At 38.8% G+C, this 72,089-nt stretch overlaps 3 protein-coding genes across 6 annotated transcripts; all 3 read left to right on the top strand.

Annotated features, from left to right (window-relative positions):
• The first annotated feature begins 20,229 nt into the window (after nt 1-20,229).
• On the top strand, nt 20,230-22,197 carry LOC143863844 (glucan endo-1,3-beta-glucosidase-like). Its single transcript, XM_077374623.1, has 2 exons — nt 20,230-20,295; nt 21,067-22,197. The coding sequence occupies exons 1-2, from the start codon at nt 20,277-20,279 to the stop codon at nt 22,011-22,013; spliced, it is 966 nt and encodes a 321-aa protein (XP_077230738.1). The 5' UTR covers nt 20,230-20,276; the 3' UTR covers nt 22,014-22,197.
• A 3,934-nt stretch (nt 22,198-26,131) lies between these two features.
• On the top strand, nt 26,132-59,729 carry HYP1 (hyperosmolality-gated Ca2+ permeable channel 2.3). 4 transcript variants are annotated; one of them, XM_077367885.1, is made up of 12 exons: nt 26,133-26,295; nt 29,757-29,842; nt 29,984-30,393; nt 31,409-31,558; nt 33,458-33,521; nt 35,176-35,377; nt 39,684-39,868; nt 43,064-43,362; nt 49,863-50,130; nt 51,458-51,730; nt 57,204-57,437; nt 59,290-59,729. In XM_077367885.1, exons 3-12 carry the CDS (start codon nt 30,113-30,115, stop codon nt 59,449-59,451), a joined length of 2,118 nt encoding a protein of 705 aa, XP_077224000.1. In that variant the 5' UTR covers nt 26,133-26,295; nt 29,757-29,842; nt 29,984-30,112; the 3' UTR covers nt 59,452-59,729. The 4 variants fall into 4 exon arrangements, with proteins under 4 accessions (XP_077224006.1, XP_077224000.1, XP_077223995.1 ...); XM_077367880.1 differs by having other exon boundaries at nt 26,134-26,295; nt 35,176-35,385; nt 39,674-39,868; XM_077367883.1 differs by lacking the exon at nt 26,133-26,295 and adding an exon at nt 26,395-26,416 and having other exon boundaries at nt 35,176-35,385; nt 39,674-39,868.
• A 10,443-nt stretch (nt 59,730-70,172) lies between these two features.
• LOC143869986 (uncharacterized) lies at nt 70,173-71,450 on the top strand. Its single transcript, XM_077376518.1, has one exon. The coding sequence runs from the start codon at nt 70,173-70,175 to the stop codon at nt 71,448-71,450; it is 1,278 nt and encodes a 425-aa protein (XP_077232633.1).
• Nucleotides 71,451-72,089: the final 639 nt, after the last annotated feature.

Genomic DNA, 72,089 nt, shown 5'->3' with positions numbered 1-72,089 from the left:
GCCACTCTACCATGGCACGAATTTTCTCAGGGTCAGCTGCGACTCCTTCTCCTGAAATTATGTGGCCTAAATATTCAACACATATTTGCCCGAAGGAGCATTTTGAACGTTTAACCGCCAGCTGATGATGCCGCAACTTGTCCATAACTATTTTCACATGGCTGAGATGACCAGTCCAACACTTACTGTATATCAATATATCATCAAAGAATACAAGGACAAATTGGCGTAAGTGATCACAAAAAACCTCATTCATAAGGCTTTGAAAAGTGGACGGGGCATTAGTCAAGCCGAAGGGCATAACTAAAAATTCATAATGCCCTTCATGAGTGCGAAACTAAAACTCAATATTGTCCATCATCCATTCATCCAATTTAACATTTCAAGAGATTTTAAAAACTAAAACTACCTGCATAATAGAAAAGGCTAACAAGTAGCTTCCTATAAAATAGAAAGGTTAACAAATAAGCTTAGGAAAGTTAGGAAACATTTAAAAATAGATATCTAATATCGGTAGTTGTTCGGTTGTATCCAAACAATAAAATTCCAGAGAATGCACCTAATCCTTTCAAAACTACCTTAGGAAACAAAATAAAAATTTGTGGAAATAGTGTTTCCATATCTTTCAATTTCCAAATTTCCAATAGACATTTCAAATTTCTAATTTTTCCCATACTACTATCTTTAGGAAGTAGCTACAATTTAAAACTAGCAAAAAATCTGAAGTTGCAGCTATTGATTAATAAACTTTCTCTTGTCTGTGAAACTTTTCATAACATGCATCCTCAAAACCTTCCACCAATTTTTAGATTGCGTTAGTCACCCACTGTTGAGAAGAATTGGGCCTCGAATTCGATTCATCATCCTCCGACAAATCCCCCTCTTTTTCCTCGCTTCAATCATAAAATCTTATAGGGATTTGGATGGTTTGTGATGTCAATCTATAACTTGGCCACGACATACACTTATGAGATGTTCTCTCAATTCCCACTGTCAATAACCAATGAACAAACATTTTTGGCCACCATACATGTAGTATGGAAAATATTGCTTAGTGAGTCATCATAATTGTCTCAAGGTGAAATCATTGTCTTTTGAATGACCATGGCTTCCTCGATGTTGCCTTGTGTTCTACTACGTCATCCTCCTTATCCTCGTACTCATCATAGATAGGTTCATCTTAGTCTTCATCATCCGCATCGACAAGTAACTTGTTGTCCTCCCTGAAATTCTTTAGTCGTTGATAAAGAGACCGGAGGTAGCTAAAAGGGAGGATGGCTTCCCTCATTTTCTTCTTCATCTTCCTCTAGGTATTGATTTTGGACTTTCCTCGACAGGATCGTGTCAATTCAAGTTACATCCACCATGTTGACGATCACACCCTCAGCTTCAAAGCCACAAGTTGGACTTTCTTGTGGTTTGAAACTCCTTTGAACTCAAAAATTCTTTCCACCATGCATAATCAATCCAAGAACTCTTCTATGGAAACCCACCATGAAACTCGAGCATCTCTATTCTTGGTCTGGATTCTCAACTGCGGTTGTCTCTTTCACGCAGCTTAACTAGAGCCTTAATTCGCTCCCTGTCATGGAAAGGTTCACCTGAGTTTCATCTTCTTCCTTGGTTTCCTCCTCTTGGGTAGACATTTCCAAGTGAAGGATTTGGACCGTCAGATATTCAACTTGTCTTCAAAGCATGTTAGTTCGCCTTGTGCTTCAACCCCTGTCATTGGAATGGTGCGAGAGCCTCTCCTTTTCGGAGGCATGATTGATCCGCCTACCAACAACATGAACTATATTGCTCTGATAGAAATCTAGCGCAGCCAAGCAACAACAAACAAAGAACGGGAAGAACAAGTAAACAAAAGACGCAGGAAATCTCACGTATGTTGTGTCTAGCAAAAACGTAAAAAGGCAATTGTTATTTTCACCACCAGCAAACTCAACCGTCCATCGTACCACTTAAAAAGGCCATTTTTGAATTGCATCAATTAGCAAATTAAACCCATTTTTTTAGGGAAGTGATATATCCGCCCCTTTTGATCACTAGGAACACCCCCTGTCAGTGTTTGTGAACAATAAGGGGCATTGAATTCCCATTTTTTATTATATAAATTTATGTTTGCCCGATGACCTCAACCTTTGGTTCATGATTTTCGTGATGTCATTTTGAATCGATGCTTTTGATGGCTTAGATCCTTTGGCACTGTTAGTGACGAGTTAGTAAAACCCCTTACGAGAACAACTCAGAAGAAAGTCTGAAGACAAAGGCAAATGTTCAACTATTTGGTCCGACATATTGATATGTATATACAGTTGAAACAGTTTATCTTATAGATCGTCATGAGATGACCCACATTGTATTGTTTCCTTGCCAAATGGACATCCCATGTGCAAGATTAAGGACTACAAAAATCAACAGTTTAGCTTTTCTTGATGAAACCCTAAATGAGGATTAATATATTAAGGGTCTAAGATCATTCAATCAAAGTCGTGGTTGCCGATTGGATCAACGGATCTGATCATGCACACATGACAAAAGTGGGCCCAAAAATGTTCTTGTTAAGAAGATGTTACGAACTTGATTCGGTTCACAACGATTTTGATCTTCTTAGAGGGAAGATCAGCCTCTTGAACCCACTTCGAGGGAAGGGTCGTTCCTCCTTTCTGTCCAAAAACACAATTTTGGGATAGGTTTATTCATTTCTTCTGAAAAGGTTGCGTACATGTTGTTTATAGAAAGTCTCTAATCTAGCTAACGCTTATCAATAAGACTCTTGCTTATCCTAAACAACTAGAAAGCAAATCTTAAAATAAGATAAATCTAAACTAATTTGTTGCAGCCCAGGACCCATTTGGTCACGTAACATTCCAGCCCCCTTGGAATCAACCTTGTCCTCAAGGCTGGAGATTGTGGACCAATTGATGAAAAATCAGATCTTGCGCATTTTTCGAAATTCTTTTTCGTCTCCCTCCTTTTCCTCTTCTCTTTGTCTTGTGGTATGTCGTCATCAATGGTTGAGACAGTCCCATTTTTAAAACGATCTCATCGTGGCATTTATCAAAGCTACTTCGTTGTGTCTTTCTGGAATGATTTAGATGTTGACGAACGAATGGTCGTGGGTGGGAATCTTTTCGATGGCGGTAGACTCTTCGGCGACAAACTTTCTTTTGCGGTTTTTTTGGCCTTTACTTGTAATTGATTTTTCTCTCTCTTCTTCTCTCGTCTTTTTCTATTTTGTCGTCTCTTTTTCATCGGGCAGGGCTTCTCGATCGTCTCGCTGATTTTTTCAAGCCTTCTTCGAATCGTTGTTGTCCCTCTATCATTTTCAAAACCAGTGCTTTAATCTCCTACAGATTTTCATGTATGGATTTCCTAAACTCCAAAGACACAGCCAGGGTGCAAGATCGATGGCTCTGATACCACCTGTTACGAACCCGATTCGGTTCGCAACGGTTTTGATCTTCTTAGAGGGAAGATCAACCTCCTGAGTCCACTTCGAGGGAAGGGCCGTTCCTCCTTTATATGCAAAAAGACAATTTCGGGATAAATTATTCATTTAAAGTCTGCGTATATGTTATTTATAGAAAATCTCTAATCTAGCTAACGCTTATCCGTAAGACTCCTGCTTATCCTAAACAACTAGAAAGCAAATCTAAAATTAGATAAATCTAAACTAATTTGTTGCAGCCAAGTAGGACCCATTTGGTCACGTAAGAGAAGAGTTTAGCACTCCATTAGCATTTTTCTCAAATTGAACTAATGACTCATGATTCCATTGCCTTTGGATCTTCTTCAACTCATCATCAATGGGGTTTAAAGCAGATTAACATGCAAAATCAAATTGTACTAATGACTCATGATTCCATTGCCTTTTGATCATCTTCAACTCATCATTTATATGGTTTAAAGCAGATTCGCACGCAAAATCTTCATTACTTTTTTATGCTAATTTGGTTTTGGTGGGGACTCGCTCATCACTTTCTTTGACTTGAAATTTGGCATGTAAAACTTTATGTTTTGAGAAGAAACCAAAAAGATGAATCCAAAGATACTAAATAAAGAGAGAATATTCAAATCAAAGATTATAAAGCATGTAGTTAGGTTTCTTTTAGCCACAAAAAAACTTATGACTTTAACCAAAAATGAGAAAAAATAAGTTGGGATTTTCACCTGTAAATACCTAATTTGCAAATTAAATTTCACACAGGCTCTGTTTGGATTGCAAGAAAACATTTCTGATGAAAATTTTTTTCTTGGGAAAAATTTTCTTTCCATGATTTAGTGGGAAATGATATGATTGTGGTTAATTTAGAGGATGTTATAAAAAAATTGAAGGTCCTTCTAGGGAAAAAAAAATGTCTAGGTTTGGTTCAAATGATCTTTTTGTTGTGTAAAATGGTAGGAACATTTAGAAATATTTTTCTATTCCAAACTTTTCCAGAAAACTTATGCATTCCAAGTTTCCAACCGGGCCTTAGGCTTTGTTTCTTTCGATGTAAATTCGACGTCAAAAATTTTTTACACCCATTTTAAATTGGAATGCACTCATTTTTGAGTGAAAAATGGGCATAAAATTTGTTTTTACGCCCATTTTACAGAGAAAGGGTGGAAATTGTAATGTGGCCAAAAAGTTTAATAAAAAATAATCTAAAAGGTCGTACAATACTAGAACAAACGTTGCAGTTCATTCATTTATAAGCCAATGAAATTATTATTATTATTATTATTATATTAAGAGATTTGCCAGTCAATTTCGTGGAAAGCCATTTCACAGCTCACCTTTGGCCATTTGCAAGAGAGAATAGCCACATAGGCTCACTTTTAACAGATTTTGTCTTATTCATTTGAGGTGGCCGTATCTGGGCAAAAGTAAGCCACGCGATGGCTTTATGCAAAATTGCCTAATCTGCAAAGTACATTTCACCTTAGCAGATTTTGTCTTTTTCATTCAAATAAAAATAATAGTAATAACAAAATTATTAGAGAAAAGTGTAGCTACACGCCTACACACCCCGTGTAGCTAACTTAGCTACACCGACGGCTTAAAATACAGTGGGCCCCACATTTTTTGGGTGATGCAAACCACTCATTTGATGGGCCCTCACATAGATAGGGTGTGCCCACAAAATCAACTCCATAGGATTATTCCAACCATACGATTTGTGGAGGCAAAAATAGATGTGTAAAAACCTTCACAAATCTGCCCATTTTTGCCTCCACAATTTGAAGGGTTGGGATCATCCAATGGAGCTGATTTGTTGGGCACACCCTATCAATGTGAGGGCCTATCAAATGAATGGATTGGATCACCCAAACAACGTGGGCCCACTGTATTTAAGCCGTCGGTGTAGCTAAGTTGGCTACATGTATGTGTAGCTTCACTTAACTCAAATTATTATTATTGTTCTGTCTTAGTAAGTATTTTCACATTAAAATGACTATTTTGTTACTACCATAAAATCCAAAATATTTTTCGGGCTAAAACATAGTGCTTTGAAAGGGAATGTTTGGCAACCATGAAATTGTTTTTCCCTCTGAGCAGATTAAATCCAAGGTTTGATAACCCCATTTTTTTTTGGTAAAACTAATCCGATATAATTTTTCAAGGCCTTTTGCTTGTAAAGTTTTACCTGAAATAACTCTTCCCAATATAATTTTTCAAGGCCTTTTGCTTGTAAAGTTTTACCTGAAATAACTCTTCCCAGCATTTCAAAACTTTGAAAAAATAATCTTTAAAAGAAAAACACTGCAAATCGGAGGATTATGCTCATCTATTCCCCACTTGTAGGCTATTCCCCCCTCACCTCCCCCCCCCCCCGCCCCACGACGGACGGCTGGCTAACGTTAAACGTTAGGATTTAACGTATATGTCACTTTCCCACCATTTGACCGGCCGCACTCTCTCTCTCTCTCTCTCTCTCTCTCTCTCTCCCTCCACACACACACAACATGAACAGTTGGTGGGCCCAACAGGAACCATTGGTGGAATGGTGGACCCATCTTTGAACAACGTAGGCCCCGTCCATACCACACCATAGGATAATTCAAACCGTCCATTTGATGGGCCACAAACGTAAATAGGTTGCATCCCAAAATATCATTTCCATAGGCTGATCTTAGCCCTCCGATCTAAATAGAAACTACATCTTATGCAACCTCTATAGATTGTAGGGTTGTGACCATCCGATGGAAATGATTTTTGGGGTACAACCTATTTACATTGTGGCCCATCAAATGAATGGTTTGGATCATTCTATGGAGTTGGTCGTAAAGTAACATTAAGGCCCGTCCACAACATAGGATGATCCAAGCCGTCCATGGTTTCGATAATCCTATGGAGTTGGTCGTACAGTAACATTAAGGCCCAATCGTAGGCCCCACCGATATTTTTTCAAATTGAAGCGTACCGTCCATGGTTTGGGTCATCCTATGGTGTGGTTCGTACAGTAACATTAAGGCCCAATTTAGTTCCCACCCATATTTTTGAAAATGAAGTGTACCGTCCAGACCATAGGATGATCCGAGCCGTCCATTTGATGGGCCATAACGTAAATGGGTTGTGCCCCCAAAAGGGTTGGCCCATCAAATGAATGGTTTGGATCATCCTGTGGTCGTACAGTAACATTAAGGCCCGTCCACAACACAGGATCATCAAAGCCGTCCATGGTTTGGATAATCCTATGGAGTTGGTCGTACACTAACATTAAGGCCCAATTGTAGGTCCCACCGATATTTTTCAAATTGAAGCGTACCGTCCACAACATAGGATGATCCAAGCCGTCCATGCTTTGGATCATCCTATAGTTCGGTTAGTACAGTAACATTAAGGCCCAATTTAGGCCCCACCCATATTTTTGAAAATGAAGTGTACCGTCCATACCATAGGATGATCCGAGCCGTCCATTTGATGGGCCACAATGTAAATAGGTTGTGCCCCAAAAATCATTTTTGTAGGATGATCACAACCCTACAATCTATAGAGGTTGCATAAGATGTAGTTTCTATTTAGATATGAGGGCTAGGATCAGCCTATGGAAATAATATTTTGGGACACAACCTATTTACGTTTATGGCCCATCAAATGGACGGTTTGGATTATCCTATGGTGTGGTATGGGCGGGGCCTACGTTGTTCAAAGCTGGGCCCACCATTCCACCAACGGTTTCTGTTGGGCCCACCAACTGTTCCTGTTGTGTATGTGTGGAGAGAGAGAGAGAGAGAGAGAGAGAGAGAGAGAGAGACCGGTCAAATGGTGGGAAAACGTTAGCCAGCCGTCGGGGGGGGGGGGGCGTGGGTGGGAGGAAATTTCTGCTTCGGTACCGGTTTCGGACTCCTGAAATTTTGAAATTTCGGTCATAATCCGGTACAAAAACGAAAAGAGTACTGTATTTAATATTAAATTTAGGCCGAAATTACCAAAATTTCAGTAATTTGGTTTGAAATTTCGGGCAAAAAAGAAATTTCGGCCGAAATAAAGTACCGTTTCGGAAAATAGTGATTTCGGTGTCGGTCTCCACCGAAATCCGAAATTTCGGTCCAGTCGAAATTTAAAACCATGGTTCAGACCTGGTCGATGGATAAGGGCCCTTTTCTTGGCGTGTCTCACGTTTTGCTAGACTACAGTCCAACCCTTTCACACCACTGTATTTATACCATTTTGTAATATTCTATATCCCTTTTCTTGGCGTTCTTGGCGTGTCTCACGTTTTGCTAGACTACAGTCCAAGCCTTTCACACCACTGCATATATACCATTTTTGTAATATTCTATATCCCTTTTCTTGGTGTGTCTCACGTTTTGATAGACTACCGTCCAACCCTTTCACACCACTGTATTTATACCATTTTGTAATATTCTATATCCCTTTTCTTGGCGTTCTTGGCGTGTCTCACGTTTTGCTAGACTACAGTCCAAGCCTTTCACACCACTGCATATATACCATTTTTGTAATATTCTATATCCCTTTCCTTGGTGTGTCTCACGTTTTGATAGACTACCGTCCAACCCTTTCACACCACTGTATTTATACCATTTTGTAATATTCTATATCCCTTTTCTTGACGTTCTTGGCATGTCTCACGTTTTGCTAGACTACAGTCCAAGCCTTTCACACCACTGCATATATACCATTTTTGTAATATTCTATATCCCTTTTCTTGGTGTGTCTTGATGGGGTGTAAAAACACCAGCCTCTAGCGGGCCGCCTCCTGTCCCGCCACCTGTCCTGGGAGTAGGTGAGCTCCAGCCTCTAGCAGGCCGCCACCTGTCCCGCCACCTGTCCTGGGAGTAGGTGAACTCCAGCCTCTAGCGGGCCGCCACCTGTCCTGGGAGTAGGTGAGCTCCAGCCCCTAGCAGGCCGCCACCTGTCCCGCCACCTGTCCTGGGAGTAGGTGAACTCCAGCCTCTAGCAGGCCGCCATCTGTCCTGGGGTAGGTGAGCTCCAGCCTCTAGCAGTCCACCACCTGTCCTCGCACAGGTCATCCCACGTCACCACGTTCACTCTATAAAAGGGGATTCAAATCTCAAACCAAGGGTAATGAAAAACCTTCTCTCCACCCAAAACTCTTAAAACTAGCTCTGCACTCTTGTTCATACTGACTTGAGTAGGGCCTGTCCGGAGTAACACCCGGGTTGGTCTTCTGACCTCGCTTGCCTTTGTGCAGGACTTAGCTCTCTCAGCGAGACTCAGTTCCTTCACTCCGCTTCACTCTGGTCCCCCAGGACTCAGTTCCTCTGGTCATCCAGCTCAGCTCTTATGTCACTGTCGTACATGTTACCGATTTTCGGTCTAACGCCATCCGTGGGACCCCATAACTAAAAGCTGTTCAATTCCCTTACAAAAATGGCAGGGCGCAAGAGTGCGTGAATACCAACCGCACGGACGACTCAAGGCGCGCTACCTCGCCGACCCGGAGTGAGCGAATCGCCTCACTGGTGGTGGCAGCCTCTGCTACAGCTGAACAGAGTCCGGCTCGCTCGGAACATCTCAATCCTATGCCTACTCCGGATCAAATTCAAGCTCTTTTCCAGCAGATGACGGCTCTGGTCGGTCAATATCAGCAGCTACTCCAAGCACCTCCCCAACCTCCTCCAGAAGCTCCACGACCTATACGGGAAAGGTCGAATGTCCACGGGGGAGAGTCAGCTCGCCAAGGAGAGGACCAGACTCACCACCTAAGGCAAGTCCATCCCCCCAGAGCCAGGCATGCTCATACAGAGCCACAACGTCGCCAGAGGCCGCGGTCCAGCTCCGCACAAAGGCACCGAGCTCATGAAGGGCGCATGCCACAAGAAAAGTCCCGCCCTCGTCGAAGGAGTCCGGAAAGTCAGTCCGGCTCTGCGGCGAGCCCATCAGTGGAGAGAAACAGGTCACCGGACCGCCGAGGTGATCCAATGCTTCAAAGGATGGAAGAAATGGACCACCGCATAGAAGAGCTGGCGAGAGATCACAGCCGGCATACTGTGCGGGCGTTCTCAAGTAGAACGCCGTTTACCGACGATGTCATGGGTGCCCCAGCACCCAGAGGGTTTAAAATGCCTACCGTCCCACAATATGACGGAACCACTGATCCGGTGGACCACTTAGAGACATTTAGAGCAATGATGCTTCTCCACGGCGCATCCGATGGCTTCCTCTGCAGAGCATTCCCGACCACGCTTACTGGCGCGGCCCGGGACTGGTACTCAAGAATCAAGCCGAACTCCATCAGCAACTTTGAAAGATTTTGGGGATGATTTGGTCCGCCATTTCATGAGCAGCAGGAGGCCAAGGAAAACAACAGCATCCCTAATGGCCTTGCGGCAGGAAGATCACGAACCTCTCAAGACGTTCGTCCGCCGCTTCAAAAGGGAGGCACTCCAAGTACCTAATTTGGACCCCTCAGCAGCAATGAGTGCGCTCCTTGCGGGCGCCAGATCCAATGACTTCCGCCGCTCGGTGGCTCGCCAAAATCCACACTCACTGGCGGATCTGATGGCCGGGGCTGAGGAGTACATAGCCGTTGAAGAGACACTGGCAGCCCTGGACTCGACTCGGAGGAGAACCTCTGAGGACAAGAACCCTACCAGGCAGCGTAGGGATGATAAGACCTCCGCCCCCAGAAGAGAGAAATCTCCTCAGAGAAGAGAAGAAAATTTCACGCCTCTCAACACCTCCCGGAAGCACATACTGGCTGCTATCAGCGATGAAGAATTCGTGAGGTGGCCAGCCAAAATGATCTCCAAAGGGAGCAAAAGAGACCAGTCAAAATATTGTCGGTTCCACAGGGACCATGGCCACGACACGGATGAATGCTGTCACCTCAAGGAAGAAATCGAGCAGTTGATTGGCCGGGGCTATTTGATAAAATATGTCCGAAGTGACGACCGCAGATCAGAGAAAAGAGGGAAGAGTCTTCAGGGCCGCAGCCCTCGACGATTGCAGCCGCCCCCTGCCCAGAACAAGTCTCCTCTGCCATCCAGTTCACAGCCAGAGACTCAACAATCTCAACTGAGGGGAGTCATTGGCACAATTATGGGCGGACCAGCCGCAGGGGGCACATCAACTGCTGCTCGTAAAGCATATGCACGCCGGGTAAACGCCATGCACACAAGCAGCAAGAAGACGAAGACAGAGAACGAAATCTCTTTTTCAGACGCGGACCTGGACAACCTGATACTGCCTCACGACGATGCCCTGGTTCTAACCATGCTCATCGCAAACTGGGAGGTAAAGAAAATTCTTGTCGACAATGGGAGTTCGGCGGATATCCTCTACTATCACGCCTTCTAGAAAATGATGATAGGCGACGACAGTTTGAAACCGGTGAACTCAGATCTCTTTGGCTTCTCAGGAGAAGTCGTGAAAGTGGAGGGGCAGATTGAACTCCCAGTCCTCGTCGGAGAACCACCCTGCCAAGTGTTCACCATGGTCAATTTCCTGGTAGTAAGGGCCACTTCGGTCTATAACGCTATCTTAGGATGACCTGGCCAGAACCTGATTCGTGCGGTGGCTTCGGTATATCACCAGAAGATGTTCATAACACCAAACGGCGTGGGTGAAGTTCGGGGAGACCAACCCCAATCCAGGGAGTGCTATGCAATGTCACTCAAAGGCAAAAATGCAGTGGAATCGCTACCAATTGAGATACTCGATTTGAGGGACGAGTGTCGGGGGACTCAATCCGCCGAGGACCTCATCTCTGTCCCGCTGAGCCCAGGCGATAATGATAAAGTCGTTCAGATTGGCTCCTCCCTAAGCAGCAGCATTCAGCACCACCTCACCGAGTTTCTTCAAGACAATGCGGATGTCTTTGCGTGGGCTCCTGTTGACATGCCTGGCATCGACCCAGAGATCAGCACGCACAGACTCGGTGTTAACTCAACTTGCAAACCAGTAAAACAGAAAAAAAGGCATTTCGCTCTCGAAAGACGACAGGCGATAAAAGAAGAAGTGGAGAGGCTTTTAAAGGCTGACTTCATTCAGGAGATTCAATATCCGGGCTGGTTGGCAAACGTAGTTCTGGTCAAGAAGACAAATGGAAAATGGAGGACCTACGTTGATTTCACTGATCTGAACAAGGCCTGTCCTAAGGACAGCTATCCGCTCCCAAAAATTGATCAGCTCATTGACGCCACTGCAGGTCACGAATTACTAAGCTTCATGGACGCTTTCTCCGGATACACCAGATCAGGATGTATGAATCAGATATACCAAGGACCTCATTCGTGACCGATCAAGGGACCTTCTGCTACCGTGTCATGCCCTTCGGTCTCAAAAATGCCGGGGCCACTTATCATAGGCTCGTGAACAGACTTTTCCAGAACCAGATCGGCCGTAACATGGAACTCTATGTTGACGATATGCTGGTCAAAAGCCGAAGTGCACAAGATCACGTGTCAGATCTGAGAGAAACATTTCAGGTCCTGAAAAAACACAGCATGAAGCTAAACCCCACCAAGTGCACTTTCGGCGTTAGCTCAGGAAAGTTCTTGGGGTTTATGGTAAGTCAACGAGGGATAGAGGTCAATCCAGAGAAGATCAAGGCCGTGGTGGAGCTCACTCCACCCAAAACTATCAGGGAAGTTCAGTGGCTCACAGGAATGATAGCCGCGCTGGGGCGCTTCATCTCAAAATCTGCAGAAAGGTGCCTACCCTTCTTCAACGCGGTCAAAGGACTTAAGACTGCGCCTTGGACGGAGGAATGCCAGACCGCGTTCGAAGAGTTGAAGCAATATTTGTCCTCCCCGCCACTATTGACAAAGCCGGAACCAGGTGAGGAACTACTCCTGTATCTCTCCGTAAGCACCACGGCTCTGGCAGCTGTCCTAGTTCGTGAAGAGCACCGCCAGCAAAAACCTATCTACTACGTCAGCAAAGTTCTCCATGATGCCGAAATCAGGTACCAGCGGGTCGAGAAATTGGCTTACGCGCTGGTAATGGCGGCGAGGAAGTTGAGGCCGTATTTTCAAGCCCACACTATAAAAGTCCTGACCGATCAGCCGCTTAGGCAAGTTCTCCATCGTCCAGACATCTCAGGGCGACTCGTTAAATGGATAGTAGAGCTGAGCGAATTCGACATCCGGTACGTGCTCAGGCCAGCGATCAAAGCTCAAGTGCTGGCAGACTTTGTAGCTGAGTGCACCATCCCCCAGCAGATCAATGAACCCGAAATGGTTCAAACCCCAGTTGTGGAGAAGGCACTCACAACGGAGGAACAATCGGGAGATGGGACTGAAGCGGTAATCATCCCCGCACCCACAGAACAGAATCCATCAATTGTCGAACCGAACTGGGAAGTGTACGTTGACGGGTCCTCGAACAAGAGTGGCTGTGGAGCCGGCCTCATTCTCACCGGGCCTGATAACTTCACTGCAGATTATGCCCTGAGGTTTGGATTCTGCGCGTCCAACAATGAAGCAGAATATGAAGCCCTCCTCGCCGGGATGAATCTCGCAATTCAGACCGGCGCCCAGAAGCTCAAAGCATACTGCGACTCCCAGTTGGTTGCAAACCAAATCCAAGGAGTCTATGAGGCCCGCGACGAACGTATGATCAAATACCTCTCCAAGGTCCGCCAGCTAGCCGGCAAGTTCAAAAGTTTTGAAGTCATAAGAATCCCCAGAGCAGAGAATGCGAAAGCAGATGTGCTGTCCAAGCTGGCCGCCTCTGGATACACCACTCTCGGGAGTATATGTATGGAGTTTTGTAAAAATTCCAGTATCGAAAGAAAGGCCGCTGAATTAATGCAGGTAAAGCACGAGTCGTGTTTGATGGACGAAATCATTGAATACCTGTGCAGTGGTAAACTTCCTGAAGCCAAGAAGGAAGCCCGCAAAGTGATACAGAGAGCCGCCCGATTTTCCCTCAGTGATGAGAGTCTGTACAAAAGATCGTACACCCTCCCATACCTGAAATGTCTCCGGCCAGGCGACGCCGCTTACACTTTACAAGAGACGCACGAAGGGATCTGTGGAGAACATCTAGGGGGCAAAGCCCTGGCAATCAAAGTGCTACTCCGAGGTCTGTACTGGCCCACCTTAAGACAGGACGCACTGAATCTGGTTAGAAGGTGCGAGAGATGCCAGAAATTCTCTCCCACCATCCACCAGCCTGCCGTGGCGATGGCCCCGATCATCAGTCTACTCCCCTTCGCCGTATGGGGGATGGACATCCTGGGCCCATTTCCTCCGGCCTCCGAGAAACGCATGTTTGTTGTAGTGGCGATTGACTATTTTATCAAATGGGTGGAGGCCGAACCTCTAGCCCAGATCACAGAGCAAAATGTGCAGAACTTCTTCTGGAAGTCGGTAGTTTGTAGATTTGGGATTCCCCGCGTTTTGATAACGGACAACGGGAGACAGTTCGACTGCAAGAACTTCCGGAAGTTCTGCTCCGATTTAAAAATCGAACAGAGGTTTACTTCAGTAGCTCATCCGCAGACCAATGGGCAGACGGAAGTGACAAACCGAATCCTACTGCAGGGGATGAAAAAGAGGCTGGATGACAAGGCTGGCCGATGGCCAGATGAGCTTTATCATGTCCTGTGGGCGTATCGTACCACTCCGCGCACACCAATGGGCGAGTCACCATTCAACCTGTCCTTTGGAACATAGGCGGTAATACCTGTTGATGTAGGCACCCCATCTCCCAGAGTCACCAGCTTCAATGAACAGATCAATGGTGACGGGCTCCGCGTAAATCTCGACTTATTGGAGGAGGCCAGGGAAGAATCCCGAATCAGAGTCGCCGCCTACAAGCAGAAAGCCCGAATCAGAGTCGCCGCCTACAAGCAGAAAGTATCCAACTACCATAATTCGAAGATACGCCCCAGAGAATTCCGGACAGGAGATTTAGTCCTGAGGAAAGCTGTCGTCTCCCAACCAACGAAAGTTGGAAAACTCTCCCCGACTTGGGAGGGGCCGTATCGAGTGAAAGAAGTTATTCGCCCAGGAAGCTATAAGCTAGAGACATTGGAGGAGCACCTATTACCCCACGCATGGAACTCCAAGAATCTCAGAAAATACTATCAGTAGTCAAAACGTCAGGCGTGAAAGGTGATTTTGTAAATGTAAATACATGTTAAATATGAATAATATGCAAACTCTTTTGCAGATCTCCACGCGTCTTGGAAACCCAGTTTGCTAAAACTCGGGTACTCATATCTGGAAACCCAGTTCGCTAAAACTCGGGTACTCATATCTGGAAACCCAGTTCACTAAAACTCGGGTACTTCTATCTGGAAACCCAGTTCATTAAAACTTGGGAACTCGCCAGATGAGTTTATCTCGAACAATATTCATCAAAGGCCAACGAGAGAACAGGTAGACACCAAATTATAATTTCCATTCATCAAAAAGTAGGGCCTCGAATGACCATTACAAAAATCCGGCCTCAAAAGGCTGATAAAAAAGTGGGGCCTCGAAGGACCATTACAAAAAGAATCAGATAACACGGCTCAAGAGGCCTCGTGGCTGTCACCTCGTTGTAATGCCTCCTCCGGAACCACTACAGCATCGGTGGTGACCGGCTCCTCGTCAACAAGTGTCGGTGCTTCGGGGAGATTTAGGCCGGTCAAGGTCACAGTCGAGTTGGACGCCTTGACCTGCTCGAGACAGTCAAAGTATCCAATCTTGTAGGCCTCACTGGACAAACTGAAAAGTTCGTCCTCCTTCTTCTGTATGGCCTCCTTAACGGCCACCGTTTGTCTCTCCTTGGCTCTCTCCCTCTGGTGTTAAGGGCTTCGGCTGCTTTCTGCTTCTAAAGGGTTAGCTCCTCCCTAAGCAGTTTCTTCTCCGCCTCCACCCGTCCGATGCTCGTTTGAAGCTCCTTAGCCTCCATCGCCAGCTTACCATTCTCCGCTTCTGACTTCGTGATTGCTTCAGAAAACTTCTTGCTCTTCTCCTGAAGATCATTAAAATACACTCCAATCTACAGATACAAATGAGCAAGTGTTAATACAGGAAAGCGAAGTAAAAAAAGGATAGAAAGTGAGCGTGCTCGTTGACCATCTTACCTGATAAAGTGAAGAAAATACGGCCTCTTCGGCCGTAGCTGGTGGCTCGTGGAGAACCTGCTGCTTGTCCTTGCCGAGAATACATTTGCTCTGAATCTCGACAGCCACTCGATGCCAGTATCATTTTTCTGAATGGCCCAGTTGGGCCGAAAAACGTTGTCCCCTACCCTCGCCGGGGGAGGACGGGCTCCGGCTCCAGCGGACGTCCCTCCCGACTTCGAGGATCCCGCTCCTTTGCCAAAAGCACCAACCAGCTTCACCGTGGTTTTGCCTTTGGGAGGCGGTGGAGGCGCAGTGTCTTGGGTATAAGCCGGACTCGCCATCTCGGATGCTTTCTTTTTTTGGCTCTGTTAGGCCACTTGCTGAGCCCCCAGCTGAGCCCTCGGAAGAGCCCCTTGTATTAGAGGAACCGGCCAGGGCTCGCTGGATTCCCCATCTTCGACATAAAAGAACCTATTCTTCCACGTGTGTATTGAAGAGGGAATACCAGTGATTATTTTCAACTCGGAGCGCTGGCTAATATAAATCCAGCCCCCCTCCTTATGCCTCTTAAGGTGAGCACAAGCACGGAATAGCGGCACAGATACGCTTCTTTCTAGCCGACCATGAACAAGGTAAACGAACCCGGTCAGTAATCTCCACGAGTTCGGAGCAACCTGGGCTGGAGCCAGTTCGTAATATCGAAGCACCGCGGTGAAGAACGGGTGCAAAGGGAACCTGAGTCCGGCCCTCAACGACTCATCATAGATACAGACATCCGAACTTTCGTTACAAGCCCTATCTCCCTCTGTCGCCGCCCTCAGCTTAAACCTTGGGGGCACACAGTACTTGTCTCTAATGTCCTTCATCATGGACCCATCAAGGTAGTTCTCCTCGACAAGAGCCCGCATATTGTATTTAGGATTGGCTTCCATCCGGGCCCTAGGTACAACTTCAACGGCCCGGCCAGGAAGGAATGTTGTGGACGCCTCAGCGACGTCACTACCAACACTCCCTTCTGCTCGGAGACTACCCGTTGGGAGTGGAGTGACGTTCAGATCCAATATCACCTCGTCGTGATTCTCTCTGTTGTCGCTATCTACAATCTCTACTCTAACGTTTGGACTTTCCATTACTAGACTCTGAGCTACTGTAGGAAGACTCCGAGTCGAACTCGGAACTAGAACTACTATGAGACATGAAGTAGAAAAGAGAAAGGCTGAGAAAAATACCGGGCAGAGTAGAAAGCTCCTAATCCGCGAATGACTCCAACCACGCACTACGCAAGCCGACAGATCAGAGAGAAAAAGAAGAAGAAAAAGAGTGAAAGGTGAAAAGTGAAAAATGAAAGATAAAAACCTCCTTTTATAAAGCTTTACCTAAGGCGGTGTGCATTTAATGCAAGACGCAAGCTTTGAGGGTGCTTGAGTGGTGCCACGTGTATGACGGACACACACTTCGAGGCGAAGGTATGGATTAATACGCACGTATCTCCAAAAAAGCTAAGGGCCTCCGGACGGAAGATAATGGTCGCGTCCATCACGAAAGTCAGTCCGGCCCAAGCCGGACTGGATATGACGCGTTCTACTAAACGACAAAAGTCAGTCCGGCCCAAGCCGGACTGGATATGACGCGTTTCGCTAAACGACAAAAGTCAATCCGGCCTAAGCCGGACTGGATATGACGCGTTCTACTAAACGACAAAAGTCAATCCAGCCCAAGCCGGACTGGATATGACGCGTTCTACTAAACGACAAAAGTCAGTCCAGCCCAAGCCGGACTGGATATGACGCGTTTCACTAAACGACAAAAGTCAGTCCGGCCCAAGCCGGACTGGAGATGCCGCATCCGCAAAATGACAAAAATCAGTCCGGCTTAAGCCGGACTGGATATGATGCTTCGTTAAACGCCAGTCCGGCCCAAGCTGGACTCATTTCCAGGCCGGATTTCCGGACTCATTTCCGGACTCATTTCCAGGCCGGATTTCCAGACTCATTTCCAGCAAATTTTCGGCCTCATTTCCAGGCTGGATTTCCGGACTCATTTCCGGACTCATTTCCAGCAAATTTCAGGACTCATTTCCATAACAGATTCCGCCCATTCAGGAATGTAACTCACCACACTTCCCCAAGTCACCACAATAACTTGGAGAACTGGGGGGCAACTGATGGGGTGTAAAAACACCAGCCTCTAGCGGGCCGCCACCTGTCCCGCCACCTGTCCTAGGAGTAGGTGAGCTCCAGCCTCTAGCAGGCCGCCACCTGTCCTGGGAGTAGGTGAACTCCAGCCTCTAGCGGGCCGCCACCTGTCCCGCCACCTGTCCTGGGAGTAGGTGAGCTCCAGCCCCTAGCAGGCCGCCACCTGTCCCACCACCTGTCCTGGGAGTAGGTGAACTCCAGCCTCTAGCAGGCCGCCATATGTCCTGGGGTAGGTGAGCTCCAGCCTCTAGCAGGCCACCACCTGTCCTCGCACAGGTCATCCCACGTCACCACGTTTCCCTCTATAAAAGGGGATTCAAAACTCAAACCAAGGGTAATGAAAAACCTCCTCTCCACCCAAAACTCTTAAAACTAGCTCTGCACTCTTGCTCATACTGACTTGAGTGTCGAAGGGCCTGTCCGGAGTAACACCCGGGTTGGTCTTCTGACCTCGCTTGCCTTTGTACAGGACTTAGCTCTTTTAGCAGGACTCAGTCCCTTCACTCCGCTTCACTCTGGTCCCCCAGGACTCAGTTCCTCTGGTCATCCAGCTCAGCTCTTATGTCACTGTCGTGCCTGTTACCGATTTTCGGTCTAACATGTCTCACGTTTTGCTAGACTACTGTCCAACCCTTTCACACCACTGTATTTATACCATTTTGTAATATTCTATCGCCATCTAGAGTTAACTCGAGCATTTTACCTATATTTCTATTATTCTGATTTGGATGAGTGGTGCAAAAATACATTAGTGTCATCCTACCTGTACATTATCCACAGGGGTGGAGCCAGGAATTTGGTTGAGGAGGGGCAGAACATGGGTGAGGCCCATTACTCTTTTACATTAGAGGGTTTCTCCCAAGTAAGAAAGTGGGCTAGTATAACTTTTCCCTTACATTTCATTTGGTGGGCCAAATTATATTACACATGTTTTGATGGGTTGGGCCCACTGTTTAACACTCCTAGCATGGCATGGGTAATTTGTTTTGGGATGGTGAAAGTTCGTGGAGTCTGGTATCATTCAAAAGGTATTGTACAACTTACCATATGATGATCCAAACCGTTCATTTGATAGGCCAGAATGTAAGGCTATGCCAGAAAACTCATTTCAATAGAACGATCCTAGCTCTATGAAAGGTCTCCATAATATGCAATTCCAATACAGATCGTAGGGCTAGGATCATCCTATTGAAATGTGTTTTTGGGCTATGACCCTAACATCGGAAATACATTGCACCCCAAAAACCATTTTCATTGGGGTGCAATGTATTTACGATGTGGCCTAGGATCATCCTATTGAAATGAGTTTTTGGACTATAACCCTAACATCGTAAATACATTGAACCCCAAAAACCATTTTCATTGGGGTGCAATGTATTTACGATGTGATCCATCAAATGGACAGCTTGGATCATCCTATGGTAAGTTATACAATACTTTTTAAAAAGTAATTTGAACTATACGAGTTTACACCATATTATAACTGATATATTTTGAGCATATCAGTGGAGAATTTATATGGTGCTTGTATGTGTGAATTCTAGTTTTCTTCTGGGTCCCACTTCAGAGGATGATCAAACCGTTCATTTGTGGGCTACAAATCTACAATGTCATAGGAGATTTTAAGTTCGCTAGAGAGAGAGAGAGAGAGAGAGAGAGAGAGATTAATCGAAGTTGAAAAAAAAGCGCTATGTTCTCATCCCAGAGAGAGAGAGAGAGAGAGAGAGAGAGGTATTAATTGCAAGAGTCAATTTATGACAATTACAATTTTGGACAATTTTGTACATAGATTATTCGAAGTTGAAAAAAAGCTATGTTCTCATCTGAGAGAGAGAGAGAGAGAGAGAGAGAGAGAGAGAGAGTTAATTTCTGACAATTACAATTTTGGACAATTTTGTACATAGATTATTCGAAGTTGAAAAAAGCGCTATGTTCTCATCCCAGAGAGAGAGAGAGAGAGAGAGGTGTTAATTGCAAGAGTCAGTTTCTGACAATTTACAATTTTGTACACAGATTATTCGAAGTTGAAAACAACGCTATGTTCTCATCCGAGAGAGAGAGAGAGAGAGAGAGAGAGAGAGAGAGAGAGAGAGAGGTATTAATTGCAAGTCAATTTCTGACAATTACAATTTTGGACAATTTTGTACACAGATTATTCGAATTTGAAAAAAGGCTAAGTTCTCATCCTAGAGAGAGAGAGAGGTATTAAGTGCAAGTGTCAATTTCTGACAATTACAATTTTAGACAATTTTGTACATAGATTATTCGAAGTTGAAAAAAATCCTATTTTCTCATCCCAGAGAGAGAGAGAGAGAGAGAGAGAGAGAGAGAGAGAGAGAAAGAGAGAGAGGTATTAATTGCAAGTGTCATCCCACCTGTACACTATCCACTACTTAATTTTACTTAGGACAGTTTCATCACATACGAGAAGAAAAATGAAAAGGATTCCTAAGAGTTATTAGAAGTAGAGGAAGGATGGTGACAAATTTAATGCACGTCCACTTTCCTTCTCTATATAAGGAGAAAGTATGTAAGGATCGATGTATCTTCTTCTCACTTCTCAGTGTGTGTGGTTGGATAACCTATCTTTCTCTATCTCTCAATGGCTTCTCTTGCTCATGGTAAAGCCTCTCCTCTCTCTCTCTCTCTCTCACACACACACACACAAAGCAACTAGTCTTTCATGATCTTGTTAGGGAACTTCGAAACTTTATATTAAACATGGTTGGTCAATAACATGATTTTCCATGCCAAGTGTTGTATTTTTACCTTTTCTTTTTCTTTTTTTCTATCATTTTGAAGAAATCGGTGTAACTATGGCAGAACGAAGACATATTGAGCTGTGGTTTATGTTTCTTTCATTTTCAATACATATATATTGGAAATGATTATTCTGACTCTTTTTCGGGCATATTTACCCTTTTTTGTTTTCCTTTTATTGAAAGTATGACTTTAGTTTTGAAGAAGCATAAAAATAAATTGGTTGAAACCAAAAGAAAAACTCGAGCTTACATATGAAAATGGTTAAAAATGAAAATACAGTATTCTATATATGGGATTGGCTAGGTAATTTTATATAAAGCCACATCGCGGCTCACGTTTAATAGTGAGAACAACCACCTCCGATGAATAAAAAGAGTAACACAAAATCTGCTACGAGGTGGCTGTTCTCTCATTAAAAAGTGAGCCGTAAAATGGCTTGATGATAAATTCCTTAATTACGACGTGGCTGTTCCTATATATGGGTGTTTACCTCTCTCTTTTTTTTTTTTTTTTTTTTTTTACTTTCATTTTGGAATTGCAGTCACGTTCAGGTCTACATGCATGCACATATATGTACGAGACATTTGTTTCTTAACTCTCCATATATTATATATTTGATGATGATGCAGGCTCTAAGGCTGGCTTCAATTCTGGAATAGATGGAGACATTTCACCAACTCCCATTAATACCTTAATGGATTATCAGAATAACATCTACAAAATGTGGCTTTCAAAATATGAAAGTGAAGATCTTGAAATCCTTGCCAATACCCAACTCAAATTCAATATCACCGTTGCAAATTCGGATCTCCAGATATTCGCCACCAAGCCTTTGGCTGTGCATTCTTGGGTTCAGAAGAAAATATTTTATTTTATGCCGTTCATTGACTTCCAATATATCTGCGTGGGTAATGAGGCATTGTCCACTGGAGACTCAGACTATGTGCTTCCAGCAATGAAGAACATATACGACGCAATCCATGAAAACCCCCCAACCAAGAATATGATGATTAAGGTGTCGACAATCGTCGGAACATCCGATCTTAATGACTACAAACTTAAGAATCCTCCCTCCACTCAGCGTTTCGCAGACCGCATCATAGGCAACCTAGTGCCCATCCTTGATTTCCTTTCCTCCCATGACACCCCCCTCTTCGCTAACATTTCCCCTTACTCGGAGTATAATAAACACCCAGACTATCCTTCTCTCCCCAATTACCTCTTTACCGCCGAAAAACCTTTCATAATCGATGGACATTATTCGTACAAATATGTGTTTGATGCTATGGTGGATGGGTTCTTTAGTGCCAACGAAGAGTTGCATGTGACCGAGCAAAAAGAAAAAGAAAAAGAGTTGCATGTGGGCGATGTTAAACTTGCCGTGGTGGCAGCTGGATGGCCTCGCAAAGGACTGCTGACAGCTGGACATCCTCAGGGAGCAGGAAATGATGCATCGGTTGCTAATGCGCTGACATACAACTCAAATTTGGTTAAACATGTGCAGATTGGGACTCCCAGGTCGCAAGTACCTCTTGAGACCTACTTTGAACCCAGCATATACTACAAGACAATGTGAAGCTTTGCCAAGGGAGGTGGGAACTTCTATTACCGCTACTACTACTAGTATTATGGTCTATCTGATTCTCCTCTATCTATATGCATGTCTCTCTATGGATGTAATAATAAATCTTTAGTTTGTCTGTCCATATATCTATGAATGTAAAATAAAGGGTTGAGGTTGTTATACGGATGAGCCTCACTTCAATAAATAAATCTCAAGTTTGTTTAGTCTATACTTCTGGTGCATGAGAACGTGGCAAGGTCATTTGTGATGATCGGAGTTAAATTTTAGAGAATTTGCAGTGATGTAATCCCACTAGTTGTAAGCTTACTATATGATTATATTGCCTATTGAATGTTACAATTATATGCAGTGATTATCGAAACGTAGTACGTATCGAAATTCACAAAATCAGATGTGAGTAACAGTCCAACTATGCTAGACGTAATTTGGAAATCATGATTTCTTGTTTCCACTCAGCTCTTGTGCCCAAATTAGTAAAAGAAATATAAGTCCTGCACTAGTTGACGGGAGTTATGAGCCGCAGGTTAAAATAGTGGATGGATCTAGTTGCATCTAATGTGTTGAAACCTTTTGGATGGATATGATCATTATGTTTATTGCTTGAATAGTGGGAGTGCGTTTATTATCATGGCATTGTATGTCGATGATATTTTGTTAATTGGAAATTATATGAATTTGATCATAGAAATAAAGAATTGGCTTAAGACCAAATTCGAAATGAAGGATATGGGTGAGGCGAACTTTATCTTGGGTATTAAAATCACTCGAGATACAGAAAATAAAAAATTATCCTTGTCCCAAGAGTCATATCTTGAGAATGTGTTAAAGAAATTTAAAATGGATATATGTAAATCCATTGATACTCCCATTTATAAGGGAACAAAGTTCTCTATTAATTCTCAAGATGCAAATATGCTTTGATACCAATGTTTACATGAGAAAAGTTGATCTTGCGGTTGGATTGTCTTCAATCAAACCCGCACTAGTTAGATCTTCCGCCCGTCGTCAATCGATCTTGCCTTCAATACGCCGTGTGTTTCCTTTGAACATTCAAAAAAGAAGTGAATAAAATATAATATCCAGTCAGTAGAAAACGTTTTGGCAGAGAGAAATAGTAGCGAGCATTAATTATGGATAATCTGGTTTTCCCTCTTCACAAGAGTCCTTTTTTTTAGCATGGATTGTATAATGGAATAAGGATCAATTACTGTTGCATGCTGGAGAGTTGAAAAAATGACGGGAAAATGTTGAGTTTTGAAAAAACACTAACAAATGCTACTTTATTAAAACAGAACTTTTTAGGACGAAAATACCCCTAACCTTACTTTATCTTTCTCTTCTTTGTTTTTACACTTTATCTTTCCGGCGATAGAAGCCTTCTGCTCCGGCGATAGAAGCCTTCTTCTCCGGCGATAAAAGCCTTCTTCTCAGGCGAAACATCTTCATTTCTCCGGCATATGCTCATTTGTCTTGAGAGGTTAGAAGGAGTTCTCTAGAGACGCCCCTTTCTCATTTTCTTTTTCTTCCTCCAAATATCCAAATTCTCATTATCTTTGTAAGTATTTCCCCTTTTCTAGTGGCTGTAGCCAAAATCAGTTGCCCAAAGAGCTTTCACTAGGCAAAAGTGTAGTGGAAGCCAAAATGGTACTCGAAGCAAAATGTAAGTTAGGCTAAAATGATAGTCGAAGCCCAAAAAATGCTAGTTGAAGCCAAAAAAAATTACTCCAAGCCAAAAATGATAGTCGAATCCAAAAAATGATAGTCGAAGCAAAAAAAAATGATAGTCGAAGCCAACAAATATTTCTCGAAGCTAAAATATATTAGTTAAAGACGAAAAAAGTTCCAAATGTTACTGGAATTTAAAAGTTTTAGTCGCAGCCAAAAACATGTTAGTCGAAGCAAAAAAACCAGTTATTCGAAACCTAAAAAACTTTAGTCGAAGCGAAACGGCGAATGTTACAGGAAACACATTTTTTACTTCGACCAAGTAATTTTTGGCTTCGACCAAGTAAATTTTGGCTTCGATTATCTTATTTTGGCTTCGAGTACCTGTTTTTGCGTTGAGAAGAAGAGGGGGAGATCTCTGAAACTAAGTAATCATTTGATGTCCATTGGATAGCACGAAAATGATGAACATATGACTTTGCCATAGCATCTCTTTTACAAGTTTAGAAGTTAAGAGAGGTAGTGGAGTTTTCCATTAGCCACAGTAACACAACAAAAAATTATCAAATGGGGTTTCTCAACATGTCCATAATCCAATTTCTCCTTCTCATCTTCCCATTCTATTTTATTCCTCTGCTCACATGACGATATAAACGCTGATAGATCGGTGCTTTTGGCTTTCAAGAAAGGCATAGTTGTTGATCTTCATAATCCCTCAGGACAAAGGAGCATCTGCTGCCAGAGAAATGAGATGTTTCGCCGGAGAAGAAGGCTTCTATCGTCGGAAAATCTCGTCGTTTCACACAAAATGCATCGGAGTAAAACCTAGAAATGAAAGAGTGTAAACCTGCAAGTAAAAGAGTAAAATGGTAAAACCAAGAAGAAAAAGATTAAAGTAAGTTGAGGGGTATTTTCGTCCCTAGTAACCTTTCTTTTAATAAAGTAGCATTTGTTAGTGTTTTTTTCAAAACTCAACATTTTCTCGTCATTTTTTCAACTCTCCAGCATGCAACAGTAATTGATCCTAAAATAAATGGTTAATAAAGTAGAGAAATTGTATGTTGGCCTTACCTGAGGGATTACTGAATGTCGGTGGAGGGTTAGGATCATTGTATGTAGAATAGCTTTTTGAGCACTGCCTATCAAGCCAGGACCAATACTATGGTTAAGGACCCAAAGCCGAAGATTTGAAAAGGGAAAGTGCAGTGCGCCTGGTACAAATTGAATATGATGCAGGCGAAAATTCCAAGAACATCTAGTTTGTCATTGACTACAGAGCGAAGAACACGCCCCTTATTCTTCAAGTTTTATTTTTCTTCTCTTATTTGTACCCTATTTTTAGGTATCATGTATTCTCTATTTCGCTTGATTTTGGTATCATTAGAAAGACTTATTTTACTACCTCTCTAACGAGCCAAAGATCAGACATGGTATATGTCTATGACAGAATTTCTATTTTAGACTTATTTTGTCAACTTTTTAACTATTTTTTAGGTTATTTAATTTAGATGGACGACTAAGATTTATTGCTTACATTTTAAGCTAACTTTGTTTTGGAAAAGGTTGGAAAGGAAGATTATTTTTAAAATTTCCTACTTTTTTTAACACGTGAAAAAAAAAGATTACTTCAACATGCCTCGTTCGATTTTTTTTATTATTTAGAAGGACCTTCAATTAATGATGATATCCCTCTAAATTAGTCATAATCATATACTTTCTCTCTAGAGTGTACAAAAAAAAAAACATTTTTCATGGATTTTTTTTTTCTATTTAGGCATGTTTTTCTTGCAATCCAAACATGGCTACATGGCTACATGATTGAATGAAAAGTAACCTATAAGGTTTTTAAGTTTTTTTTTTTATAACTTTAGGGTTATAAGATTAGCCCATAGGATTAATTTTCGGTTTCTCTCCAGGAAGAAACTCGACTTCGACGAGATCAAAGTAAATATTATTCCTTTTGAATGGTGATCAAAGTATTATATTTCCTACGATTACGATCGAGGGGGCCCCTATCTTCTTTATTTTATCTATTTTGCTTTCGCTTCCAGGTTTTTTTAACTGCATCATGATCTACCAATTAGAATGGAAGGTCCTACTTATACATAAAATTTTAAATAAATGTGATATCTCTTAAGTTTTAATTTGAAAAATTGACCAAGATGTCCAAAATTTTGTCCCCATGTATTTTTAATCAAAATGTATTCATGTTTTGCTAGCAGATGGTGACAAAAATCTGCTGAAAAGTGAGCTGCTCTCTCACATGCAACAGCCAGCCGCGGACTGCCTTTCTACGATGGTCCCTAGCAAATCCCAAAAACCTAAATGTAAAGCTTATAATTAACACGTGTCAAGAGCATATTTGCTGGTTCCATACTCGGTTTCCAAATCATTTATCAACTTTGAAAGAGCAAAACACCATTCATACTCCATCCTCTAGAATTCCCCACTACGAGGGCCACTCTTTAAACCAAAAGTCTGTTCTATAAAAATGCTCATAACCTTCCTTCATTTGTGCCATTTGGAGTTCAAAACCACCTCGTATTTTCTGCTCACTAAAATTTCCATCTCCATCTTTTTCCTCACTCGAGACTTCAAATCAAACGAGGTTTGATCTCATTTCTACTCTTAGGAAAATGCAATTCCTTTCTTTCTTCTCTATCTGTTTGATTTTCTTCTTCTTCTTCTTCAGTTTGTGGACATAAGAAATGCGGTTTTCTAGGGTTAGGGTTTGTTATTTCTTCTTATCTCCTTTTATATCTGATTTTCTTTCTAAATTTTGTTCTTTTGATAATTCTCAATAGGTTACTATATGATTAGTGCAAAATAGATAGAAAAAGTATAACTAGAGATTTGATTGATGAATTTTTCCACTAAATAGGTACCAAGAGATCTCTGCAATTTTTTTTTTTCATGATTTCAGATTTTATACACATTCTTTTTGTTTTTTTTTTTTTTTTTTTTTTTCAAGTGTGTAACAACGGAAAGCAAAGAGTTCAAATAATCTATTAGAATCGAAACTATCTGAAAACATAACAGAGAACATGACCTTGGATAGGAGAGAATGGAAGAATATGATCCATGTGGGACGAACCCAACTAGTGTCATGATTAGACTTAGTCAATTTGAGATGAGTAGATTCTTTCACCTTCTTCATGAAAATTTTCTAAAGGATTCATTAGCCGAACCCAACTAGTTTGGGACAAAGACTTAGTTGAGTTGAGAACCTAAACTATCTGAAATACTAACAGGGCAATCAATTTAAACTATCTAAACCTTAAACTTTTATTAGAGTCTAAAGTGAATCAGGAAACAGAAATTGAAGTGGGTCAAGCAATAATCTAAGATGGACACAAGAAATTGGATGTATCAAAGAAGAAATTGAATCAGAGTTCTATACTAAGACAGCTACCAGATTTTTAAGTGGGTAAAGAAATGAATGTAATTAATTTGGGATTATGAATGAAAACATGCAGGAAACAGAAATTAATTGACTCAAAATAACCTATAAAGATCAAAGTATAAAACTGGGATAAACAATTTGAATCACAATGAACAAGCAGAAACAGAATACATAGCTGATGAGGTATAGATGCTGATATTGTACAATAGTTAATGTACAACATTCAGTGAGGGATGACTGTTATTAAATCTGATAAACAAACACTACCAGTCAACCACAAAGTGTTTGGCTGGCCAAAATTAGAGTTAAACACAGAAAGATCAGCTGGTGGAACAGTCATCATTTTTACGTGACTAAATATACAATCAGTGGTAAAGACGTAAAGATAAATAGTGAAAATAAGGCGGTTCAAAATTTTTTGTGATAACTGAAGCTTACAAAATAGGCAAACTTCGATCCTAGAAGTGCTCTATAAAATTAGCAAAATTCAAGTGGGAATTGGAAATGCTAACAGCAATAAAATCTTTGGAAGCCCCTAACCAGTTTTACGGAAATTAATCAGAAATTAAATGAGCAAGTCTGATGGAAAACAGAGTAAACTTTGAAATCTAGGTGATGAAAAATGTCTATTTGATGGAATTGACATAATAGGTGAAAAAGTTTTTAGAAGTTATGAATTGGAAGCCTTTTGGAGGGCCTATCTTTCCAGTAACAGCAAATATATTTGTGAATTGATTATCGGTTCCTTTTCTAAAAGGAATCGGTTGTTGAGTGCGCTGAGAATAGATTAGTCGAAAAAATTGTAATTAATTTTGGTTTCATGAAACAAGGAAATCTATGGAGCAGTAGATATTATGACACACAATGTTCAAAATTGATTTTTGTAAATGGAAATAAACAATCAAGTTGGGGCAAGTAAGGAAGAATCTGAGCAAGGTTTTAAATCTCGGTTTCGGTCATCAGCGAAACCGAAACGTTTCGGTTTTGGTATGAAATTTCGGACGAGATCTTGTAAAAATTTCACCAAAATTTCGGGTGAAATTTTGTATTTAACCGAAACGTTTCACCGAAATTTCCGTTTTCGTTTCGGCCGAAATTTCTGAAACGTTTCGGCGAAGTTTGGTACTTTTCTGACTCAATGTGAACTTCGTTTCGTTTTCCACCAAAACGTTTCGGCCGAAATTTAAAACCATGAATCTGAGAATGGTAAATGTAATAAGATTTGCTGTAACCAAAGTAATAGTGGTGGGTCGAATTTCGAAGGACAATTTGCTGATATGGGTATCCCATGTCTCAATCCTACAACCAGGGGCGATGCCAGAAATTTTGCACAAGGGGGCCAAAAATTATAGTAATTTTTTTTCTCCAAAAATGGTTTTGCGATGGAGGAGGATTTACTTGGGAAGGGAAAAAGATATTTTTTAGAAGGAAGGGATATAAAAATGGAAGAATTAAAATTTTAAACTTATTTTCTATCTTAGGGATGATTGGAAAGGGGGGCATGTTTTTTTAAAAAGAGGGTAAGTATAAAAAAATATTAAAAAATAAAGGTATATTTTTTTTCCCCAAAAAATTAAGTGGGGGCAATTGCCCCCCTTCCCTTTGAAGTGCCATCGCCCCTGCCTACAACACTTGCTGAAGTATGCATCGAGTTCATTTATTGTATGTAAAAAGATGTCTTTCTTTCTATTACAGCCTGTGCATGCTTATGTTTTTTCTATCATTATTTCTGTTGACTTTGAAAGATGCTGAGAAGATCAACTTTCAAAGTGACTTAGCAAAACCAAATTTTCTGAAGGCAATGTTCTCATTTTAGTAATCGTTGATGTCAAAAGTCAATTTTATTATAATATATTATAATAGTATTTTCCATTTCAAAAAAGTCAAAATTATTTTTCATATCCTTACATTTTTCATTTTTGTCCCGAATACATGCTCAAGAGTTTCACTATAAAGTTGCAGTCTCTTTTAAGAGGTTGAAACTTACTTTATTTTCCATTTAAGTCATTCATCATGTAAGAGATATGTTGCATTTATTGAGAATGGGATCACCGTGTGAAAAGGTGGAATTGGAACGCTTTAGTCTTGAAATGTGAGAAAATAGAATGTCACAAAGTCAACCTTTAAATTTCACATATCCAATGTTATATGGTTGTCGAACCATGTGGTTTTAATAAAGCACGGAAATCATAGTGTTGAGTGGAGATGATGGCGCATAAGAAACTTATTTTAGTGCATTGATTTTGATCATTGGGTTTTCTGTGGCTTTTTCTTTCTTTTGGTGCATTTTTTTCTTGTTAATGTCTTTTCTTAGGATTAGTTGGGCAAGAGTAACTCCTGCGTCTTGAAAAATATCTTAGCACCTCTTTACCTTTTTAAGAAGAAAGAAATATCCTTACACCATCTTCTTTATGGTAAAATAGCTAAACAAATGTTGAATCCAACAAGGGACTTTCACATCTTCTTTTGAAAAAGTCAGCAGGTTTTTGTGTATTTTACAGACATCGGGGCTAGTAATCACAATTTCATAAGCTAATATACATCTTTTAATTATTTTATTTTTTTAACTTTAAAGAAGATTTACATCTTTAAAGTTAAAGTGTTAAACATTTCATCTTGTTGTTCTTTTGTGCAGTTTGTCTCATAACCTTTCCGTTTGGGTGCAGGTCTTCTTTTTCAGAAATAAAAGTCAGGTACCCATGAGTCTCTGTGTAGTTGAACCCAACAGGGGACTTTGACATCTTTTGAAAAGGTCAGTAGGTTTTTTTCTATTTTACAGACATGGGGGCTACTAATCATTATTTCATGAGCTAATTTGCATCTTTAAAGTTAAGCATGTCATCTTGTTGTTCATTTGTATAGTTTGTCTCATAACCTTTACGTTTGGGTGCAGGTCTTCTTTTTTGGAGATAAAAGTCAGGTGCCCATGAGTCTCTCTATTGTGTATGTGCAGTTGAACTGATGGTAGTGAGAAACAAACAGGGTTCTTACTCCATTAAGGTTTTGAATTTGTTTCTAAGTAATGATTCTTTCTGCTCTGTTGACTTCTGTGGGCATCAATCTTGCCCTATGCATTTTGTTTTTCACACTATATTCTATATTGAGGAAACAACCCGGAAATGTAAAAGTTTATGTACCACGCTTGGTTGCTGAGGGAATATTACGACAGAGTAGCGATTTCAACCTAGAAAGGCTATTACCTTCTCCTGGTTGGGTGAAACGTGCATGGCAACTGTCAGAAGAGGAGCTCTTGTCAATGTCGGGCTTGGATGCTGTGGTCTTTATGCGTATATTCATCTTCAGGTAAACGACATATATCCTTCTTATGAATGTAGGTGTACATTGTCAGCTTTGAAGAGAAACAATAAGAAAGCTTTCCATGTAACATTGAGTTGGCGATGCATATGCAGTTATGCACCTATTTTGTGATGTAGTACTTGTGTATGTATGAGAAGGCACCTATTGTAAATTCTAGTTCACTTTCTACTAATACATTTCTAATAGGCACTAAACCTATTGGAAATTTTAGAGAGTATTGGTGGCAGTCTTTGAACATATTCTTGAATTTTCTAGAACAAATCAGTTGTATGTGTTTTTGTGTGCATTTTATATAAATGTATTACATAATATATAATATATACGTATATACCTATTATATGTTATATGTGGATCAATGGAAATCAGTTTTACTGGATTTAAACACTGTATGTCCCTATGAAGTTTCTATTATTTTTATCTTTTTTATTATTAGTTCACTATTATTTTTTGGGAAAATCTCGTTTTCTTACAAAAGTGAATCTTCAAATTTTCTTTTTATATAAAACATTGTCCACCTTATCTCGCTATTATTTTACATTTAGGAATCAAAAGTGTTACCTAAACAAGCAGTACTATCTACCAAGTTAACTATATTAGGTAAAGGAAAGTCATATTTAGGACACGTAATTAGGGTTTCTCAAATCTTTGTAGACTCTAACCTGACCATCTTTCTTGGTAACATGAACCAGTTTAGAAATCAATAATATATTTAGCTGTTCAACCCCTTTTCTTGCCTTTTATAGCTTGTTAGAAACTTACTGACATCTCCAAAAGCTTAAGCTGTTGGAGAAGGGCAGTACTGACATCTCCAAAAGCTTAAGCTGTTGGAGAAGGTCAGTATTTAATCTTTTGTACTTCAACATAGCTTTCAATTTATTTTTTTCAAAAAATGACTACAATGTCAATATAACTTTCCCTTAGTTCGCACACTTGAATGAAATACATATATTCCCTTTTTTCCTCTAGAAATAATATTTTCCCTTTTTTTTCTTATATGCAGCTTGAGAGTATTTTCTGTCGCAGGAATCATAGGAATCTTCATTCTTCTTCCTATAAATTTTGTGGGTATAAATGATAGCGACTTCTCTGATTTACCGAATAAGTCTCTTGACCAGTTCAGCATTTCAAATGTAAATGATGGATCCAAAAGGTAACTTCTTGCTGGAACTTTTATCTTTCGTCATCCTTCAGAGACACATTCTCAAATTTTTTATAAGTATAGCTATCAATTTGAAGCTGAAACTGGATACAAAGTTGCTACAGATATATTGCAACTTTTCTTTCTTTCTGTTAAAGTATAAAAGATAAATAACACCTTTCTCCAACAGCTTAAGCTTTTGGAGAAGTTGGTAAGTTAACATGGTATCAGAGCCAAAAGTCTCGAGTTCAAACCTCCCGGATAGCAAAAATCCACATGCGATGGTTGGCCCAAAGTGGGATCACATATGTGCCACATGTTTGCCAAGTGGGCCACACGTGCGGGGGAGTGTTAAAGTATAAAAGATAAATAACGCCTTTCTCCAACAGCTTAAGCTTTTGGAGAAGTTAGTAAGTTAGCACTTTCTATCCTTTTTTTTTAAATTTAATTTCTCAATCTGAAACCAGACACCAATTAGCTGCAGATATATTGCAATTTTCCTTCCTTCTTTCTTTTTGTTTAAAGGGCTAGATGTACGCAGCCTTACCCCTGTTTTGCAGAGAGGCTGTTTCCATGACTCTAACCCATGACCACCAGGTCACAATGGAGCAACCTTACCATACATCTAGCCCTCCCCATACTCCGCAATGGCGGGAGCCTCATGCACTGGGCCGCCCTTTCTTTTTGTTTAAAATTTAATTTCTCAATTTTCATCAGTCATTTAATACAGTCATGTAATGTTTTTTGCATCGCATGTGTCCAAGTGCAGTATAGGTTTATGCGTCACTTATTTGCCAAACAATTTGCCTCTTTTTTTTCCATGTAAATTTTCTTACTCAATTGATGCATATTCTTTGAAGTTAGTGATTTCTTTTTTAATTCCACCGTCATTTTTGTTCATCTTAATTTATTTCATTTTGTTAAAGTATAAAAGATAAATAACGCCTTTCTCCAACGGCTTAAGCTTTTGGAGAAGTTGGTAAGTTATTATCAGAGCAAAAGGTCTCGAGTTCAAACCTCCCGGATAGTGAAAATCCACATGCAATGGTCGGCCCAAAGTGGGACCACATGTGCCACGTGTTTGCCTAGTGGGCCACACGTGCGGGGGAGTGTTAAAGTATAAAAGATAAATAACGCCTTTCTCCAACAGCTTAAGCTTTTGGAGAAGTTGGTAAGTTAACACATTTAATATAGTCATGTAATGTTTTTTGCATCGCATGTGTCCAAGTGCAGTATAGGTTTATGCGTCACTTATTTGGCAAACAATTTGCCTTTTTTTTCATGTAAACTTTCTTACTTAATTAATGCATTTTCTTTGAAGTCAGTGATTTCTTTTTTAATTCCACTGTCATTTTTGTTAATCTTAAATTATTCTCTTATAAGAACCAATTTTTCGTCCTAGGAAAAAAAAAAGGCAGCGCACGTCTGTTTACTATACAAAACAATTGTTTATTGAGAGAAAACTGATGATTCTAGGTTTTATGTTCCATGCATGATTGCAATATCCTGAGCCAAATTCTATCATCTTTACAGTTACTGGAATTTGGGGCATTTCAGACGGGAATCCACTCTGATATCATTTGAAAAACATAGGAAACATAGAAAATAAAAATGAAGAAGAGTTGGATCTTCATTTGATTTTGATTCAAATTTTGGATTAATTTCACTGACTGCGACTGTTTTCGTATGTATCAGGTCTCTTATGAAATGACTAAAATAAGGAATATTGATTATCACATCTATAGAAAATATACCTAGATTACCCTCCATTAAATTCCTACAATCTCTTTTTGATGTATACAACCTATGTAGCTTTGGTAGAAATTTACCAACTTCCAATATGTATACAAATTCCTCTAGCTTCGTTTATATTTTTTTATTTAAGAGTAATAATTTGTTCCTATTTTGCAGGTTGTGGGTTCACTTTTGTGCTGCATATCTTATCACTGGAGTTGCGTGCTATCTTCTTTATTATGTGAGTCATTTGTGCCAATTCAGTCAGTGTCAAAATCCTCACTTGCACATGTGGTTTCTGCTCATCTACTTCAATTCATTTCTGTTTCGCCTCTTGGTTCTCTCTGCAGGCTTTTGATGGTATATAATATGATGGAGGTTATACTTATGTTTAATTAATATATGTTTTTGGTGCTGCGTCCATTCCATATTCTCATTAGATACATGCTTTAATTGTGTGGTTCATACGGCTCTTTCTTTCTCAATGTTTGATAGGTCAGACCCGAAGCTAGCAAACCAAAACAAACCAAAGAAGCAAACTAAAAAACCGAACTGGGTTCATATGAAAGTTGCGGACTGTGAACCCCAAACCAAGCAAACCGGCATGCCTGGTAACATAAGTTCAAACTAACCAAAAAAACCGAACTAGGTCCATATGCAACTTGTTAACTGTGAACCCTAAACCAAGCAAACCGGTATACCATGTAACATAGATTGTAACTGATAAATTCTGAATCACTTGGCCAGGCAGCCCCCAAAACAGAGTTCTCGACGACACAATGTGTCCACGATGATCCTATTGAGAAACTCATAGAACTGAATAAATATGAAGTTCCATTCACAAATACCTTCTAAACAGTATTAACGATCATCAAATCATCAGAAATCACCGGAAATCAATCACCTTGGATCATTAAATCACCAAAAATAGCAGCAAAATATGATTTGAGTGGTAACATATGTCTAAAACTGAGATCATAGTTCCCTTAAGTCCCAACTAATCAAATCAAAAGCATTTCTATCAATTCCTTCATTAAAAATGACCCTTACACATGCAATCTTCGAATAGAACAGATCCGTAGAAGGTTGATCTACAAGCATTTTATCAAAACAGGATTTCAGAGATTTTTTCTTGGTACCCTTTTACGGCTTTGAAACCCTCATCTAATAGCTCCAGAAAATCAAGTAAAATCACTTTGATTGCATGGAAATCAAGAGCTTCCAAATGGTGTTCGTGGTGTCTTGATCTGGTAACATCATCCATATGGTTGACGACGTCAAAGAAATGCTCCTTAGTCCACTCTTTATCTGTTTTGGGCCTGTGAGAAGATCTCCTTGTAATTAACTAGTCCTTGATGAAGAAGATTTTGGATGATAAACAAGAAGAAGATTGAAGGTTAGAGTTTCCTAGCTTTCTACTTTTATACCATGTTAAATGAGTATTGGAATGAAGGTAGGATTAGAATCATGAGTGATCTCACACTCACAATTTGCTTTCCTAATCAATGATTGCATAACTTTAGGTCATTGTTAAGTGCTAGATAAAGGGAAATGAAATTCAACATAAATAGTAAACGGTATTTCTTTTATTCTAAATTCTCTAATATCCTAGGCCTATACAAATCTCCCCGTATCGCCTGGGTTGTATTGGGAAAAAAGATAACTTATATGGAGAACAAAGAAGAAAAATAAAAAGAACAAAGAAGTCTCTCTCTCTCTCTCTAGCTTTTGGAGGCAAAATTGGATCTACCTGCCTATGTTTGGAATTGCATTGGGAAGTTTTTAAGCATTATTTTCTATTCAACGACCCATATGGATGTGATAATGTATGAAAAGTATTCAAGAAAAATGAATAAGAAAATCAAGAGAGATACTGAATGTCATTCCTTTTGCAGGAATATGGATACATCTCTTCTAAGAGGATTGCTTACTTTTATTCATCTAAACCTCAGCCACATCAATTCACCATTCTTGTTCGGGGTATCCCTGCGACTGCTGGGAGAAGCTTCAGTGACAGCGTTGAAATTTTTTTTTTGGAATATCATTCTTCTACCTACCTGTCACATTCAGTGGTTCGCCAAACAAGCAAACTTCGAGGTCTCATTGTAAGAATTACGTCTGATATTTTGTTTTTTTCTTTTTCTTCTACCAAGGTCTGACTGGAATCTTTTTGCGTACTTGTTCGGAAGCTTGTATTTACATGTTTGTGTTCTACAAAAAATGGAACCTTCATTTACGTTTTTTAAGTGTCATTTAGCATGTATATTTCAGAGTATTTGGATTTTGTCTTGTGTAAAATACACAACAATTATTTTCCTATTACTATAATATAAATGATTTTGGGTACACCAATTTCCATCTTGTAAAGTTCAGGCTCTAGATAGTATAATCATATATAAATGTTATTATTTACGATGTAGTGCAATTATGATTCTTCTCAAGTTTATATTGAATTTTGATTCTTTGAATACGGTGTGACTGAAGTGTCCAGAATGTTCTCTACAACTTGCAGCTGAAAAGAATGTTGAATGAAAGTTTTGAATTTTATTTTTATGTTACTTTTTCTGGACATTAAATTGCAGAAGCATTTGTGGCAGAATAAAAACTGGCCATCATCTTACAGAACTCTGCTATTTAGAAGTGAGGAAGTTTTGGGAGATCTTCATTTAATCCCCTTCTTGGTTTCAAATGTTTTGTAAATAAAAACCCTAGCACCACTCTCGTGTTTTATTACAATTTTCAAATCCAATCGAGGCTGAACTCTTGTTACCCAAAGTGGTAGATGTTGAACTACGTGATGGATCACCTACACACCCACTTTGTATGGAGAAAGGAATAGAGCACAGAAGATAGAAAGAGGAGAAGAAAGGAGCGAAAGAGAAATCGTTGAGCTTGTTCTCCAACCTTTGTCTCACATTCTTTTATATAAGTGAAAGTTTAGATTTTACATAAAGTGCAGCTAGGGCAATCCATTGATGGGCCCCATCCTATTAATGCAAATAAATGTAAGAAACATCTCCCGAGACTAAACTTTCTAACCCCCCCCCCCCCCCCCCCCACCCCCCCACACACACACAAAAGCTGGCATTGTCCGCTTGAAAGCACAATAGCCCACAAGATAGCTGGTCACTTCACATGAAAATGCAAATGTCTGCGCGAGAACACGGCAGTCCAAGTTAGCAGGCCACTCCATGGCTGTGCAGTAGTCTATATGAAACAGCTAAACAAAATTAGTGTAACGCGCTTCACAATAGTCCACCCAATGACTGCACACCAATTCACAAGAAGTTTGCACAATAGTCCACACACAAGTTGTAGCATAACCCCCACAAAGGCTCCGCAACAGCCTGCAAAAAGGCTCCATTAAAGCCCACATTCTAAAGAAGCCCACAATAGCCTACATAAAGGCCACACAATAGTCTGAAGCAGGCCACACCATGTAGGTCCACAGTCCACACAAGACAACACATAACATCAACTTTTAGCGAGGCAGCACAATGCGCATAACAATGAAGCAGTCCACACACAAAGACACTAGTCCACACGCTTAAAAACACAGCCCAAAGAGACAATGACAATAGTTCTCAGAAGGCTCAACAACCAACAAAAGTGATCACAGCAGCCATACAAAGATTATAGTATCCTTTACACGAGGTGTATAGCTGCTAATATAGTGAAAACTCCATTTGGAGGCACAACAGTCCATACTCCAAGCGAAACAGCATCACAGTTCAGTTCTCACAAGCACAGCGGAGTCACGGCTCGGGGCAGCAATATTGTATGGTCCATAGTTGCCATAGTGGGAAGCAAGTGCGAGAAGTGAAAGCGGGAAGCGAGGGTTTAGACTTTAGAAAAGAGAAAATGCGTGAAGCAAAAACTCAAAAGAACGCGAACATAAAATGTGTAGGAAGCATCATTGAAAGTCAACTTGATGGATGTAAGAAGCCTCATTGGAAGCGAATAAGAAGTTGAAAAGAGTATGATTGCAGTAGTATATTTAAATTTTTGGGAAAAAATCTATGTAATTTTCATTTGAAACTTAAAATAAGTTTTCAAGTTTTGAAATCACTCTTTTTATTAAATATGCTCCTTCAACATCATCAAAAGGAGAAAACATTCTTTTAGGAAGAAATAATCACCTAAATAAGAAGCGTAGTCTTGATTAAGAGGTAACACGTAGGAAGCGTATGGGATACGTGCTTCCCCTAAATTGGGAAGCGAGGAGAGCTTAGCTTCCGAAGCAAGCTTCCCATCCTACTAGGAAGTTTCCGGTAGCTACGGTATAGTCCACAAGAGGGTAAGTCCACAGTCCAAACGTAGAAGATGTAAAAATCCTGGCACGCCATTTCAAAAAAAAAAAAAAAATCCTGGCACTCCGACACAACGACTATGAAAGAGAGGAAAATAGCCTCATGAATATGCAATAATTGACAGAGAGGAAAGCGTGACAATCCACACTTCACGAATGCACAATAGTCCACTTCTCACAAAAGTGTAACAGTCCACGGGTAAGAGCGCATGAATTTACGCAAGAACAGTCCATACTTCACGAGAATAGTTTCATAGACGTAGCTTCATAACACATCTTCCTCCTTGACCCCTTAGAACATTCTTTGAAACAATAAACACAAAGCTTCAGTCCCCAAGAGAAGAGAAAGTGCTAGAGTTTCTAGTAGAATTAGGGTTGAGGACTAGAATTAGGGTTTCTAACTAGAGATAGAGAGCAATTTTCAAGTTTTGGGACTAGAACAGATCTATGGCTAGGGTTCTCAATTAGGGTGATGCAAATCAAAATCAGAAGATTTTTTTATCAACTCTAAGAAGAAGAATGCAAACACAGTCAAAGAACAGTCTCAGAGCATGAATCTGTTTGTAGGCCTATAGAATAAAAAACTGACAGCTGGATCAAGCTGACTTGTTGGCTATTTTATAGTCCAATATTTTTCTACAAGTGTCTGAAATTTCATGAATATCAGAGAAGTGGAAGGTAATCAAAACCAGAGTCGGATGGTTGTTGGAAGTTGAGGAATGTGTGGTGCAGGCCAGGAGAAGAGAAAGGAAGAAAGAGGAAAAGAAGAGAAGAATAAGAGAAGAAGAAGAAGAGGGGAAGAAAGGGAAGAAGGATGAAGAAGGGGAAGGAGAAAGGGGTTCCTACGATCCTCATCATTTTGTTTTCTTGTCATACTATGGTCGAAGTAAGTTTGAATTTTGACCAATTTGAGCGACAGTATGTCTCTCAAGCCTAATGAAATCAAGGTTGAAGCAGTTTTTTATTTTAGTCTTCTAGCTTGGTCCAGGGGTGCAACGTGGATCGGGTCGGGTTGAGCTTTTGCTAAAAAATGAATTGGAATCAACCCGAACCTGACCTGATTCTAAGATAAAATCTCAACCTGAATTCCAATAATTGACCCTAGTTGCACCTCTAGCTTGGTTAGAGTGCACACTTTGTGTCCTTTTTTTTGAAGGAATTACTTAGTTTCTAATATTTGAATGTAATCAAAATTTGTAAGTAGTCTTTGGTCACGAATTGGAGAAAAAAACACTGTCCTACTGTTTCTACTTAGAGTACAATAGGGTTTCGAGGTTTACAACAACTATTTAAGGTTTGAATAATGCAATTTTGCAAAAAATTCTAGCGGCTATTGCTTGCTTGTTTACTCTTATTGGTCAGTCCATACAGGTCCAATAACCATATCCTATTGCTTCCATTGGTATTATTCTTCATTCTTAGCTTATTTCAATTGATCTACAACGGTGGAGGCAGTACCCTTGGTACTTGCATCATGTCAATTTTAGATAGATGTTAAATTGATATTAATAAATAGTAGGTCTAATAAAATATATAATCATGTGTTCCTTTAGTTTTTTGCATTTTTCTTATCATCTTCTTCCATTTCTCATTCCAATTTTGAATTTTTTACTTTCTTAGACATTTTATCGTACCTTTTTTCACCAGAGAGCACCAAATCATTCCATTATTGAAGAAAAACGGAACACCCACTGGAATGGAATTGGCAACTAAACACCAAAGCTAACAGAATATATCAATAGACCTGGAACTTCTGGAAGCAAACTATAAATATGTTCAGCATTTGGCTTTTCATGCAATCTGTAACCTGCAAACGAATTGATGGAACATATCAACACTGATTTTTTAATATGCATTGGGCAATTGTGGCTCATCCCTCTTTGAACATATCTAAATAGAATTCAGGTACTTACATGCATGGTTTTAAATTTCAGATTTTGGTTGTTTCCGAAACCGAAATTTCGGATTTCCCAAATTTCATCCGAAATTTCGGGAAATAGTTCTTTTTTCGGCCCAAAATTTAAATCCATGCTTACATGTCATTTACTATGAAATTTTTAACAGCCATATAACTTCCTATCCAGCTTGATGCAGATAAGCTATATAAAAGGCTTACCCACTTAAAATCAAGACGTGATTCTCAGCAAAGTTTTCAGCGTGGTGGTTTCTTGGGATTGTTCAGCCAGAGGGTTGATATTGTAGATAACTATGAAAAGAAGCTGGTAGATTTAGAAGAGAATTTGAGAATAGAGCAGTCAGATGTTTCGCTGAGAGGAGAGGTATATTCAGTTCCTCTCTTTTCATTAACTATATTGGTTCTATGCTGGATGGGCTGTTCATGGTGCAGTGGATTTTACTTATGCATTGATGCAAGATTTGAGTTTTCCAGCAAAGTTTGTATGCATGCCTACTTCTTTTCCATTGTGCTGTTTGTGTTCACATTATGGTTTCAAATTTTGGCCGAAATTTCAGAGACCGAAACCGAAATCCCCCAAACCCGAAATTTCAGCCTAAATTTCGGAAAATTCTGAAAATAGAATTAAAAAAAAAATGTAATTCTGTTTTTTTCCACGAATTTGGGCCAAAATTTCGGTTTCGGCCTGAATCCAAAATTTAAAACCTTGGTTCACATATACATGGTTCTCTTTCCATGGTGAAACAACTTGCTATTGGCTGTGTTCGAGGTTGCAGTGTGTTATTTACTTTTACAGCTTACAAATGCAATCTGGGAAACTTTGATTTTATTTTTTATTTATTTTTACTTATAGCTAGGGGAATTTTGTAATGTTTTCATTCTTAAAATTACAAACATTTACTCTCATAGTAAGCTATGATGCATTCATGCATGTAGTAAAGGAGCTTCTCACTAAATTTGGGTTCAAGTTTTGACAATTTTCATTAGGCTCACAGTATTGTCTTCTGCTGCTTAAAACTTACCCGTTTCTGAAATTTCTGTTTCTTCTGTGAAGTTTTATGTTCAGTAACTTTTTCTTATCTTGTGCCGGCGAAGTCTCCAAATTGGTATTGAGCCAAGCTATATTGTTCCTTCATTCGTTAGTTTGTAATTACAGCTGGATTGAACTGGTGAAATCTTCACTCTAATTATTGCTTTCAAACTCTGTTTTAGGATTATATGGTTGCCTCGATGAGCATGAGGTTGATTGAAATGCTGTTTCAAAGTCTTCATGGTTTGTCAAAAGCCTATTAGTTCTACTTAATCATGGTTAGAGGAAAGTGCTTATTTTCGCGCGTTCATCTTTGTAATGGGGACGCCACCCTTGTTATTTGATCCAGAGAAAGCCGAATTTTTCCAAGGCTGTTGCTGGATCAAATATGAAGGGAGACATCTATGTTGTACCCCCATTACGCGGATGAATGCTTGAACACAATACAATTTCACACACATGTGCGCGCGCGCTCGTGAAGGGTCGTAATTAAGTATAAGTTCTCCACTTTAATCTTTTTCAAAGTTTAGCTTTAACGCTTTAATTTACGGAGGTCATGATGCAAGAAAAGTCCATGAACAAGCCCAATAATTCAGGAAAGATGATCTGAGAGAAGGAGAGGATCATCCAAGGTCCAAAAGCAGACTCAGAGATGATTGAACGGTGATGCTAATGACAATTGTTTGCAAAAAGCATATAGAGGCTGCTTTTCACTTTGTTTGTGAAAAGCTTCAATTAGGATCCATTTTACTTCCTCACATCTCCACCACTATACAAGCTTTTAGTGTCCACACCATGGCACTAAATAGGAAGAGGCATTCTTTTCGTGTTCACAAATAATACTTACTTCATTTGTCTCCAAGGGGAATACTTCATTATTATTTACTATAGAGGGGCTTTTCCTCTATAGTAAAAAGGTTAAATAGAATTAAAAATGAAGATATTCGTAAACAGGTGGGGGTGGAGGCGGGGGTGGCACCAATTGAGGAGAAGATGAGAGAGCACCGCTTAAGATGGTTTGGACATATCCAACGTAGGCCTTTGGATGCTCCGGTGGGAAGAGGCGACTTGTGCCAAATTGATGGACTAAAAAGAGGTAGGGGCAAACCGGAAATAACTTGGGTAGAAATAGTGAGGAAAGACTTGATAGCTAGGAACATTACAGATAACATGACCTTGGATAGGATAGAATGGAAGAAAATGATCCACGTAGAAGAACCCAACAAGAACCAAGATTAGAGCCATGTAGATTCCTTTTACCTTCTTCATGAATTTTTTCTAAAGGATTCATTTAGCCGACCCCAACTAGTTTGGGACAACGGCTTTGTTAAGTTGAGTTGAGATAGAGAGGCTTTTCTACCCTTCTATATTATCAGACATGATTATGTTTATACTTTATTCTGAGCCAGAGCTAGTTAGGTTATTAGCTATCATTAGACAAGGGCAGATTAGTGCTTTATCTTCTGCAAATCTTTGGTATAAAACTTTTTTTATTAGCTTTATCATGGATTAGGGACGTGTTCATTTCACCTTGTAGTGATGGAGATAGTAGGACAATAAGTGGCATGTTTGCCCATTAGGATTTATATTTCCATGTTATTTAGTTTAGGAATTTATTTTCTTGTTATTTAGATTTTAGGATATTTATTTCCATGTTTTTAGTTGTTAGGACTTTTATTTTTCATGGAATTTATTTGCCTATAAATAGGCCTTATGGAGTAGAGATTATTAACTTTGATGATTATTGAATAAATATTGATTGGCTTCTCCCCTCTACAGGCTTCTTCTCCTTCCTCTATTCCTCTTCTCTTCTCCCCTAATTTCTTCTTTCTATTATTTCCCTATTCTTCTTCTATTCTCTTCTTCCCCTACTCTTCCTCTCTTCTTCTCTTCTCCTGTTCTTCTTCTCTTCTATTCTTCCCTCTCTTCTCTTCGTCTTCTCTTTTTCTCCCCTTTCTTCTATTTTTCTTCCTAGTCCTACATCATGTAGGTTTAGAGATTTTTTCCTGCACAGTTTTATGAAGATTTTCTTCACTAATAATCATTGCGAAGGAAATTTCAGGGCTGACTTTCTAGCTAATCGTGGGCTGTCATGTTCGGATGTAAAGGAATGGCATGAGTTGCCATCTTTGTAGTTTTTTGTTTGTCCCCGCTTGGGGTCCCTGTTTGTATTGTTCATTTTATTACTTAAAAATTATTTTTTGAAAAAGAATCTGAAAAATCTCCTCTATTTTTACTTTCTAACCTTATGGACAACTTTTCTTTGAGTATGTTGATAGCTATTGGCTTTATAATATTTAACGTGTGTACTCTAATTCACTTTTATCTTTTTATTTACCTAACAAATCATTTCCTTTGAAGCATATAAATTTCTTAATATGCACTGATGTATAAAGTATACTTCATTGGCTTATCCTAAGTCTGGTATGCATGCTCGCTTACAATCTTTTGGTTTTGATAGTATTTTGAAAAGGTTCTGTATTAAAGTTCACTGTTCTTATTTCTAATTACGTATTGTAAATTTAATAGGAAGTTCCAGCTGCCTTTGTTTGTTTCAAATCCCGGTATGGTGCTGCAATTGCTTTACGCATCCAACAATCAATCAATCCCACTCAGTGGGTCACGGAGCAAGCTCCCGAGCCCCATGATGTTTACTGGCCATTTTTTTCTGCAACATTCATGCGAAGATGGATTTCCAAGGTGGTGGTAATTGTAGCAACTATGGTCCTCATAGTTGTCTTCCTCATTCCAGTTGTATTTGTGCAAGGGCTTACAAGTTTGGATATGCTAGAGAAACTGCTGCCTTTCTTGAAAAGTGTACTCACCATGTAAGTGGCTTTTGTTAGATGCATGTTCTCAAACTTTAGATTCACCCTCGTCTTTTCCTTGTAGACTTCAATTGCTTCTTTTCTTCTTTTTTTTGGTAGGTAAGCTGGGATCGAACCTGCAACCTCAAGGTTGAGATGCAAGGCCTCAACCATTGAGCTACAGGCCCACCCCTATTTTTGCTTTTCTTTTTGGCCCTAGTCTTTCTTTTCCTAAAATTTGGTAGTAGCTAATATAATAATATTGGATTTGCTAGGCAATTTTGCAGAAAGCCATTTCGTGGCTGATTTTTGCTTGATAGAACAGAGTACAGACACCTTGTATGAATTAAATGAATTAAGACAAAATCTCCCAAAAAGCCAACCTGTGTGGCTGTTCTCACATGCAAAAGCCAGATGCGAAATGGCTTTCTGCGAAAGTGCTTAGCAAGTCCCTAATAATATATTTATGGCTGTTGCAATATAATGATATGCTATGGATATCTTGATAGATAAAGAGCTGTTTGTTTCACTTTCACCCTTCCAGTAATGCACTTCTGGTAAAAGTATACTGTTCTCCTTGTGCTTTGGGTGGAAATTGGGATTTCATTTTGATTGATGTTGTTTAGATTATGTTTTAGTAGAAGAGGAGTCGTCATTTGTTTTCTGAAAACATGTGAAATACTGCACTTGATGTGCTAGACATCTGTTTTGGACAATTTAAGGATTGTAAGAATGGGTTGAATTACAGCTCTCAACTGCCAAAACTATGTCATTGATGCACCTGCCTCATGCTTGAAGTCTTTGACCTTCAAGTTTATTGGCCAATAAACTTGAAAGTCAACAACTTAAAGTTTATTGGCTAATTGATCTCTGAGTCTCCATCTCTTAAAAAGTCATTCACAAAACTGAAAACTTTTTGTTCCACCTTTGTTCTTAACCGTCATCTTATGTAGGATATCTTTGGTTCCATCTGTCAGACACTTAGTCTTTTTGTTTAGCTTTATGCCTTAGTCATGGATGTACGGAATTTGCACCATGCAGTAGCCTTATGTAATGCAACTTAGTAGCTTCATTTTGGGAGTTGCTGAGGCATTAAATTTTTCTTGTATACATTCCATCTTATTTGGTAGGACCTTTAAGTTCTCCCTTTGCTTCACTAATTCCTCAACAATTTTATAATAACCAAAATAAATAATAAATAAAGAAAGTACAAATAGGGCTTCTTTCATCTTGTATGGCATTTGTTGCTTGCCACTAATTTTATGGACAAGGTTTTTTTTTTTTTTTTACTTTTTCTTCTTACATTTAAGTCATGGGTGAAATTGCAATTTTTTCTTGGTTTAGTATATATGACTTATTTAAAGTCGTTATTCTTCTGTATCTGTTTCACTCCTAAGCTGTTAATTCTTAATTATATGATGTATAGAGAGCTGAGAATATGACAGCAAACTACAAGTTTCTGATGCATACTCTACAAGGAAGATAAAATGAAGTGACTTTTATTTTCATTGTACTATTCTTATACTATAAATATAGGTTTTATAATGTAATAATTTTCTGTTTAGGAGCATAGAAAGAAAGCTGCTGCTGGCATTACAACCTTGACTTGCCTAACCAGAATGAAACTCTTGTTTATGTTTAGAGTATATGAGATCCCACGATTGGATCATGTAGGTGTTAAATGAGGTAGGTAGATTTGATTAGGATTCTTCTTTACTTTTCACCTTCTATGTTTATCATTATCTTTCTATGTTTATCCCTTTGAGTGTTCCATATAAACACTGATTAGTGTTCTTTGTAATCAACTAAAGTTAGTAAAGGTTACTGTTTATTCCTTTGAGTGTTCATATGAACACTCATTAGTGTTCTCTGTAATCAACTAAGATTAGTAATCAACTAAATTAGTGAAGTTAATCTCTTGTTAGGTTCATTCATCTCTTTCATGATATCAAATCCGAATGATCGGACGTTTCCTTAATCATAATATTGTGATTCTATTCTCTGATAGACAGCAAGATCAGTCGTCCTCCCAATCTCCATGCATGCTCGCATGGTAAATCCTTTTTCAGCCTTGGAAATACCTTGTCATCCGCCCGACCTCCATGCACCACACTGCTTGCATAGTAAATCATATTTTAGCATTGAAAATACATTGAATCCTCATTTGGGTGTCTGCCAAGGAATGACATTCATTGCCGATTGTTTCCCAATCGTAGTTACAGCTCGCTTCTCGGCACGGGCGTGTTTGGATGTGCGAAGTCTTCAAGTCGACTCTTACCAGCATAATCTGCAAAGCTGACACCGCATCTCAGTGTTTAAAAACGAGGATGCAGGTCAAAATGCGGCCAAGAAAAATCTTTGTCAACTTAGTGCGGACGCGGCCATAATTCGGGAGAGTCAAATGAGTTGTTATTGACTTTTTAGGGCAAAACGCGGAACGCGACCAAGGGAAAAGGGAGTTGACTCGGGGGAGTCCATGATGACACGAGGGAGTTTTAAAACTATGCCGCGGTTCTCTGCATCTCTAGTGATGTTGATATCCACTCTGGCAACCTGCTTGAGTGGCACAACGAGTGTTTCCGGATTCTCCCCTTCTAAGAATCAACAACCAACACTGCAACTCTCTGCATCTCCAGTGATGCTGATATCCACTTCGCCAACCTGCTCGACTGGTGCCAAAAGTGTTTTTTGATCATCCCCTTCTAAGAATCAACAACCATGGCCGTCAAGTCTAACGTCGGCAGCCCTCTCATCACGGACTCTTGAAATTGACGAATAGTGGCTATCTCGCTGGTGATGACCCCAACTATATCAATGATCTCGAAGAAGATGATACTTGAGGGGAAGAGGCAAAACCTGCTTCTCTGCAACCCTAACCCTAAGCTAATGGAGGCTCTGATGATCAAACCAAGAGAGTATTCTTCTCAAACTTCGATCCTTACAATGATCTTGTCTACACTTCGTTGATGGATACCATATTCTAGTAGTAGAACAATGCTAGGGCTGAATGAGTCGTTCGGTCCAGATCAAACCTCATCCGCCTCTTCTCACTCCATCGTCTGGTTAGACATGTTACGATGTGGCCTCCTTTTTTCGGGTCAAAAGCCGTTTTTTTTTTTGTTTTTGCTTATGGTAATATCTAGGCCTCATCACCAGCATTGGGGGCTTTTCCTGTCACTTCCTCATGCCCCCAGCACCCACTCTAACCATTCGATGTCGCTTCCTGTTGTCACATTACGTGCAAGGTCCCATCAGATCCATCAAGGCCACACTTCTCGCCTACAGTTAAAAGAAATAAAAAGAGAAGGGTCGAAAACAGCACCTTCTATTTAGATCAATACACCCCTCACTTCTAAATGTAAAACATCCCCCCCCCCCCCCCCCCCCCCCAAACAAGACCACACCCCCCACCCAACACACACACACACACACACACACACATATATATAATTTATAACTACATGTCCCATCCACTACATTTCTATGATTTACCCCTTACCTTTAGAGTCCCACTCCTTTTCCTCGACATGCACATCCATTTCTCTTAAGCAGAATACCCACCCCTAAACTTCCACTACGAATAGCCATTTATCGTCACTCTTCGCCATTTCTTTCATGTTTTCAAACCCTAATTTCATCTTTGGTCTATTTCATTTGAGGTGCCTCAGTTGAGATGCGTGCCTGAAATAGTAACTATGCAATTGTGGTGCCCCTGTTCCCTTGAGGTGCATGCCTAATTCATGTGTCCATGATTATTGATACACAAAATCGGCCCCATGAGGACTTGCCCACTCTTGCCCATTGATGCATAAGTATGTAGTCACTTATTCCCATGAGGAACAGTACCCAAACTGGCATGTGAGGACTCTCCCATCAAGGCACGTCTTGCCCATTGAGGCTATGGTCTTTCGTAAGCCCACTTTGCAGCTCAACTTCCAAGACCGCCAACATCATCAACATCACATCAATCATAGTCATCAGCTAGGAAGCAAGGGTACTCTCCCGGGGCTCCCGTACCCGACACTATGGGGTGCGGGTACGTTCGGGCACGCCCCGGGTACATCTTGGGTACGTACCCCTATTTAAAAAGAAAAAAAAAACCCAATTTTGGTTGTCGAGTGCATGTCGGGTCAAAATTTTAACTTTCTTAACTTCCAAACGGTGGGGTACTTTTCAAATTTTAAAAATTCATAAAATCTATCATGTCCAAACATTATTAAATCCCAAAAGTCCGGTATAAAACATCTCATAATTTGGTCTCTAAAAATTATTCATCTTGTCAAGCACTAGTCAACACACTGGCAACAGACTTTTTTCTAATGAATAATGTATTGATGCCTCATGTTATGAAATATGGAACTTAATCACTTATGAAATGAAGAGTAACATTAGAATTTTCCATTTTGGTGATGTTATTGTTATTTGACTACTCTCCAATTTTTTATTTTTTTTTATAAATATATAATAAAATATTAAAATATATTATTATATTCGGCGTACCCGAACGTATCCGCACCCGGGTTTTTTGGAAAATCACGTACCCACATACCCGTGTCGTGTCGTACCCACACCCAGTACCGTACCCGTGCTTCATAGGTCATCGATGCACACTAATGATCGATCATTGACATTGCGCATCAAATCGATAGGTTCTACTTGCATTTCTTATTGAGGCATTTCATTCTAATCAAACATATGTCGATTTTCAATCCACATACATTTGAGAGGGCATATTACAGTGTATCAGATCTCACCATTGGGTCGTCTAGATGTTAGATGAGGCAACTAAGCTAGATGAGGGAGTTGGGTTAGATTAGAATTCTTCTTCACCTATCATATTCTTTGTTTATCATTATCTTTCTGTGGTTATCCTTTTGAGTGTTTTATATAAACACTCATTAGGGTTCTTTGTAATAAACTAAGATTCATAAAGTTAGTCTATTAGTAAGTTCATTAATCTCTTTTAGTTTATATCTACTATAAGCACTGAGCAGCTTGTTTGCTGTACCATTTCCATTGTAACAAGATGCTATCTAGTTTAGCATTTTGAATGTTGTTATCGGTTGGAATTGTGACGTTTTAGTGCATGCTCAAACTGTTCTTTGTTTCTCTATAAGTTAATCAAGTTCCCGTACATAATGCTAAACCATTGAATCATTTATGTGTGTGCGCGCATGCGTGATGCGCTCGTAAAACGTATACCTTTAGTAATTGTTAGGAATGATGTATTATGATGGGGTCCATCACTAATGGCATCATTGTGATTTGTTAATGTTATGAATTTATATAATAAAGTGATGGAAGTCGTGGGGTTATACTTTCAACTCCCTCAAATTCCTTTTTCCCCTTCTTCCTCTTTCCTTCCTTTTCTCTTCTCTTTCCACGCCTTCCCTGCTTGTTCCTTAGATTATACTTCTTAACATGGTATCAGAGCCAAGCTCCATAGGTCTCTCAGATGATTTCTTCTTTTTTTTCGACTTCAAATGAAGAATTAATTATGGAGGAAAGCTGATCAATAAGTTTGACAGCATCCAAAAAATTAAATAAAATTTACCATAAACTCATAATTATCGAGTTGCATTTGGTTTAGCATGGATAACTGATCTGTCTTTTTCTGAACCCAACGCATTGTGGGTTTCTCCTGCCAGTTGTACAGCTACTGACAGTAATTGTAGACACATCAACACCAATCATGGGATGTTCTACAACTATATGTCCTGAAACCAAATATTGCGGTAGCCTGCGATAGAAAGGTCCAAATAAGCCTAGATCCATTGTCTTTTCTCTGATTTGTACGTTATTTTATTCTTTTAAGTGTTGATATACTAGAAGTACAAGTATGCATAGAGAAAATATCGTTCTTTGGAATTTCATTCCTTGGGATATTCTTAAAGGATTTTCAGATGAGAAATTTCTCTTGGAGTATTATAGGGAAAATCTTGTGGAAAATAAAATAAAATAAATAGATTAGGAGATTTGTAAAAAAAAAATTAAGAGATAATTATCAAAACTATTGAAATCTCATGGAAACATTGGGATAATAATGCAAAAATATCAAGAAAAGTATTTTGTTTTTTGAATTATTGGCAGATGTTATTGTTTCTTGATAACATCAACAATACGTTGGAAGATTTTCAAAATATTTGTGATATTTGTGATTAGGGAAGCATCCCTTCTAAATTATCATATAGAGGGGAAGTAAAGAAAGAGATAGAGGTACCCTCAGCAAATTCACAGAAGAGACCTCACAATACATGCAAGTATATATCTTCACGGCAGGATAGAAAGGAGTTCTTATTGTGAAGTACTGTTATTTATATATCCAACATTTTCTTTTAAATGCATCATGTGGATCAGTTTACAGTCAAATTAAAGATATTTCCTGTATTTTTTGGCAACCAGGAAATTATTTTTTGTTGTTGCTGTGGGTTTTTAATGTCCCTGTATTATTCCTTTTTTTTTCCAGTAAGTAAATCAAAATCTGATACAAAAAACTAAACCATCGAATCATCTGTGTGCAGAGCATTTGTAAGTCAAGTAATCACAGGATATCTTCCCAGTCTCATTCTTCAATTCTTTTTATCCCTCGTGCCTCCAGTTATGAAGCTCTTTTCCTCCATGCAAGGATATATCTCCCATAGTGAGATAGAAAAAAGTGCTTGTTACAAAGTACTTTGGTTTACTATATGGAATATTTTCTTTGCATATGTGCTATCTGGATCAGTTTTAAATGTATTCCTTGATCCCAAGAATATTCCTTCGAGGCTTGCTGTGGGTGTTCCTGCACAGGTAATTACAAATTCCTCTTTTGCTGGTTTGTCTGAAAGGAATTTTCTGTAAATGTTTGACACTCTTGATTTAATTTTTTTTTTCTGGTGATCAAATTTTATGAAACATGCCCTCATGTTGATCATTTTATGGGTCTGTCTTTACAATCATGGTCTCTGCTGTCCAATAAGGACATAAAAATGTAAAAAATTCTTACCTACTAATATTCGTTAGGAGTCATGAATATCTGATAGTCACTATATGATGAAAAAATGAAAATGAATTGGACAACCGATATGTTTCTCCTTCCCCTTCTCTTTGCCTTAAGCTGATGAATAATTTTGCAGATTCTGGTGCAAATAGTCCAAGAGGTTTTGGAGAAATGCATTAATTTCTTGCCTCTCGAGTAGCTCTATGTGCATCTGCGCCTAAATGCATCAATGAGCTACACCTTGTTGCAAAACATACATCACATATGATTATTTATTTTAGAAATAAAACATTCTAAATGCATGCATATGTGTGCCACTTGTGCAGTGCCAGGTACGCAGAAAAATACCCTATTTTTTAAGTAATAGGTGGCCCTGGACTATCTTTGTTTTAACCACAGTTTAGTATTTAGATTTAATTATAATTGCATTTAGTGACTGTTCTTTTCTTAAGTAGGGTATCAATAAGTTTATTTGTCTGGCTTGTATATTTCATTTTGGGCATTCCAATGAAAACGAAATGCGGAGAGCAGAAATGAGAACTGTATGAGAATCGTTTCTTTCTAGAACATTATTTTGGTATCATAAAATTTAATATCTTTGAGGGTGTATCCCTGAGAACTAACAGCAATAAATTGTTTCGCACTATGACTCTTTATGCATTGATATCTTCGCTTCTATGTATCTTATGATGTCATTCAGATATTAGATTAGGATCTCTTTCAAATTGATAATCTAGCTCCAAACTGTTCTGTTCGAGCATGCCACTTAAGGCTTCTAGATGAGGAAATGATAGTTCTATTATTATATCTTCATAGGGTAGAAATGTTTATAGATAAAAAAGGAAAGAACCATACAAAATGTCCTGTGGTGTCACTTCCAAGAAAAAATTGAATCTGAAGTAATTTTGTGAAATACTGTTATTGTCAAGGCTGCCAGTGTGCCATAACAATGCTTACCATGAGAATGTGACTTCATATGCTTTCACTTTTGAATTTTTACTAGTTTCCAGGAATTATTCTAAAATGATAGTCTGAAAGATATCATTTTTTATGTATTCGGATTGTTAATTTTTTACTTTGGATTTCAAGATGCATTCATGTAAGCATTTTTTAAGGTTGTTTTCTAATGGGATACAGGCATCATTCTTCATAACCTACGTCATGACATCGGGATGGACTAGTCTATCATCAGAACTTACTCGTGTGATCCCCCTCATTCGTGATTATATTGGAAGATTTTGTTCGAAGAGTACGGATGAACTTGAGGTTCCATCAATTCCTTACCACCAGGAAATTCCCAAAATTCTCTTATTTGGACTCCTTGGTCTAACATACTTTTTTCTAGACCCACTGATTCTGCCTTTCCTCTTGGGCTACTTCTCTATTGGATACATCGTCTACCGTAATCAGGTAAATGGAGTTCGTTACATGTTTTAGACATTTCTTACATGCCTGGTTAGGGTTATATCGTTTCAATGGAACTCTATACTTGTAACTGTTCCTGTCCTTTGGATTCTCATGTTCCTTTTGATATATTGGTTGATGATGCTTCCCAGATCAGCGGTGTAATTGTGTTGCTGTCAACCATAATCTAAATTATCGAGAACTGACTCGAGTCAAAAATGGGTCTCATCCGTCAGCTCAACTAAGTCAGCTATGACTCAATAAAAACAAGCAAATCTTTCTACTAATGTGCGTGTGTTTTTGTATGTATAATAAACTCCATATGTTAACTACAAATAATAACACATGGCACAGGCGTTTGGAGTGCTTTTGTTTAGATTTAAGCTGTCGTTTTGAGTCCCATAGGCGAATTTTTGAATTTTTCTGTAGCTTCCGAGTTATTGATGAGTGAATTCGTTTCGGTTCGAGTGAGTAAACTTGGTCAAGTTTTGACTTGTCTATTTTTAGTATTGTGTCGAATATATAAGAACTTTTTTTTATATCTCAGACTGTTACAACTTGTTTCACACTTGAATTTCATTATTAGGACATTATTACCAATTCTATGTGACGTGGCCTAGCTAGTAGTATACTCAATGGAAATCCAATTTGTTGAGATATTCTGGATCAAGACAGCCATATGTTTTGTATTGAACCTATGTTCAGTATATTAGGAGAATTTTAGCCTTGATTAGTTCATGTTTCCCAAGGACCTGTTGCTTTACTCTCTTTTTTGAATGATAACCTATTGCTTTACAAATTTGATTTAGGTAATGTGCAATAAAATTCTTAAAAGTTGAATGTACACAAAAGGAATATAATCCCAAATGCATTAACCTAGATATTTTTTTTTTTGAGTGGTACCTAGGTATTTTAACATTGATATATTATTATATTTACAATATGTATTTTCTTGGAAAACAATCATTTAGGATTTAACGTACAAAATTTACAGAATTTGGACCATATTGTTTCCCACTTTCCCTATGAACCTACCATGTTTCTACATCCAACTTCTATAATTGTAGTTACTGATATGGTCTCATTCTTGAGGATGGCATTTTCTACCACCAACAAAGAGCAGGCACAGATACATGCTTGGGATCGTATTTGTTAGGCTCTTCCTTACTTTCTTATATTTTAAAGAAATTGGTTTACTTGCAGATGCCACCAGCGGTTGATATGCCATCGCAGCTACCTATACTGCAATTAATCCAGTGTCTTATAGGATAATTTTAGCCTTGATTAGTTCATGTTTCCCAAGGACCTATTGCTTTACATTTTTTTTTGAAGAGAAAAATACACTTAGACCCCCTTGTGGTTTCTGACACATTCAACTTAACCCCTAATGTTTAAAAAGTTACAAGTAGTCCCCCTGTGGTTTCAATTTGTGTAAGGTAGACCCCCTCAGTTGATGGTTAGTCCACAGATTGAAGGGCTAGGATGATCCGATGGAGCTGATTTTTTAGGCACACCCTATCTATGACAGGGCCCATCAAATGAACGCTTTGGATCATCCAAACAATGTTGGCTTTGGATCATCCAAACAATGTGGGCCCACTGTGTTTTGGGTAGTGTTTGGATTCGGGTATGGGCCCACATTGTTTGGATGATCCAAAGCGTTCATTTGATGGGCCCTGACATAGATAGGGTGTGCCTAAAAAATCAGCTCCATCGGATCATCCTAACCCTTCAATCTGTGGACGAACTGTCAACTGAGAGGGCCTACCTTATACATATTGAAACCACAGGGGGGTCTACTTGCAACCTTTTAAACATTAGGGGTTAAGTTGAATGTGTCAGAAACCACAGGGGGTCTAAGTGTATTTTTCCCTTTTTTAAACGATAACCTATTGCTTTACAAATTTGATTTAGGTAATGTGCAATAAAATTCTTAAAAGTTGAATGTGTACACAAAAGGAATATAATCCCAATTGCATTAACCTAGATTTTTTTTTTTTGAGTGGTACCTAGGTATTTTATCATTGATATATTTTCAATATGTATTTTCTTGGAAAACAATCATTTAGGATTTAACGTACAAAATTTACAGAATTTGGACCATATTGTTTCCCACTTTCCCCTATGAACCTACCATGTTTCTATATCCAACTTCTATAATTGTAGTTACTGATATGGTCTCATTCTTGTGGATGGCATTTTCTACCGCCAACAAAGAGCAGGCACAGATACATGCTTGGGATGGTATTTGTTAAGCTCTCCCATACTTTCTCATATTTTAAGGAAATTGGTTTACTTGCACATGCCACCAGCGGTTGATATGCAGCTACCTATTCTGCAATTAATCCAGCGTCTTATAAAATCACTTAGAACCAGTGTTTAAAAACTCAGACTCAAACGAGAACTCGACCAAGGTAAAGGGAGTCAACTCGGGTGAGTCAGTGATTGATGCTGTTAATTTTTCATTAATTCGGGAAAGTTGAAAGTGTATTGGTTGACTTAGTAGGTCAAAACTCGGACTCGGACTCGACTCAGCCAAGATGAAAGGAAGTCGCCTTGGCAGAGTCGATGGTTGACTCGGGGAGTTTTTAAACAGTGCTTGGAGCTGGATTGTCATGGTGTTGGATTAAAGGTTTCTCTACTCCATATTTGGGAAACTAGGAAACTGACAGCCAGCCTGTTGTATTTACAAAGGCTCTAGCAAAAGGTTGATGCCATCTTGTAGTTTGCAAGGCGGGACTGATTGAAACTTGAGGGGATGTGTTAAGAGTATTACATTATAACTTGGAGGGTTAAGTGTATTTTTTGGTAGTGTTGTTTCTTCATGCGATTCCTATTTGTCCCTTCTACCCCTTAATAAATGGCCAGCAAGGGAGTTTTATGTATTCCTCTGATGATGCTCGATAATAGTAAAGTATGGAAGGGAAAGTAGAAAAGGACAGGAAAGGAAAGAGATGAAGAGAGGAGGAGAAGAAGTTCATAGGTTTTACAATTGAAAAACCCACAACTTGTCATATTTTTACACACTGTGTACAAAGATGATGGGCTGCATCACAATTGGTAGTGTAAATGACTTAATTGATGGGCCTCGTCTCATTACATCATCCTAACAATAACAATTGATTATGAGTTGGAGAGTAACTCACAAATTCTAAACCTTCTTGCCCTGCTCTGAGCAATATCTTTAAGTATGAGATCAACCTCTTGGAAACAACTAGCAATTTATGAGTGGGACAAGTGGAAATATTCGTGGAGGAAAACAACTTTTTTTTTTTTGATAGGTAAGTTGGAGTTTGGCAGGATCCCTACAAGTGTATTAATGAAAGGTAAATAAATTACATCCGAGTGTAAACAAAAACAAACTCACTAGTTGAGATCCAATGAAGGACATTTTTGGTGGATCGAGGTATATATCAGTCAGCGATTAGATGGTTAGTTGATATGTCTTACAATGAAATAGACGGATCTAGCATTTGCAGTTGAGACAGTTACAGAATTCTATATCATTTGAGTACCTCATTTTAGAGCCGTCTAAAAAATTCTGTGGTATCCATAATATTATTTTGGGAAGGGAATTTTGCTTAGTAATCATGGTTTTGACTTTTGAGGTTCATCATAATCAGATATGATTGGGTTGGTTTATTGTCGAGGAGGTTTCACAATTCACATTTTGGGATATTATATGTTGGTTCAGATGACATAGTAACATGGAAAAGTTGGAAATAAGCTGTGGTTGGCAAGTCCAATGCTGAAGTCTAGTATACATCGATGGCAGACAGTACTTGAGAGGTTATGCGGGTGAAGAGGCTACTCGCTAAGGCTGGAATTGGAATTGATTGGCTGATTCCTATGTATTCTAGCAATCAGGCATTCATTCATAGCATCTCTGTAGTTTGTTATTCATTAATCATATTTGGTAAACTAATCAAATCATGCGTAATAATACCATGGTTTGGAATTTCGGCCAAAATTCCGAAATTTCGGATTTCGGTTGGGACCGAAACTGAAATTTCAGAAATTTGGATATTTAGGAAATTTCGGTTTGAATTTTGGAAAAATGATTTTTCTTCAAATTTTTATTAATTTTCCAAAATTTCAGCCTGAATTATTGAAATTACGGAAATTTTGGTTTCGGTGGCCGAAACCGAAACTGAAATTTAAAACCTTAAGTAATACTAAGATGCTCATTTTTTCCAACTCGTCTTATTCTGACAGTCAGGCAGCCCAATCCTGCCAAGAGAGACCATTTGTTAGGGAAGATCCGCTTATGCAGCATGAGGGGTGGCATAGTATCTTTGTAGTTTTTCATTCGGCAATCATGTTTGGTAAACTAATGAAATTGTGTGCAATCATGTTGAGATGCTCATTTCTTCCAACTCAATCTTATTTTTTTCTTTCTGATGTTGTGATGCTTTGAAAGTGGTTTCTACCTGATAGTCATTGCAAATGATCTGATGTTGTGATGCTTTGAATATGGTCTCTACCTGGTAGTCATTGGAATTGATCCAACTTTATTATTTCCCGTTCAAAATGAAAAAGGTTCACTTTGAGAAAGAATTGGAAAATTTACATCTCAAAACTCTGTATTAAATATTCATGTACACTCTTTACTCCTTTTATTATTAAAATGTGTACACACACACATAGGGAAATGATTTCAGCACAAACATGTTTTGATAACATGCGCTCACGTATCTTGTCTTTTAGTATTTAAAGAGTTGTAAAAGGTTTATTAGGGTTCCAAAAAGCACCTAAGAGACAATTAAATACTAAAAGACAAGATACATGAGCGAATGTATCAAAATATAGTTGTGCTGAAATCATCTCCCTATATATATAGAATATCTCTCGTGACTAAAAGTCCCTTGATTTAGACAGAGGACATGACTTACTTCAATTCTGTATTTTGATTGTCTCCTGAGAGCTTTGTTCATCATTGTTAAGTGTATCTTCATTATTAGTAGGTCCTTATGAAGATAAATTTATGTGTCAACCCATCTGCATGACATCCAGAAATCTAATAATTGCCTGAGCCCGCCTGTTGATGTTTTATCAAGTAGTTGAAAATTATTTTTCCCATTTATATTTAATATGCAGTGATTAATATGTTGGGAATAAGTAATGCCACTGGTTTGAATTCTTAGATATTAGTTTCAATATCAAATTAACGAGTACGAGGGCAGGTGCAGGACAGAAGAAATCGTCACAATGTACTGAATTTTATTTTCTGTTTGGGATGCTATGGCGTTAATAATAGTTTTGCTGAACAGGATGGAAAATTTTCTTTTCCTTTTTATGCTTATACTTGCATTACTATTTTATTTATATTGGAAATGATGCTAAGTGTTGATGTTTATGTGATGAATCTCCTTTTAAACTTCTAAGGATTCTTTGCTTTATCTTTCTATTTATATCAAAATCTATCAAAACCGATTTGGAGAATGCTGCTACTACTAAGCTTTGGAAATCTACCATGCAGCTATTAAATGTGTATTCACCGAAGTTTGAAACTGGTGGGAAGTTTTGGCCAATTGTGCATAATTCTACAGTGTTTTCCTTGATACTGATGCAAATAATAGCCATTGGAATATTTGGGCTGAAGAAGCTTCCTCTTGCATCAAGCTTGATGGTGCCTCTTCCTCTGCTCACACTGCTTTTCAATGAGTATTGCCGGAAACGCTTTCTACCCATTTTTCAGCGTTACTCTGCTGAGGTAATTGTACCCTATATGCATGGTTTCACTCATCCCGTGTTTTGTATCTTTTTCCTAAAAGTGTATCCTCTTATAGAAGTCCAAGTTATTTCACCAAATCATTTGTGAATCCTAAAATTTTCCTTCAGTATTATCAATTCTTTTCCCTTTGAAGTTATCCAGCAAATAAGAACTTTCACATATTTTGGTTGTTGTCGTTATCTCTATTTCTTTGATCAACGCATGTAGTGTTCTTATTTCTTATTTCTTCCTACTTTGTATCTTTGAACAAGGTTTAAACGGTTTATCCTACCTCATGTGGCTCATAATTCCCAAGATGAAGTACCAACTTATATATTATCTGCTTATCATGCTCACAAGTAAATGATCAATAATTTTAGTTCAAGGGACACTTTTTAATTAAGTAATGGATATGTTAAGGAAGCTCATGACGATGTCTTTCACTGAACGTTAATTTTTAGTTTTGAACATGCTGTATTTTACATTTATTTTATACCTAAGGGCATCAGTTGAGGCGAGTTGCATGGGCTTTCGAGGCGAGTCGCATGGGTGACTCACAGATTGTCAAACTCTTACGAGTCGTACAAGTCAACTCCTGAGTCGAGTCGCTGCGCTTTCGAGGTGAGTCACATGGGTGACTCGCCTTTGTTGAAGACTTGTCCAAGTTGTTTGGTGACTCAAACGATTTGCTGGGAGTCGACTTGAAAAAATAAGACTCTTACGAGTCGAGTCTAGTCGCTGGGCCTGGGCTTTCTTGTTTTGATAGTTGAAAACTTAGAAGTTGGAACTTAGAAACTAAATTATTTTTGTGCATGCAAGTTACAAGCATGGTTTTGAATTTCAGTTTCGGTATGAGTTTCGGCCCTCACCGAAATCGAAATTTCGGCCTAAATCCTCTCATCATTAAAAAAAATATATTATTTATTACCAAATTTGGCGAAATCCTGTAACGTTTCGGATATAGTGGATTTTGGTTTCGGTTGAAATTTAAAACCATGGTTACAAGCATGGTTTTAAATTTCGGTTTCGGCTAAAATTTCGGACTTATCCAAAACCGAAATTTCAGCCGAAATCCTGGCGAACAAAAAGCCGGATTTTTAGGACGAAATTTCGATCGAAATACTTTAACAGAATTAAAAATTATTATTTTAATATAAATTTCAATGAAATTTCGAAGGGAATTTCGGTTTCAGTGCCTTTTCGTTTCGGTCCTTAAGGACCAAAATTTCGGATTTCGGTCGAAATTTAAAACCATGGTTACAAGCATATAGTTATTTATATTTTTGGCTTAGTGCTTTATCTATGTGCTATTGGGTTCCTTTTTTACATACTTCATCTTATAATATATAATTATATTTTTTCAACTAAATTTCTGTTGTTGTCAAAACTCTTACGAGTCACGAGTCGAGTCGAGTCAGAACTCATAAAATTAAGAAATTGAGTCACGAGTCGAGTCACAGGTTGACAACGATGATCACATATGGATTTGCATCTTCAAGACTTCATATAGTGAACTCAAAGACATGAGAGTGTCGCAAAAAAAATATCGTGGGCCCTACATATTTGGGTGCTCTACACCATTCATCTGTTGGGTCCTCCAATGTGGAGATTTCTATACCATGCTTTCCATTTTAAACCTCTACAAATTCAAAGGATAGAATCTTCCTATAGACGCCCAACCGATGAATCATGTTTATCACCCAAACATGTGGACTCTTTTTTTTCACTACAGCATGCCCACGAGTTCACCATATAAAAACCCGTATCTTCAATGCCTCTTATGAATTGCTTCTCATTTTGATAGTTGCTTCAGTTTGAGCTCCCTCTGATACCGAGTTATTCTGTCTTGTAGAGTCTGATAAAGAAAGACAAACAAGATCAAGATGATCCCACAATGGGAGAATTCTTTGATAAACTGGTCACCGCATATCGCGACCCCTCTACGCTGCGAATCGGATACTGTCAAACTACGGGTAGGAATTATTCTCCCCTTCTTTCTGCGGCTGATGTTTGAGATCGGAATGGCTATGTACTTTATTGTACTATGTCTACAATGCCTCTACTGTGTGCTGTGCTGATGATTTGCAATGCCTACTCAAAGGGACTGTTCCCAGGAACCATCTACAATGGCTATGCTGGGTTTTTTTTCCTTTGGAAATGTACTATGCTGTGTGTTTTTTTCCTTAGGAGATGGAAATGTACTATGCTCTGTGTTGTGCTGATAATTTGTTGATATCAAGTATATTGTACCACTATTTGTTGGTGATAATAAATTTGTTCCGTTTTTAACCATGTCCCCATCTCCTAGCTTAATCACTACCTTTGAAATCTTATAACAGTAACTTGAAATTTGCTTGAAACCATAGTTATAAATTTCAGAATAATATATCAGAAATCGATGAATTATTCATCGAAATGGTATCTAAGTTGAAACTACAAATTTACAATGCACTCTAACTCAATCATCTACATGGGAAATACCATAGTTTTGATGAATCATTCACTTGTTAGGAAACCTTACATTGCTCAGCTCAACTCAACTCAACTAAGCCTTTGTCCCTAAGTTTACGGCCGGCTGCCAACCGGACGTCTACCCTCCTCCCTTTATGGCTTGGGACAGGTCTACCCTCCTCCCTTTATGGCTTGGGACAGGCTGTGAAAAATACAGGCAGAGTTTGGATTACTATAGCCCAAAAATCAACCTTTTTAACCATGTCTTAAGTGTTGTTAGTTGGTTGGTCACTGAATTTGGAACGTTGTATATTCAAATTTTATATTTTCTTTTTGTTTGGACCTCGATCTGATACTTAAGAATTTCCCAATCATAACAAGTTTTAGGCATTGAATCAGGTCTAGTACATAATTGACTTAGATCAACCATTGCCCGCCTCATGTACAGAAAGCCATTTTGCGGTTTTTCATGAGAGAACAGCCACACAGGGTCACTCTTTTAGCAGATTTTGTCTTATTCATTTAATTCATACGAAGTGGCTGTTCTCTCAAAATTGAGCTGCGAGATTGCTATTTATATTTCCTAAAAATGACTTTATTTAAAATAAAATAAAATAAAAATGAAATATAGGCACTTTTAGGGTAAAAACCAAACAAGAAGGGGTGAAAATGTTGGAAAAGAAAGTGGAAATGTCATTTACCTATCGTAAATGTCATTTTATCCATAAAACAAGATTATTTGTATCATGGAAAAATATTTGTGTATCGTTAGGCTCGTGACACAAAACTTTGTTTCCGAAACGTGGTTGACGATGTTTTTTTAACTACGAATCAACTATGTAAATCTCAATCTGATAATATCGTTGATAAGGTGTGTAAGATCCCCCATCGGAAGTGAAGAGAAAGTTCCTGGGCTATATATGTGGACCTGTCTTTCCATCCGTAGACGCTTTTTAAAACCGGGGATGGCGACATACAACCGGACAATATGAAGAGAAAGTTCTTGGGCTATATATGTGGACCCGTCTTTCCATCTGTAGACGCGTTTTAAAACCGGGGATGGCGACATACAACCGGACAATATCTACACGATGTGACCGGGGTGTGACAAGGTGACATTGCACCATTTCCATGGTGAATTTTTACTCAATTTTTATCAATTCCGCTCCCCCACCACCCCCTTTAACAAAAAAAAAAAGAAGAAGAGGGGAACCACCAAAAAACAAGAAAATGAAATATTATTTGTTGTTTTGAGTAGGGTTTTTGAATGTTACAAAAATACCCCTCATGAATAGACAAATAAACTTAAATATGAAGGTTATTCTTGCATCTTGGCACCTACCATTTGAATCTAGGACGTTCCAACAGATTTTGTGATTATGTCTAGGTCACGACCTGAAATAATTTTGGATCTTAGGATATTCGGATCCAATGGTCGAGCTCAAGTCCTTTCTACCGTCTAGGTTCATTGACACACCTAGTCAACTGTCTAAAATTGTATCATTTTTGGAAGCCTTTGGCCCACAAAATTTTAAATAATTATTATTCCATTACAACTAATAAGAGTTTTAAAGAATGTCTTTGACATTTTCTTCTAAAATGAAATTGGCAACTTGCTAATAATAATGAGAAAATCATATCATTAAAAAGCTGTGGATGAGAGCTTTGTTATAAAATCACTTTTATATTGCTCTTCCATTTTAGCATATATTCAGTAGTTTTCTTCTGAGAAATGATATTTCCACCCTTTTTCCAGCAATCCCACCCCCATTTTTCGTCTACTAGGAAAAAAGCACGTGAGTTGCACGTGAGACCCAAATATCAGTTCAAATAGTGCAAAATGAAGTGGCAATCTAATATTGGAGTTGATTAAAAGGAACAACTACCTAGGATCTATTCATATAATAGGGAAAACAAAATATTACTTTACCTTTTACCGAAATTTTTATCTGAAACCGAAATGTCCACATTTCCAAGACGATCGAAACTTAAATTGAAATTTAAAATCTTGCTCTTGAGCATGGTTTGAAATTTCGACCGAAATCCAAATCCGATTAACCCGAAATGGTATGAAATTTCGTTAATTTTGTTATAAAATTTAACCGAATTTTTAAAATTTCGATCGAAATTTCATTTCCGCCCGAAATCCCGTTTCGAAATTTAAGGAATATCCCCAAAAAAATGGATTTTACCCCTCATTTAATATTATCCTGAAATTTCAGCCAAAATTACTGAAATTTTGACCGAGTTAAAGTATCTTTTAAATTGATTTTTATGGATTTCACGGATTTCGCCTGAAATCCGACTAAATCAATGAACGACTATTTTTCTCGTACAGAATTTTGACCGAAATTTCGGTAATTTCGGCTGAAATTTATGGATAATATTAAATAATTATTAATATTATTTAATATCTAACTACTATATATAAAGGCCGAATCGTGGGTTAAGTTCTTCCACCCTTTGCCAAAAATCTCATCTATATCCCAGCTGTATTATGCCTATTCTCTTTAATAATAAGTTATAATATTAACTACTTTCTTTAAGGTAAGATCGTAATCTGCATACGAAAAGTACCGACACGGGTACCTGTCTATGACAATTACGAAAAAAAAAATACCAAGAAGAGGAAAAGACATATGACAATGACGAAACAACTACTTTATATTACTCATGCATGACACTTGCAAAATATTGACGGATTCCGAGCACCTCAAGAGGAACAACAATTATGGAAACCTCTATCGATTGGAGGGCTAGGATCAGCCTATATCGATTGAAGGGCTAGGATAATATTAAATAATATTAATAATTACTGAAGAGGAACAACAATTATGGAAACCTCTATTGATTGGAGGGCTAGGATCAGCCTATATCAATTGGAGGGCTAAGATAATATTAAATAATTCCATAATTGTTGACTAGGTGTGTCAATGGACTTTAATATTATGGAATTATTTAATATTATCCTAGCCCTCCAATCGATAGAGGTTTCCATAATTGTTGTTCCTCTTGAGGTGCCCGGAATTCGTCAATATTTTGCAAGTATCATACATGAGTAATATCAAGTAGTTGTTTCGTCATTGTCATGTCTTTACCTCTTCTTGGTATTTTTTTCGTAATTGTCATAGACATGTACCCTGTGTCGGTACTTTTCGTATGTAGATTACGATTTTACCCTAAAGAAAGTAGTTAATATCATAACTTATTATTGCTGGGATATAGATGGGATTTTTGGCAAAGGGTGGAAGAACTTAACCCAAGATTCCGCCTTTATATATAGTAGTTAGATTAGATTAGATTAGATTCCTTAAAATTACAGCATTTTGACTCTTATTGGTTTGTCTTTTCTAGAGAATAATCATTTTTAGGAAAAAACAATCAAAGGGAGGTTATAAATGTTGGAAAATGGAGTAGAGATATCATTTTCTTTTCTTTTTTCCATTTTCTACCACTATGAGAAATGGACGTTTAAATGATGCATAACAGTCCACGTGGAGCAATAAGAATAGATTTGGGTTTCTCTTGTTGAATCTCTTTGATAATTAGTTTAATAAGTCAAACTATGAAATGGGGTGGGCCCCACTAATTCTCTATGAATTCATGCCAAATGGAGAAAGTGAAAGCTCCAATCCTTCTTTTTTTTTCTTTCATTCTTCCAAAGGATTCCATAATAGGATGCAAATGTGACATCACCCATCTCTTCATTTTCATTTTCATTTTCATTTTAGGGTTGAGATCGATTTCCTCAATGTTTTTCAGTTGTCAACACCCAAACACATCCAAGATGAGTAGATTCTCTCTCTCTCTCTCTCTCTCTCTCTCTCTCTCTCTCTCTCTCTCTCTCTCTCGGTTGTTTTTGCTTAGTGGGTGTGATTATCAAGAAGTAAAAAACAGCAGAAGAAACACATCTCTATCTCGTTGTTTGTTTTTGCTACGTGGGTGTAATTATCAAGGAGTAAAAAACAGCAGAAAAAACACTCAAAAGGGTATATTTTGGAGATATGCATGTTTCTGAATTCTGGATTCTTCTTTGAGAATCATTACCTTCACTTCTTTTTTCAGGTTTTGCGGCTTCTTTCCCACTAATTATTTTATTACTTGCCACCTTGCAGAAGAAAAGACAAGCTATGGCCGCGCATGTATTAAAACATGGCTGTGCTGATATCATTTCCCTATAATATATGTATTGTGGTGAATGCATGTGTAACACTTTCATTTCATCTATATGTTACTGCCCAAGATAATATGATATAGTTTATGGTGTGGTGTATGACGTATAACTTTTGTATTTTTCCTCAGCTGATAGTGCATAGGATACTGATATTATGAGTGTGTGATAACGCATTTTATCTACGCAGAGGCCAAAGGCACATAAGAGATCCAAGTTTTTATCGGCAAAAATTCTACCTGGCTATATACTATAAGTTTGATTTCTCCATTGATAATCCCCAATGTATCGGATTAATCATCATAGACCATGGACCAATATGGCGGAGAAATCGGTCCTTAACCCATTAACACGTTTTACGTATAAGCTAAATTTGAACTGAGGAATTGGGAATTGAAATCAGCATCCTATTTTAATTCCTATTCTGATTTCCTTGTAAACGGAATGTGGAAATTTTAAAATAAAAATTTCATTCCGACTAGAGCAAGCTCAGAAAAGGATCCTGATTCTAACGCCCGATTCCAGTAATCCAAACACACCCATAGTATTTAATTACATGTATATGTTATGTTACATAACATGGCATAATACTATATGTTGTACTGTTTAATCTAGCCAGCCAACCTAGCTATTGTACTTTGTAGTGTATCATAGAGTCCAACTTATGCAATCAATCCCAACGATTGATCCTAAGGATCATTTTAATTTTAGCTCCCATATGAAGACATGATTGTGTGGTCGAGACCGTTGATCTTGTAGACCATCATGTAGTGACCCACATGGTTCTGGTGATAGAGTTTATATTGCGTGATCAAACCATAAGCATGTGATTGAACAAATTATACAAGAGAATAAATAGATGATAAATACCTCCGTCCGTGGTAGTTGATCCTTAGCAAAGATGATTTCACGATCCTCGATGCTCTCCAAACGAAAGAACAATGATAGGTGGCCTTCTACTCTCTCCACTTCTTTATGCGTATTCCAATGGGAGAAATAAAAACCTTATGTGTGAGAGTAGGGACCAATCCCCTATTTATAATAACACATAAGGAAACCCTAGAGTCCACCCCTTACAGACTCTCATTCCTCAAATAAGCCCACAAACTTTATTGGGCTTACAACGGGCCCACACACTATTAACCCATTACCATACCCCTTCGAACGTGATCCCATGCGGCTAAGGTGTTCCCGGCTCAAACCTTATTGATCACTAACCGTATATGAGCCGATCTGGATTACTCTTTACCATAATCACACATTCTCTGCAATCCGATTTTACAAAAGCTAAAACATATACTATGCAAGTCCATAAAAATCTTACATTCTCCCACTTGGACTGCATAGGACATTGATAGAAAACTTTGCCATAAAATCTTTGGTTTGAAAACTTAATTCAAAACATTTAGTTTGAAAACGACTCTCCGGATTGCAATTGCCACAAAAGAATGCTGATAAGAGTAACACCTCAAACTTTGCCTTAATCAAACAAAGCTACTAATACCCAATCATGAAGCTCGCTACATTATATCACGACATAGGACCGTACATGTGAAAGTACTAGCAATTTCATTGATGCAGGCTAAATGGTATGGCTATGTGGTATGGAAATTACATGTAAATGTGATCTTTCATGCCTATTTCCAAATTGATCCAAACTTTTTGTCCATTACCGGACCCTTATGCTTCAACAAGTGAAGCTTGTCCATTACCGGACCCTCATGCTGCAACAAGTGAAGCTTGTCCATTACCGGACCCTCATGCTTCAACAAGTGAAGCTCTTAAGACGGGCAATCCTGATGTCTTAAGTACCTTTATACTTTACTTATAGGTGAGAAACCATTATACCGTATGAGCAAAGCTCGCCCTACTTAAAGCTTAAGTCTTTAATTAAGTATCACACCTCCCATGAGGCAATACCTCCCATGAGGCATAACAACATATAATCAATTATTTGTGCACAAAAAATGGCAATAACAACTATAATAACATTCTCGAGAACATATCAACGTTATTCATATAAAGCAGCTGCCAACAATAGAACCATACAGTTCTACCAAACCAAGAAACTCCCACTAACCAAATTATCAAAATATAAAATAACCTACCCTAAACGGGTAACGTGTCCATTAAAAACTTTATGGCAATCTTTATGTTAGTGGGTCAGCAGTTATGATATGGCTCATCTTGCCATAACAAATATACTAAGGTAGAACTCATATCATCTAGACAACCAGTAAAAACTGCATCCGCATGGCTAATAGCCTCAAAGTGATCTGATCGACTGTATGTGAGCTTAATGTCATCAATCCTCTGCAAATAACGCACAACCTTTATTGCTGATATCGAATGATCCATACCAGGATCACTCTGCCATCTGCAAAGAACACTGATCGTAAACACTAAAACTAGGAGAATAAATCTGCTCCCATTAATGTTAAGATAAATGTACCAGTCAATTGCATTTTCTTCAAATCCAAAAGAGGTAACAACCTAGCCAAACTTCAAGTAACACTGCTTGGAAAACTACTTAAACCAATAAATAAACTACTTCAGTTTGCACACCAAGTGCACTATCTCAAAAACTATCTTTCGAGACTCTAAACTCCCACTGAGGTAATGACTATCGTAAAAAATGGTATGGTGAGTCTCTATGACCTAGCTAAAAATAGATCGGACAATAAAATCAATAATCGCTAAAATGTTTTTGTTTACCCAATTAAGTAATAACAAACATGTTTGTTAACTAGTTTTCTCATATATGGATTTTAAACCTCGCTTACACTGTGTAACCCAAAAACATGCATGTAAAAGAGAGATTATATCATAAGAGTCAATATATAGAATAAAATGTTTATCAACAAATCCATAATAATAACCATAGAAATCCAATACTGAAATTGAAAATAAACTTCTTCTGAGGGAAAGGACATAAATAGTATCAACCAAAACTAGGCATGACCAAAAACTAAAACTAATCTAAAAACTCCTAATAACTTGACTTTTGCCTTCCCCATTTCCCATATAGAGTCCTTCCGGCCTCACTGATTCGCCTCTTGCTCTAAAATCCCTTGCTTCTTAAGCCACTCCTTATGGTGTTTACAGTCCTTTTTTTTTATGACCAATCTTCACATCTGTCCTTTTCTGGTCCGGAATTCTGATTTGGCCTGTTGTTGTTGTTGTTGTTGTTGTTGTTGTTGTTGTTGTTGTTGTTGTTGTTGTTGTTGTTGTTGAACTTATGATAATTCTTCTTCCCAAACTTGTGATTGTACTTCTTACCAAAATACTTATTATAGCCCTTATTGAAAGAACTCTTATTATTGTTGTGGGCAACAAAATTTGCACTCTCAACTTTCTTTTGTTGCATCATATTTTCCTCTTGGACCACTATGGAGGTCATCTCATCTAATCCCCACTCAGCCTTCTGAGTATTATATGACGTTTTAAGGGCATTAAACTGTGAAGGAAAAGACTCTAGAATACACCAGACAAGAAAAGACTCAGGCATCTCCACTTTCAAAACAGCAAGCTTATTAGCAATGTTTGTCATACTCATGATGTGCTCACGAACCCCACTCACACCATCATACTTCGTATTGGAGAGGTCACACATGTAAGTACTTTTCTCAGCCTTATCAAAAACTGAAAACTTCTTTGCCACAGCAGCCAAAAAATCCTTAGCACTTCCAGTAACAGTCACACTTTTCCTTATGGTCTTAGACATAGTAAATTCCATGATCATTAGACTATGTCGATTCGAGTTCTCCCATCTCTCATAATAGGCCTTGTCATCAGCAGAACTAGTGGTAGTAGGCTTTGCAGGCTTATCCACCCTAAGAGCAAGATCAAGTCCCATCACACCAAAGACAATGCGAAGGGTGTCATTCCATTCCTCAAAGTTGTTTCCAGTCAGTGTTTTGATGTCAGAAAATTGGCTTCCAATCGCAGAGGTATTGAAAACTGGTATAAAAAATATGCAATGCTCACATAATGCACAACATAAATTTACACATGAAAATAACATGTATCATAAAACTTTAATGTGCAATAAAAAACTAATTAACTTGGGCAAATAATTAGATTTAACCCAAACTGGTCTTGAAAACCTTATAAGTCCCAGTCTGGTTAGAGTCCAGGCACACCATCACAATCTGTCGCCTACGAGCAAGGCGAATTGCAACATGTAATAGGTCCTCTCTTTATCATAAGAGCAAGTTTCCATATGAACACAAGTCTTCAAAAAGTTTGCCGCCTACGGGCAAGACGAAACCTTCTAAATTTTGTACCTTGAACACTTGCCTTATGCCACCACAGTATCTTACCAAGTAGTGACCCACCTACGGGCAAAAGTCACTACCCCTACTAATACTTGGTGCAATCGCAATCCTTAAACTTTGGAGAAAAACTTAACCTTTTAGATCCCCATAAACCATTATGATTGACAACCTATGGGCAATGACCAATCATTCAGAATTTATGAATCCGAAAGGTTTGAATTGCTATAAATTATGTCCAATAATTACCGAGTATCGATAGCCATTACCCTATGATGTGAGTGGGTTTTATCCAAAACCTCATTCTTCATTATCATTTCACCCATGACTATGCCGCCTGAAAATCAATGATCAAAAGAAAAGGGAAACCCCCATTTAAGTCCCAAACCAGGTGCCATTATCAAAAGTGAAAGGTTAATAAATTACACAAACGGATGTCCATATCAAACTGAAAATGATCATTTGATTTTAAAAAATGACTTTTATATGTCAACTGGGTGCCTTAACCGAAAAATTGGAGTGAAAATTTACACCCTCTATCTTAGCTGCCATCATTATAGTAATTTCCATGCCTACTGCTTGGGCTGCCTTCATGCATGGAAAGTAGCATAATTTAAATATGGCCTGGACAATTTGGCGTGGCATATGCATGCTACCGATCTAAATATTTGATAACACTTTGGGTAAATATGGCATGACACATGCCTGCTAGCTACCCATTTCATGATATAAATATTGATGGATCAAGAGGCTAGAGCCCTCCGATAAAGGGACATGAGGCCTCCGGTTAGATCAACGGACCTGATCCATCACCATGTCACAAGTGGGGCTCAAAAAGTGATTGTTATGAAAGAGCTTCACAGTCGAGTCTTTTTAGCAATTCTGTGTATAATAATATTACATACCATGTATGGTGTAGCATATTGTATATGACCCAACCGTTTGTGATCTTTGATGTGGGAATGAAACATATGCAGAGTCCATGGAAGTGTTGGTCTCTCTGTCTGCTGTGTTAGAAGAGAGCTGCTACAGTGCAATAGTAAGGAGTTTTATAAAGGAACAGGAAGAAAAAAACAAGTATTAGATATTCATTGATGGATCTCTTTGGAGAAATCGTCCCTTTCACCCTTAATCATAAATGACAAACGCATTAAAAAAATGACTTTGATTCCTTTAAACTCTGGTTAACTATGCAAGGTGAACTGATATATTTTTCTAAACTCAGACCCAAGTTAAAATTAATAGTCTATTCTATTACAAATAATAGAAATACAATGGAATTTTTGACTTCCCTGGCCAGTTCCCACCAAGGTGCTGATAGAAAGTTCATAATTCTACGAAAAGACAAATTTATCCCTAGGGTTTAGGAAAAAAAACATTTGGGTTGATGAGTTTTTTACCCCCAAATGGATGGTTTTAATAATTTAATTTTTCCATGACTAATAATCTTGAAGTTATGGAAACCTCTGAATGAAAATTCATTTATGTAACTTTTTAAAAAAAATGGAAAACTAAGAGAGAGAAAAGAGAGTAGTTTAACAATCAAGGACTAATTCAATACTAAATTCATTCAAATGTTTGAATAGAGAGAAGCAGAAAAAATAAAGCAAAAGAGAAGCCTCCATATGGTTTGATAAGAAAATGAAAAATAATTTAAAAAGATAAAATAAAACAAGAAGGTAGCAACAAGGAGTAAAAGATCCCTCAGTGCCCTTTTCTCATTTGTTTCAGCATACTTCTCTTATAAATGCATCTCTCATTCATTCATCTAATCATGTGGGTGCAACAACCAACCAAAGCTTACATGTTTATACACTGATAATAGAGAGAGAAAGAGAGATGGCTAGAAAGAGGAAGGCTGGGGAGGGAGGAGAAGAGAACAATATAGAGGGTGGTGGAGTGGGGTGGGAGGAGGTTGTTAAGGAGGCCGCGGCGGTAGCCGCACTTGGTGGAGCACGGCCAGCTAGAAAACGCTTCGTGGGGGTGCGGCAGCGGCCGTCGGGTAGATGGGTGGCTGAGATCAAAGACACCATACAGAAAATTAGGGTTTGGTTGGGCACCTTCGACACCGCCGAAGACGCGGCAAGGGCCTACGATGAGGCAGCCTGTATGCTCCGCGGAGCGAACACTCGCACTAACTTCTGGCCATGCTCGCCTTCGGCATCCTCTTCGCCGGCCTTAACCTCAAAGGTCTCAAACCTTCTCCTCCTCAGACTCAAAGCCAGAAACAACCCTTCTGTTTCTTCCTCTACTTTGCCCATAAACCAACAAGTAGAACAACAAAAACAATATGTGGAAGCAGAAAAGGAAGTGAGAGTAGAAGAACAAGGCACCCAATTTACTGAATTCTTGGATTACGCCGAAAATTCGGGTACTACTAGTAATATTACCACTAATATTTCTACTATTAGTAGTAGTAATATTAGTGATAATAGGAATGCAAGTTTGGAAACATATTTTACTAACCAAGAAGAAGGTGGTGGAAAGGAATTTGAATTGGATTATGACTGGTCTAATATGGGTCAGGTTTCGGGTGAGGGGAGTTTCTTCAATGGAGAGGGGGAGGAGGAGGAAGAAGAACAAGAAGGTGAAGGTATTGATTTGGGTGCAATTGATTTCCAATTTGTGGATGTTTCTGGGTCCTCTTGTTACTACTCTCCATTTGAGATTGCTGAAGAAATTGCGGAGCCAATGGAGCAAGAGAGCGTTGGGGATGAGCCATCGATGCTTAGGGCGGCGATGAAGAGGATGAAATATGAGAGGAAGATCTCTGCATCTCTCTATGCTATTAATGGGATCTCTGAGTGCTTGAGGTTGAAGCTCAGATCGGTCGGTGGGAAAGGCGGTTTTGATCAGTCAACCAATCTTAGTAATACCAAAAATCAAGAGGAGAAAAAAGAGGAAGAGGAACACGTTCAGTTGCAAGTGGAGAACCAAAAAATATCTACTGAAATGGAATCCGCTTCTTTCTCAAATTCAACTAGTACTATTACTGATACTACTAATAGCATTAGTACTATTAACAGCAACAGTAGTAGTACTACTACTTCGAGCAACGACGGTGAATCTTCACTTTGGAGTTCGCTTGATCTTCCTCCCATCTGCCTTGTTACTTAGTTGGAATAAGGTTTTTGATTCACAATATATATCAAATACTCTAATTCCATGTAAGCTCTTAAAGATTTCCATGCATAACTCCTCATCCTAAGTTGCTTATTAACGAATGAGATGAATTTTAATTGTATGATAGATTAGAGATTTGGGTATCTGATGTTTATCAATGAGGATCAATCATATGGGAAGAAAGTTAACCTTTTGCACTACAGCCTACTTTTGTTTGAATGTTTGTCTTTCATGATGGCTTCTCCATATTTTAATCAACAGACACAAAAAGGGTGGGATGTGCTGAAAACGATCAAAGCCATATTTATGATTTTGGGATGATTTGTAGCAATTTATGTAGTTAGTTATTATGGGTATCCATTTCTTTTCTTTGTGATCTGCTCTTTATAGAGTTTATCCTTCTTTGTGCCTCTTCATTTCTGAGTATTAAGATCAAGCATGCTTTGAAGGATTGACAATTCTATTTCTTTGTTTTTCTTTTCTCCTTTTATTTTTTTTTGGAAAGAAGAAAATAAGGTCATATAATGAAAGATCATGTGAAACCTCTCCATGCCTTGAGCATATATGAATGCTTCAAGATCTTCCACACAGAACACTTATCTACGCATAGTAAGATCATTAGTCTAGCTCATG

Source organism: Tasmannia lanceolata, unplaced genomic scaffold, assembly GCF_043159265.1.
Source record: "Tasmannia lanceolata isolate RefF3 unplaced genomic scaffold, GAP_Taslan_0.1 ptg000003l, whole genome shotgun sequence".
Taxonomy (NCBI): domain Eukaryota; kingdom Viridiplantae; phylum Streptophyta; class Magnoliopsida; order Canellales; family Winteraceae; genus Tasmannia; species Tasmannia lanceolata.
Note: the sequence above shows the minus strand (reverse complement) of the source record. Positions and strands in the feature narration are given on the sequence as shown.

What these genes read in the sequence shown, in the direction of transcription:
- HYP1 (XM_077367880.1), top strand. Translation starts at nt 30,113, where the DNA reads ATGATTCTTTCTGCTCTGTTGACTTCTGTGGGCATCAATCTTGCCCTA. An exon ending in CGTGCTATCTTCTTTATTAT is followed by an intron (nt 33,522 to 35,175) that starts GTGAGTCATTTG and finishes TTCCTTTTGCAG; the next exon opens with GAATATGGATACATCTCTTC. An exon ending in ACATCGTCTACCGTAATCAG is followed by an intron (nt 51,731 to 57,203) that starts GTAAATGGAGTT and finishes TCTACCATGCAG; the next exon opens with CTATTAAATGTGTATTCACC.
- LOC143869986 (XM_077376518.1), top strand. Translation starts at nt 70,173, where the DNA reads ATGGCTAGAAAGAGGAAGGCTGGGGAGGGAGGAGAAGAGAACAATATA.